The sequence below is a fragment of the Oncorhynchus clarkii genome, chromosome 29, assembly GCF_045791955.1.
Source record: "Oncorhynchus clarkii lewisi isolate Uvic-CL-2024 chromosome 29, UVic_Ocla_1.0, whole genome shotgun sequence".
NCBI lineage: Eukaryota > Metazoa > Chordata > Actinopteri > Salmoniformes > Salmonidae > Oncorhynchus > Oncorhynchus clarkii.
The window spans coordinates 38,133,207-38,205,295 of record NC_092175.1 but is presented as its reverse complement, the minus strand read 5'-3'; the positions used below and the strand labels follow the sequence as shown (position 1 = coordinate 38,205,295).

Here is a 72,089-nt window from a genome sequence, read left to right as displayed (position 1 = left end):
CTATTGTATTATGACAGACCAGCTAGATCTACTGTCTCTATTATATCATGACAGACCAGCTAGATCTAGTGTCTCTATTAAATTATGACAGACCAGCTAGATCTACTATCTCTATTATATTATGACAGAACAGCTAGATCTACTGTCACTAGGTCTCTATTATAATATGACAGACCTGCTAGATCTACTGTCTCTATTATAGTATGACATACCAGCTAGATCTACTGTCTCTATTATATTATGACAGACCAGCTAGATCTGCTGTCTCTAATAAATTATGACAGACCAGCTATATCTGCTGTCTCTATTGTATTATGACAGACCAGCTAGATCTACTGTCTCTATTATATTATGACAGACCAGCTAGATCTACTGTGTCTATTGTATTATGACAGAACAGCTAGATCTACTGTCTCTAGGTCTCTATTATATTATGACAGACCAGCTAGATCTACTATCTCTATTATATTATAACAGACCAGCTATATCTGTTGTCTCTGGTTTATTATGACAGACCAGCTAGATCTGCTGTCTCTATTAAATTATGACAGACCAGCTAGATTTACTGTCTCTATTATATTATGACAGACCAGCTATTTCTCCTGTCTCTATTATATTATGACAGACCAGCTAGATCTACTGTCTCTATTATATTATGACAGACCAGCTAGATCTACTGTCTCTATTATATTATGACAGACCAGCTAGATCTGCTGTCTCTATTAAATTATGACAGACCAGCTAGATTTACTGTCTCTATTATATTATGACAGACCAGCTATATCTCCTGTCTCTATTATATTATAACAGAACAGCTAGATCTACTGTCTCTAGGTCTCTATTATAATTTGACAGACCTGCTAGATCTACTGTCTCTATTATATTATGACAGACCAGCTAGATCTAATGTCTCTATTATATTATGACAGACCAGCTAGATCTGCTGTCTCTATTAAATTATGACAGACCAGCTATATCTGCTGTCTCTATTGTATTATGACAGACCAGCTAGATCTACTGTCTCTATTATATTATGACAGACCAGCTAGATCTAGTGTCTCTATTAAATTATGACAGACCAGCTAGATCTAATATCTCTATTATATTATGACAAAACAGCTAGATCTACTGTCACTAGGTCTCTATTATAATATGACAGACCTGCTAGATCTACTGTCTCTATTATATTATGACATACCAGCTAGATCTACTGTCTCTATTATAATATGACAGACCTGCTAGATCTACTGTCTCTATTATATTATGACATACCAGCTAGATCTACTGTCTCTATTAAATTATGACAGACCAGCTATATCTGCTGTCTCTATTGTATTATGACAGACCAGCTAGATCTACTGTCTCTATTATATTATGACAGACCAGCTAGATCTACTGTCTCTATTAAATTATGACAGACGAGCTAGATCTACTATCTCTATTATATTATGACAGAACAGCTAGATCTACTGTCTCTAGGTCTCTATTATAATATGTCAGACCTACTAGATCTACTGTCTCTATTATATTATGACAGACCAGCTAGATCTACTGTCTCTATTATATTATGACAGACCAGCTAGATCTACTGTCTCTATTATATTATGACAGACCAGCTAGATCTGCTGTCTCTATTAAATTATGACAGACCAGCTAGATTTACTGTCTCTATTATATTATGACAGACCAGCTATATCTCCTGTCTCTATTATATTATGACAGACCAGCTAGATCTACTGTCTCTATTATATTATGACAGACCAGCTATATCTGCTGTCTCTATTAAATTATGACAGACCAGCTAGATCTACTTTCTCTATTATATTATGACAGACCAGCTAGATCTACTGTCTCTATTATACTATGACAGACCAGCTAGATATACTGTCTCTATTATATTATGACAGACCAGCGAGATATACTGCCTCTGTTAAATTATGACAGACCAGCTAGATCTACTGTGTCTATTGTATTATGACAGAACAGCTAGATCTACTGTCTCTAGGTCTCTATTATATTATGACAGACCAGCTAGATATACTATTTCTATTATATTATAACAGACCAGCTATATCTGTTGTCTCTGTTTTATTATGACAGACCAGCTAGATCTGCTGTCTCTATTAAATTATGACAGACCAGCTAGATTTACTGTCTCTATTATATTATGACAGACCAGCTATATCTCCTGTCTCTGTTATATTATGACAGACCAGCTAGATCTACTGTCTCTGTTATATTATGACAGACCAGCTAGATCTACTGTCTCTATTATATTATAACAGACCAGCTAGATCTACTATCTCTATTATATTATGACAGAACAGCTAGATCTACTGTCTCTAGGTCTCTATTATAATATGACAGACCTGCTAGATCTACTGTCTCTATTAAATTATGACAGACCAGCTAGATCTACTATCTCTATTATATTATGACAGAACAGCTAGATCTACTGTCTCTAGGTCTCTATTATAATATGACAGACCTGCTAGATCTACTGTCTCTATTATATTATGACAGACCAGATAGATCTACTGTCTCTATTATATTATGACAGACCAGCTAGATCTGCTGTCTCTATTAAATTATGACAGACCAGCTAGATTTACTGTCTCTATTATATTATGATAGACCAGAGATATATCCTGTCTCTATTATATTATGACATACCAGCTATATCTCCTGTCTCTGTTATATTATGACAGACCAGCTAGATCTACTGTCTCTGTTTTATTATGACAGACCAGCTAGATCTGCTGTCTCTATTAAATTATGACAGGCAAGCTAGATTTACTGTCTCTATTATATTATGACAGACCAGCTATATCTCCTGTCTCTGTTATATTATGACAGACCAGCTAGATCTACTGTCTCTGTTATATTATGACAGACCAGCTAGATCTACTGTCTCTATTATATTATAACAGAACAGCTAGATCTACTGTCTCTATTAAATTATGACAGACCAGCTATATCTGCTGTCTCTATTGTATTATGACAGACCAGCTAGATCTACTGTCTCTATTATATTATGACAGACCAGCTAGATCTGCTGTCTCTATTAAATTATGACAGACCAGCTAGATTTACTGTCTCTATTATATTATGACAGACCAGCTATATCTCCTGTCTCTATTATATTATGACAGACCAGCTAGATCTACTGTCTCTAGGTCTCTATTATAATATGTCAGACCTACTAGATCTACTGTCTCTATTATATTATGACAGACCAGCTAGATCTACTGTCTCTATTATATTATGACAGACCAGCTAGATCTACTGTCTCTATTATATTATGACAGACCAGCTAGATCTGCTGTCTCTATTAAATTATGACAGACCAGTTAGATTTACTGTCTCTATTATATTATGACAGACCAGCTATATCTCCTGTCTCTATTATATTATGACAGACCAGCTAGATCTACTGTCTCTATTATATTATGACAGACCAGCTATATCTGCTGTCTCTATTAAATTATGACAGACCAGCTAGATCTACTTTCTCTATTATATTATGACAGACCAGCTAGATCTACTGTCTCTATTATACTATGACAGACCAGCTAGATATACTGTCTCTATTATATTATGACAGACCAGCGAGATATACTGCCTCTGTTAAATTATGACAGACCAGCTAGATCTACTGTGTCTATTGTATTATGACAGAACAGCTAGATCTACTGTCTCTAGGTCTCTATTATATTATGACAGACCAGCTAGATCTACTATTTCTATTATATTATAACAGACCAGCTATATCTGTTGTCTCTGTTTTATTATGACAGACCAGCTAGATCTGCTGTCTGTATTAAATTATGACAGACCAGCTAGATTTACTGTCTCTATTATATTATGACAGACCAGCTAGATCTACTGTCTCTGTTATATTATGACAGACCAGCTAGATCTACTGTCTCTATTATATTATAACAGACCAGCTAGATCTACTATCTCTATTATATTATGACAGAACAGCTAGATCTACTGTCTCTAGGTCTCTATTATAATATGACAGACCTGCTAGATCTACTGTCTCTATTAAATTATGACAGACCAGCTAGATCTACTATCTCTATTATATTATGACAGAACAGCTAGATCTACTGTCTCTAGGTCTCTATTATAATATGACAGACCTGCTAGATCTACTGTCTCTATTATATTATGACAGACCAGATAGATCTACTGTCTCTATTATATTATGACAGACCAGCTAGATCTGCTGTCTCTATTAAATTATGACAGACCAGCTAGATTTACTGTCTCTATTATATTATGACACACCAGAGATATATCCTGTCTCTATTATATTATGACATACCAGCTATATCTCCTGTCTCTGTTATATTATGACAGACCAGCTAGATCTACTGTCTCTGTTATATTATGACAGACCAGCTAGATCTGCTGTCTCTATTAAATTATGACAGACAAGCTAGATTTACTGTCTCTATTATATTATGACAGACCAGCTATATCTCCTGTCTCTGTTATATTATGACAGACCAGCTAGATCTACTGTCTCTGTTATATTATGACAGACCAGCTAGATCTACTGTCTCTATTATATTATAACAGAACAGCTAGATCTACTGTCTCTATTAAATTATGACAGACCAGCTATATCTGCTGTCTCTATTGTATTATGACAGACCAGCTAGATCTACTGTCTCTATTATATTATGACAGACCAGCTAGATCTACTGTCTCTGTTATATTATGACAGACCAGCTAGATCTACTGTCTCTATTATATTATAACAGAACAGCTAGATCTACTGTCTCTAGGTCTCTATTATAATATGACAGACCTACTAGATCTACTGTCTCTATTATATTATGACAGACCAGCAAGATCTAATGTCTCTATTATATTATGACAGACCAGCTAGATCTGCTGTCTCTATTAAATTATGACAGACCAGCTATATCTGCTGTCTCTATTGTATTATGACAGACCAGCTAGATCTACTGTCTCTATTATATTATGACAGACCAGCTAGATCTACTGTCTCTATTAAATTATGACAGACGAGCTAGATCTACTATCTCTATTATATTATGACAGAACAGCTAGATCTACTGTCTCTAGGTCTCTATTATATTATGACAGACCAGCTAGATCTACTGTCTCTATTATATTATGACAGACAAGCTAGATCTACTGTCTCTATTATATTATGACAGACCAGCTAGATCTACTGTCTCTATTATATTATAACAGAACAGCTAGATCTACTGTCTCTATTAAATTATGACAGACCAGCTATATCTGCTGTCTCTATTGTATTATGACAGACCAGCTAGATCTACTGTCTCTATTATATTATGACAGACCAGCTAGATCTGCTGTCTCTATTAAATTATGACAGACCAGCTAGATTTACTGTCTCTATTATATTATGACAGACCAGCTAGATCTACTGTCTCTATTATATTATGACAGACCAGCTATATCTGCTGTCTCTATTAAATTATGACAGACCAGCTAGATCTACTGTCTCTATTATATTATGACAGACCAGCTAGATCTACTGTCTCTATTATACTATGACAGACCAGCTAGATATACTGTCTCTATTATATTATGACAGACCAGCGAGATATACTGCCTCTATTAAATTATGACAGACCAGCTAGATTTACTGTCTCTATTATATTATGACAGACCAGCTATATCTCCTGTCTCTATTATATTATGACAGACCAGCTAGATCTACTGTCTCTATTATATTATGACAGACCAGCTATATCTGCTGTCTCTATTAAATTATGACAGACCAGCTAGATCTACTTTCTCTGTTATATTATGACAGACCAGCTAGATCTACTGTCTCTATTATACTATGACAGACCAGCTAGATATACTGTCTCTATTATATTATGACAGACCAGCGAGATATACTGCCTCTGTTAAATTATGACAGACCTTCTAGATCTACTGTGTCTATTGTATTATGACAGAACAGCTAGATCTACTGTCTCTAGGTCTCTATTATATTATGACAGACCAGCTAGATCTACTATTTATATTATATTATAACAGACCAGCTATATCTGTTGTCTCTGTTTTATTATGACAGACCAGCTAGATCTGCTGTCTCTATTAAATTATGACAGACCAGCTAGATTTACTGTCTCTATTATATTATGACAGACCAGCTATATCTCCTGTCTCTGTTATATTATGACAGACCAGCTAGATCTACTGTCTCTGTTATATTATGACAGACCAGCTAGATCTACTGTCTCTATTGTATTATAACAGACCAGCTAGATCTACTATCTCTATTATATTATGACAGAACAGCTAGATCTACTGTCTCTAGGTCTCTATTATAATATGACAGACCTGCTAGATCTACTGTCTCTATTAAATTATGACAGACCTGCTAGATCTGCTGTCTCTATTGTATTATGACAGACCAGCTAGATCTACTGTCTCTATTATATTATGACAGACCAGCTAGATCTGCTGTCTCTATTAAATTATGACAGACCAGCTAGATTTACTGTCTCTATTATATTATGACAGACCAGCTAGATCTACTGTCTCTATTATATTATGACAGACCAGCTATATCTGCTGTCTCTATTAAATTATGACAGACCAGCTAGATCTACTGTCTCTATTATATTATGACAGACCAGCTAGATCTACTGTCTCTATTATACTATGACAGACCAGCTAGATATACTGTCTCTATTATATTATGACAGACCAGCGAGATATACTGCCTCTATTAAATTATGACAGACCAGCTAGATTTACTGTCTCTATTATATTATGACAGACCAGCTATATCTCCTGTCTCTATTATATTATGACAGACCAGCTAGATCTACTGTCTCTATTATATTATGACAGACCAGCTATATCTGCTGTCTCTATTAAATTATGACAGACCAGCTAGATCTACTTTCTCTGTTATATTATGACAGACCAGCTAGATCTACTGTCTCTATTATACTATGACAGACCAGCTAGATATACTGTCTCTATTATATTATGACAGACCAGCGAGATATACTGCCTCTGTTAAATTATGACAGACCTTCTAGATCTACTGTGTCTATTGTATTATGACAGAACAGCTAGATCTACTGTCTCTAGGTCTCTATTATATTATGACAGACCAGCTAGATCTACTATTTATATTATATTATAACAGACCAGCTATATCTGTTGTCTCTGTTTTATTATGACAGACCAGCTAGATCTGCTGTCTCTATTAAATTATGACAGACCAGCTAGATTTACTGTCTCTATTATATTATGACAGACCAGCTATATCTCCTGTCTCTGTTATATTATGACAGACCAGCTAGATCTACTGTCTCTGTTATATTATGACAGACCAGCTAGATCTACTGTCTCTATTGTATTATAACAGACCAGCTAGATCTACTATCTCTATTATATTATGACAGAACAGCTAGATCTACTGTCTCTAGGTCTCTATTATAATATGACAGACCTGCTAGATCTACTGTCTCTATTAAATTATGACAGACCAGCTAGATCTACTATCTCTATTATATTATGACAGAACAGCTAGATCTACTGTCTCTAGGTCTCTATTATAATATGACAGACCTGCTAGATCTACTGTCTCTATTATATTATGACAGACCAGATAGATCTACTGTCTCTATTATATTATGACAGACCAGCTAGATCTGCTGTCTCTATTAAATTATGACAGACCAGCTAGATTTACTGTCTCTATTATATTATGACAGACCAGAGATATATCCTGTCTCTATTATATTATGACATACCAGCTAGATCTCCTGTCTCTGTTATATTATGACAGACCAGCTAGATCTACTGTCTCTGTTATATTATGACAGACCAGCTAGATCTGCTGTCTCTATTAAATTATGACAGACAAGCTAGATTTACTGTCTCTATTATATTATGACAGACCAGCTATATCTCCTGTCTCTGTTATATTATGACAGACCAGCTAGATCTACTGTCTCTGTTATATTATGACAGACCAGCTAGATCTACTGTCTCTATTATATTATAACAGAACAGCTAGATCTACTGTCTCTATTAGATTATGACAGACCAGCTATATCTGCTGTCTCTATTGTATTATGACAGACCAGCTAGATCTACTGTCTCTATTATATTATGACAGACCAGCTAGATCTACTGTCTCTGTTATATTATGACAGACCAGCTAGATCTACTGTCTCTATTATATTATAACAGAACAGCTAGATCTACTGTCTCTAGGTCTCTATTATAATATGACAGACCTGCTAGATCTACTGTCTCTATTATATTATGACAGACCAGCAAGATCTAATGTCTCTATTATATTATGACAGACCAGCTAGATCTGCTGTCTCTATTAAATTATGACAGACCAGCTATATCTGCTGTCTCTATTGTATTATGACAGACCAGCTAGATCTACTGTCTCTATTATATTATGACAGACCAGCTAGATCTAGTGTCTCTATTAAATTATGACAGACCAGCTAGATCTACTATCTCTATTATATTATGACAGAACAGCTAGATCTACTGTCACTAGGTCTCTATTATAATATGACAGACCTGCTAGATCTACTGTCTCTTTTATATTATGACATACAAGCTAGATCTACTGTCTCTATTATATTATGACAGACCAGCTAGATCTGCTGTCTCTATTAAATTATGACAGACCAGCTATATCTGCTGTCTCTATTGTATTATGACAGACCAGCTAGATCTACTGTCTCTATTATATTATGACAGACCAGCTAGATCTACTGTCTCTATTAAATTATGACAGACGAGCTAGATCTACTATCTCTATTATATTATGACAGAACAGCTAGATCTACTGTCTCTAGGTCTCTATTATAATATGTCAGACCTACTAGATCTACTGTCTCTATTATATTATGACAGACCAGCTAGATCTACTGTCTCTATTATATTATGACAGACCAGCTAGATCTACTGTCTCTATTATATTATGACAGACCAGCTAGATCTGCTGTCTCTATTAAATTATGACAGACCAGCTAGATTTACTGTCTCTATTATATTATGACAGACCAGCTAGATCTACTGTCTCTATTATATTATGACAGACCAGCTATATCTGCTGTCTCTATTAAATTATGACAGACCAGCTAGATCTACTGTCTCTATTATATTATGACAGACCAGCTAGATCTACTGTCTCTATTATACTATGACAGACCAGCTAGATATACTGTCTCTATTATATTATGACAGACCAGCGAGATATACTGCCTCTGTTAAATTATGACAGACCAGCTAGATCTACTGTGTCTATTGTATTATGACAGAACAGCTAGATCTACTGTCTCTAGGTCTCTATTATATTATGACAGACCAGCTAGATCTACTATCTCTATTATATTATAACAGACCAACTATATCTGTTGTCTCTGTTTTATTATGACAGACCAGCTAGATCTGCTGTCTCTATTAAATTATGACAGACCAGATAGATTTACTGTCTCTATTATATTATGACAGACCAGCTATTTCTCCTGTCTCTAGTATATTATGACAGACCAGCTAGATCTACTGTCTCTATTATATTATGACAGACCAGCTAGATCTACTGTCTCTATTATATTATGACAGACCAGCTAGATCTGCTGTCTCTATTAAATTATGACAGACCAGCTAGATTTACTGTCTCTATTATATTATGACAGACCAGCTATATCTCCTGTCTCTGTTATATTATGACAGACCAGCTAGATCTACTGTCTCTGTTATATTATGACAGACCAGCTGGATCTACTGTCTCTATTATATTATAACTGACCAGCTAGATCTACTATCTCTATTATATTATGACAGACCAGCTAGATCTACTGTCTCTATTATATTATGACAGACCAGCTAGATCTACTGTCTCTATTATATTATGACAGACCAGCTAGATCAGCTTTCTCTATTAAATTATGACAGACCAGCTAGATTTACTGTCTCTATTATATTATGACAGACCTGCTAGATCTACTGTCTCTATTATATTATGACAGACCAGCTAGATCTACTATCTCTATTATATTATGACAGAACAGCTAGATCTACTGTCTCTAGGTCTCTATTATAATATGTCAGACCTACTAGATCTACTGTTTCTATTATATTATGACAGACCAGCTAGATCTACTGTCTCTATTATATTATGACAGACCAGCTAGATCTACTGTCTCTATTATATTATGACAGACCAGCTAGATCTGCTGTCTCTATTAAATTATGACAGCCCAGCTAGATTTACTGTCTCTATTATATTATGACAGACCAGCTATATCTCCTGTCTCTATTATATTATGACAGACCAGCTAGATCTACTGTCTCTATTATATTATGACAGACCAGCTATATCTGCTGTCTCTATTAAATTATGACAGACCAGCTAGATCTACTGTCTCTATTATATTATGACAGACCAGCTAGATCTACTGTCTCTATTATACTATGACAGACCAGCTAGATATACTGTCTCTATTATATTATGACAGACCAGCGAGATATACTGCCTCTGTTAAATTATGACAGACCAGCTAGATCTACTGTGTCTATTGTATTATGACAGAACAGCTAGATCTACTGTCTCTAGGTCTCTATTATATTATGACAGACCAGCTAGATCTACTATCTCTATTATATTATAACAGACCAGCTATATCTGTTGTCTCTGTTTTATTATGACAGACCAGATAGATTTACTGTCTCTATTATATTATGACAGAACAGCTATTTCTCCTGTCTCTAGTATATTATGACAGACTAGCTAGATCTACTGTCTCTATTATATTATGACAGACCAGCTAGATCTACTGTCTCTATTATATTATGACAGACCAGCTAGATCTGCTGTCTCTATTAAATTATGACAGACCAGCTAGATTTACTGTCTCAATTATATTATGACAGACCAGCTAGATCTCCTGTCTCTATTATATTATGACAGACCAGCTAGATCTACTGTCTCTATTATATTATGACAGACCAGCTATATCTGCTGTCTCTATTAAATTATGACAGACCAGCTAGATCTACTTTCTCTGTTATATTATGACAGACCAGCTAGATCTACTGTCTCTATTATACTATGACAGACCAGCTAGATATACTGTCTCTATTATATTATGACAGACCAGCGAGATATACTGCCTCTGTTAAATTATGACAGACCTTCTAGATCTACTGTGTCTATTGTATTATGACAGAACAGCTAGATCTACTGTCTCTAGGTCTCTATTATATTATGACAGACCAGCTAGATCTACTATTTATATTATATTATAACAGACCAGCTATATCTGTTGTCTCTGTTTTATTATGACAGACCAGCTAGATCTGCTGTCTCTATTAAATTATGACAGACCAGCTAGATTTACTGTCTCTATTATATTATGACAGACCAGCTATATCTACTGTCTCTATTATATTATGACAGACCAGCTAGATCTGCTGTCTCTATTAAATTATGACAGACCAGCTAGATTTACTGTCTCTATTATATTATGACAGACCAGAGATATATCCTGTCTCTATTATATTATGACATACCAGCTAGATCTCCTGTCTCTGTTATATTATGACAGACCAGCTAGATCTACTGTCTCTGTTATATTATGACAGACCAGCTAGATCTGCTGTCTCTATTAAATTATGACAGACAAGCTAGATTTACTGTCTCTATTATATTATGACAGACCAGCTATATCTCCTGTCTCTGTTATATTATGACAGACCAGCTAGATCTACTGTCTCTGTTATATTATGACAGACCAGCTAGATCTACTGTCTCTATTATATTATAACAGAACAGCTAGATCTACTGTCTCTATTAGATTATGACAGACCAGCTATATCTGCTGTCTCTATTGTATTATGACAGACCAGCTAGATCTACTGTCTCTATTATATTATGACAGACCAGCTAGATCTACTGTCTCTGTTATATTATGACAGACCAGCTAGATCTACTGTCTCTATTATATTATAACAGAACAGCTAGATCTACTGTCTCTAGGTCTCTATTATAATATGACAGACCTGCTAGATCTACTGTCTCTATTATATTATGACAGACCAGCAAGATCTAATGTCTCTATTATATTATGACAGACCAGCTAGATCTGCTGTCTCTATTAAATTATGACAGACCAGCTATATCTGCTGTCTCTATTGTATTATGACAGACCAGCTAGATCTACTTTCTCTATTATATTATGACAGACCAGCTAGATCTAGTTTCTCTATTAAATTATGACAGACCAGCTAGATCTACTATCTCTATTATATTATGACAGAACAGCTAGATCTACTGTCACTAGGTCTCTATTATAATATGACAGACCTGCTAGATCTACTGTCTCTTTTATATTATGACATACCAGCTAGATCTACTGTCTCTATTATATTATGACAGACCAGCTAGATCTGCTGTCTCTATTAAATTATGACAGACCAGCTATATCTGCTGTCTCTATTGTATTATGACAGACCAGCTAGATCTACTGTCTCTATTATATTATGACAGACCAGCTAGATCTACTGTCTCTATTAAATTATGACAGACGAGCTAGATCTACTATCTCTATTATATTATGACAGAACAGCTAGATCTACTGTCTCTAGGTCTCTATTATAATATGTCAGACCTACTAGATCTACTGTCTCTATTATATTATGACAGACCAGCTAGATCTACTGTCTCTATTATATTATGACAGACCAGCTAGATCTACTGTCTCTATTATATTATGACAGACCAGCTAGATCTGCTGTCTCTATTAAATTATGACAGACCAGCTAGATTTACTGTCTCTATTATATTATGACAGACCAGCTAGATCTACTGTCTCTATTATATTATGACAGACCAGCTATATCTGCTGTCTCTATTAAATTATGACAGACCAGCTAGATCTACTGTCTCTATTATATTATGACAGACCAGCTAGATCTACTGTCTCTATTATACTATGACAGACCAGCTAGATATACTGTCTCTATTATATTATGACAGACCAGCGAGATATACTGCCTCTGTTAAATTATGACAGACCAGCTAGATCTACTGTGTCTATTGTATTATGACAGAACAGCTAGATCTACTGTCTCTAGGTCTCTATTATATTATGACAGACCAGCTAGATCTACTATCTCTATTATATTATAACAGACCAACTATATCTGTTGTCTCTGTTTTATTATGACAGACCAGCTAGATCTGCTGTCTCTATTAAATTATGACAGACCAGATAGATTTACTGTCTCTATTATATTATGACAGACCAGCTATTTCTCCTGTCTCTAGTATATTATGACAGACCAGCTAGATCTACTGTCTCTATTATATTATGACAGACCAGCTAGATCTACTGTCTCTATTATATTATGACAGACCAGCTAGATCTGCTGTCTCTATTAAATTATGACAGACCAGCTAGATTTACTGTCTCTATTATATTATGACAGACCAGCTATATCTCCTGTCTCTGTTATATTATGACAGACCAGCTAGATCTACTGTCTCTGTTATATTATGACAGACCAGCTGGATCTACTGTCTCTATTATATTATAACTGACCAGCTAGATCTACTATCTCTATTATATTATGACAGACCAGCTAGATCTACTGTCTCTATTATATTATGACAGACCAGCTAGATCTACTGTCTCTATTATATTATGACAGACCAGCTAGATCTGCTGTCTCTATTAAATTATGACAGACCAGCTAGATTTACTGTCTCTATTATATTATGACAGACCTGCTAGATCTACTGTCTCTATTATATTATGACAGACCAGCTAGATCTACTATCTCTATTATATTATGACAGAACAGCTAGATCTACTGTCTCTAGGTCTCTATTATAATATGTCAGACCTACTAGATCTACTGTTTCTGTTATATTATGACAGACCAGCTAGATCTACTGTCTCTATTATATTATGACAGACCAGCTAGATCTACTGTCTCTATTATATTATGACAGACCAGCTAGATCTGCTGTCTCTATTAAATTATGACAGACCAGCTAGATTTACTGTCTCTATTATATTATGACAGACCAGCTATATCTCCTGTCTCTATTATATTATGACAGACCAGCTAGATCTACTGTCTCTATTATATTATGACAGACCAGCTATATCTGCTGTCTCTATTAAATTATGACAGACCAGCTAGATCTACTGTCTCTATTATATTATGACAGACCAGCTAGATCTACTGTCTCTATTATACTATGACAGACCAGCTAGATATACTGTCTCTATTATATTATGACAGACCAGCGAGATATACTGCCTCTGTTAAATTATGACAGACCAGCTAGATCTACTGTGTCTATTGTATTATGACAGAACAGCTAGATCTACTGTCTCTAGGTCTCTATTATATTATGACAGACCAGCTAGATCTACTATCTCTATTATATTATAACAGACCAGCTATATCTGTTGTCTCTGTTTTATTATGACAGACCAGATAGATTTACTGTCTCTATTATATTATGACAGAACAGCTATTTCTCCTGTCTCTAGTATATTATGACAGACCAGCTAGATCTACTGTCTCTATTATATTATGACAGACCAGCTAGATCTGCTGTCTCTATTAAATTATGACAGACCAGCTAGATTTACTGTCTCTATTATATTATGACAGACCAGCTATATCTCCTGTCTCTGTTATATTATGACAGACCAGCTAGATCTACTGTCTCTATTATATTATAACAGACCAGCTAGATCTACTATCTCTATTATATTATGACAGAACAGCTAGATCTACTGTCTCTAGGTCTCTATTATAATACGACAGACCTGCTAGATCTACTGTCTCTAATAAATTATGACAGACCAGCTAGATCTACTATCTCTATTATATTATGACAGAACAGCTAGATCTACTGTCTCTAGGTCTCTATTATAATATGACAGACCTGCTAGATCTACTGTCTCTATTATATTATGACAGACCAGCTAGATCTACTGTCTCTATTATATTATGACAGACCAGCTAGATCTGCTGTCTCTATTAAATTATGACAGACCAGCTAGATTTACTGTCTCTATTATATTATGACAGACCAGAGATATATCCTGTCTCTATTATATTATGACATACCAGCTAGATCTACTGTCTCTATTATATTATAACAGAACAGCTAGATCTACTGTCTCTATTAAATTATGACAGACCAGCTATATCTGCTGTCTCTATTGTATTATGACAGACCAGCTAGATCTACTGTCTCTATTATATTATGACAGACCAGCTAGATCTAGTGTCTCTATTAAATTATGACAGACCAGCTAGATCTACTATCTCTATTATATTATGACAGAACAGCTAGATCTACTGTCTCTATTATATTATGACAGACCAGCTAGATCTACTGTCTCTATTATATTATGACAGACCAGTGAGATATTATGTCTCTATTATATTATGACAGACTAGCTAGATCTACCATCTTTATTATATTATGACAGACCAGCTATATCTGCTGTCTCTAATTGTATTATGACAGACCAGCTAGATCTACTGTCTCTATTATATTATGACAGACCAGCTAGATCTAGTGTCTCTATTAAATTATGACAGACCAGCTAGATCTACTATCTCTATTATATTATGACAGAACAGCTAGATCTACTGTCTCTAGGTCTCTATTATAATATGACAGACCTACTAGATCTACTGTCTCTATTATATTATGACAGACCAGCTAGATCTACTGTCTCTATTATATTATGACAGACCAGCTAGATCTACTGTCTCTATTATATTATGACAGACCAGCTAGATCTGCTGTCTCTATTAAATTATGACAGACCAGCTAGATTTACTGTCTCTATTATATTATGACAGACCAGCTATATCTCCTGTCTCTATTATATTATGACAGACCAGCTAGATCTACTGTCTCTATTATATTATGACAGACCAGCTAGATCTGCTGTCTCTATTAAATTATGACAGACCAGCTAGATCTCCTGTCTCTATTATATTATGACAGACCAGCTAGATCTACTGTCTCTATTATACTATGACAGACCAGCTAGATATACTGTCTCTATTATGACAGAACAGCTAGATCTACTGTCACTAGGTCTCTATTATAATATGACAGACCTGCTAGATCTGCTGTCTCTATTAAATTATGACAGACCAGCTATATCTGCTGTCTCTATTGTATTATGACAGACCAGCTAGATCTACTGTCTCTATTATATTATGACAGACCAGCTAGATCTAGTGTCTCTATTAAATTATGACAGACCAGCTAGATCTACTATCTCTATTATATTATGACAGAACAGCTAGATCTACTGTCACTAGGTCTCTATTATAATATGACAGACCTGCTAGATCTACTGTCTCTATTATATTATGACATACCAGCTAGATCTACTGTCTCTATTATATTATGACAGACCAGCTAGATCTGCTGTCTCTAATAAATTATGACAGACCAGCTATATCTGCTGTCTCTATTGTATTATGACAGACCAGCTAGATCTACTGTCTCTATTAAATTATGATAGACCAGCTAGATCTAATGTCTCTATTATATTATGACAGAACAGCTAGATCTGCTGTCTCTATTATATTATGACAGACCAGCTAGATCTGCTGTCTCTATTAAATTATGACAGACCAGCTATATCTGCTGTCTCTATTGTATTATGACAGACCAGCTAGATCTACTGTCTCTATTATATTATGACAGACCAGCTAGATCTAGTGTCTCTATTAAATTATGACAGACCAGCTAGATCTACTATCTCTATTATATTATGACAGAACAGCTAGATCTACTGTCACTAGGTCTCTATTATAATATGACAGACCTGCTAGATCTACTGTCTCTATTATATTATGACATACCAGCTAGATCTACTGTCTCTATTATGACAGACCAGCTATATCTGCTGTCTCTATTGTATTATGACAGACCAGCTAGATCTGCTGTCTCTAATAAATTATGACAGACCAGCTATATCTGCTGTCTCTATTGTATTATGACAGACCAGCTAGATCTACTGTCTCTATTAAATTATGACAGACCAGCTAGATCTACTATCTCTATTGTATTATGACAGAACAGCTAGATCTACTGTCACTAGGTCTCTATTATAATATGACAGACCTGCTAGATCTACTGTCTTTATTATATTATGACATACCAGCTAGATCTACTGTCTCTATTATATTATGACAGACCAGCTAGATCTGCTGTCTCTAATAAATTATGACAGACCAGCTATATCTGCTGTCTCTATTGTATTATGACAGACCAGCTAGATCTACTGTCTCTATTATATTATGACAGACCAGCTAGATCTACTGTCTCTATTAAATTATGATAGACGAGCTAGATCTACTATCTCTATTATATTATGACAGAACAGCTAGATCTACTGTCTCTAGGTCTCTATTATAATATGTCAGACCTACTAGATCTACTGTCTCTATTATATTATGACAGACCAGCTAGATCTACTGTCTCTATTATATTATGACAGACCAGCTAGATCTACTGTCTCTGTTATATTATGACAGACCAGCTAGATCTACTGTCTCTATTATATTATAACAGAACAGCTAGATCTACTGTCTCTAGGTCTCTATTATAATATGACAGACCTGCTAGATCTACTGTCTCTATTATATTATGACAGACCAGCTAGATCTAATGTCTCTATTATATTATGACAGACCAGCTAGATCTGCTGTCTCTATTAAATTATGACAGACCAGCTATATCTGCTGTCTCTATTGTATTATGACAGACCAGCTAGATCTACTGTCTCTATTATATTATGACAGACCAGCTAGATCTACTGTCTCTATTATATTATGACAGACCAGCTATTTCTCCTGTCTCTATTATATTATGACAGACCAGCTAGATCTACTGGCTCTATTATATTATGACAGAACAGCTAGATCTACTGTCTCTATTATATTATGACAGACCAGCTAGATCTGCTGTCTCTATTAAATTATGACAGACCAGCTAGATTTACTGTCTCTATTATATTATGACAGACCAGCTATATCTCTTGTCTCTGATATATTATGACAGACCAGCTAGATCTACTGTCTCTATGATATTATAACAGACCAGCTAGATCTACTATCTCTATTATATTATGACAGAACAGCTAGATCTACTGTCACTAGGTCTCTATTATAATATGACAGACCTGCTAGATCTACTGTCTTTATTATATTATGACACACCAGCTAGATCTACTGTCTCTATTATATTATGACAGACCAGCTAGATCTGCTGTCTCTATTAAATTATGACAGACCAGCTATATCTGCTGTCTCTATTAAATTATGACAGACCAGCTAGATCTACTGTCTCTATTATATTATGACAGACCAGCTAGATCTACTGTCTCTATTATACTATGACAGACCAGCTAGATATACTGTCTCTATTATATTATGACAGACCAGCGAGATATACTGCCTCTGTTAAATTATGACAGACCAGCTAGATCTACTGTGTCTATTGTATTATGACAGAACAGCTAGATCTACTGTCTCTAGGTCTCTATTATATTATGACAGACCAGCTAGATCTACTATCTCTATTATATTATAACAGACCAGATATATCTGTTGTCTCTGTTTTATTATGACAGACCAGCTAGATCTGCTGTCTCTATTAAATTATGACAGACCAGCTAGATTTACTGTCTCTATTATATTATGACAGACCAGCTATTTCTCCTGTCTCTATTATATTATGACAGACCAGCTAGATCTACTGGCTCTATTATATTATGACAGAACAGCTAGATCTACTGTCTCTATTATATTATGACAGACCAGCTAGATCTGCTGTCTCTATTAAATTATGACAGACCAGCTAGATTTACTGTCTCTATTACATTATGACAGACCAGCTATATCTCTTGTCTCTGATATATTATGACAGACCAGCTAGATCTACTGTCTCTGTTATATTATGACAGACCAGCTAGATCTACTGTCTCTATTATATTATAACAGACCAGCTAGATCTACTATCTCTATTATATTATGACAGAACAGCTAGATCTACTGTCTCTAGGTCCCTATTATAATATGACAGACCTGCTAGATCTCCTGTCTCTATTATATTATGACAGACCAGCTAAATCTACTGTCTCTATTATATTATGACAGACCAGCTAGATCTGCTGTCTCTATTAAATTATGACAGACCAGCTAGATCTACCCTCTCTATTATATTATGACAGAACAGCTAGATCTACTGTCTCTAGGTCTCTATTAGAATATGACAGACCTACTAGATCTACTGTCTCTATTATATTATGACAGACCAGCTAGATCTACTGTCTCTATTATATTATGACAGACCAGCTAGATCTACTGTCTCTATAATATTATGACAGACCAGTGAGATATACTGTCTCTATTATATTATGACAGACTAGCTAGATCTACCATCTCTATTATATTATGACAGACCAGCTATATCTGCTGTCTATATTGTATTATGACAGACCAGCTAGATCTACTGTCTCTATTATATTATGACAGACCAGCTAGATCTAGTGTCTCTATTAAATTATGACAGACAAGCTAGATCTACTATCTCTATTATATTATGACAGAACAGCTAGATCTACTGTCTCTAGGTCTCTATTATAAAATGACAGACCTGCTAGATCTACTGTCTCTATTATATTATGACAGACCAGCTAGATCTACTGTCTCTATTATATTATGACAGACCAGCTAGATCTGCTGTCTCTATTAAATTATGACAGACCAGCTAGATCTACTACATCTATTATATTATGACAGAACAGCTAGATCTACTGTCTCTAGGTCTCTATTATAATATGACAAACCTACTAGATCTACTGTCTCTATTATATTATGACAGACCAGCTAGATCTACTGTCTCTATTATATTATGACAGACCAGCTAGATCTGCTGTCTCTATTAAATTATGACAGACCAGCTAGATTTACTGTCTCTATTATATTATGACAGACCAGCTATATCTCCTGTCTCTATTATATTATGACAGACCAGCTATATCTACTGTCTCTATTATATTTAACAGAACAGCTAGATCTACTTTCTCTAGGTCTCTATTATAATATGACAGACCTGCTAGATCTACTGTCTCTATTATATTATGACAGACCAGCTAGATCTACTGTCTCTATTATATTATGACAGACCAGCTAGATCTGCTGTCTCTATTAAATTATGACAGACCAGCTATATCTGCTGTCTCTATTGTATTATGACAGACCAGCTAGATCTACTGTCTCTATTATATTATGACAGACCAGCTAGATCTAGTGTCTCTATTAAATTATGACAGACCAGCTAGATCTACTATCTCTATTATATTATGACAGAACAGCTAGATCTACTGTCTCTATTATATTATGACAGACCTGCTAGATCTGCTGTCTCTATTATATTATGACAGACCAGCTAGATCTACTGTCTCTATTATATTATGACAGACCAGTGAGATATACTGTCTCTATTATAATATGACAGACTAGCTAGATCTACCATCTCTATTATATTATGACAGACCAGCTATATCTGCTGTCTCTATTGTATTATGACAGACCAGCTAGATCTACTGTCTCTATTATATTATGACAGACCAGCTAGATCTAGTGTCTCTATTAAATTATGACAGAACAGCTAGATCTACTATCTCTATTATATTATGACAGAACAGCTAGATCTACTGTCTCTAGGTCTCTATTATAATATGACAGACCTGCTAGATCTACTGTCTCTATTATATTATGACAGACCAGCTAAATCTACTGTCTCTATTATATTATGACAGACCAGCTAGATCTGCTGTCTCTATTAAATTATGACAGACCAGCTAGATCTACTCCCTCTATTATATTATGACAGAACAGCTAGATCTACTGTCTCTAGGTCTATATTATAATATGACAAACCTACTAGATCTACTGTCTCTATTATATTATGACAGACCAGCTAGATCTACTGTCTCTATTATATTATGACAGACCAGCTAGATCTGCTGCCTCTATTAAATTATGACAGACCAGCTAGATTTACTGTCTCTATTATATTATGACAGACCAGCTATATCTCCTGTCTCTATTATATTATGACAGACCAGCTATATCTACTGTCTCTATTGTATTATGACAGACCATCTAGTGTCTCTATTAAATTATGACAGACCAGCTAGATCTACTATCTCTATTATATTATGACAGAACAGCTAGATCTACTGTCTCTAGGTCTCTATTTTAATATGACAGACCTTCTATATCTACTGTCTCTATTATATTATGACAGACCAGCTAGATCTACTGTCTCTATTATATTATAACAGAACAGCTAGATCTACTGTCTCTTGGTCTCTATTATAGTATGACAGACCTGCTAGATCTACTGTCTCTATTATATTATGACAGACCAGCTAGATCTGCTGTCTCTATTATATTATGACTGACCAGCTAGATCTACTGTCTCTATTATATTATGACAGACCAGCTAGATCTACTGTCTCTATTATATTATAACAGAACAGCTAGATCTACTGTCTCTAGGTCTCTATTATAATATGACAGACCTGCTAGATCTACTGTCTCTATTATATTATGACAGACCAGCAAGATCTACTGTCTCTATCATATTATGACAGACCAGCTATATCTGCTGTCTCTATTGTATTATGACAGACCAGCTAGATCTACTGTCTCTATTATCATATGACAGACCAGCTAGATCTGCTGTCTCTATTAAATTATGACAGACGAGCTAGATCTACTATCTCTATTATATTATGACAGAACATCTAGATCTACTATCTCTGGGTCTCTATTATAATATGATAGACCTACTAGATCTACTGTCTCTATTATATTATGACAGACCAGCTAGATCTACAGTCTCTATTATATTATGACAGACCAGCTAGATCTACTGTCTCTATTATATTATGACAGACCAGCTAGATCTGCTGTCTCTATTAAATTATGACAGACCAGCTAGATTTACTGTCTCTATTATATTATGACAGACCAGCTTTATCTCCTGTCTCTATTATATTATGACAGACCAGCTAGATCTACTGTCTCTATTATATTATGACAGACCAGCTAGATCTAGTGTCTATATTAAATTATGACAGACCAGCTAGATCTACTATCTCTATTATATTATGACAGAACAGCTAGATCTACTGTCTCTAGGTCTCTATTATAATATGACAGACCTGCTAGATCTACTGTCTCTATTATATTATGACAGACCAGCTAGATCTACTGTCTCTATTATATTATAACAGAACTGCTAGATCTACTGTCTCTTGGTCTCTATTATAATATGACAGACCTGCTAGATCTGCTGTCTCTATTATATTATGACAGACCAGCTAGATCTACTGTCTCTATTATATTATGACAGACCAGCTAGATCTACTGTCTCTATTATATTATAACAGAACAGCTAGATCTACTGTCTCTATTATATTATAACAGAACAGCTAGATCTACTGTCTCTAGGTCTCTATTATAATATGACAGACCTGCTAGATCTACTGTCTCTATTATATTATGACAGACCAGCTAGATCTACTGTCTCTATTATATTATGACAGACCAGCGAGATATACTGCCTCTGTTAAATTATGACAGACCAGACAGATCTACTATGTCTATTGTATTATGACAGAACAGCTAGATCTACTGTCTCTAGGTCTCTATTATATTATGACAGACCAGCTAGATCTACTATCTCTATTATATTATAACAGACCAGCTATATCTGTTGTCTCTGTTTTATTATGACAGACCAGCTAGATCTGCTGTCTCTATTAAATTATGACAGACCAGCTAGATTTACTGTCTCTATTATATTATGACAGACCAGCTATTTCTCCTGTCTCTATTATATTATGACAGACCAGCTAGATCTACTGGCTCTATTATATTATGACAGAACAGCTAGATCTACTGTCTCTATTATATTATGACAGACCAGCTAGATCTGCTGTCTCTATTAAATTATGACAGACCAGCTAGATTTACTGTCTCTATTATATTATGACAGACCAGCTATATCTCTTGTCTCTGATATATTATGACAGACCAGCTAGATCTACTGTCTCTGTTATATTATGACAGACCAGCTAGATCTACTGTCTCTGTTATATTATGACAGACCAGCTAGATCTACTGTCTCTATGATATTATAACAGACCAGCTAGATCTAATATCTCTATTATATTATGACAGAACAGCTAGATCTACTGTCACTAGGTCTCTATTATAATATGACAGACCTGCTAGATCTACTGTCTTTATTATATTATGACACACCAGCTAGATCTACTGTCTCTATTATATTATGACAGACCAGCTAGATCTGCTGTCTCTATTAAATTATGACAGACCAGCTATATCTGCTGTCTCTATTAAATTATGACAGACCAGCTAGATCTACTATCTGTATTATATTATGACAGACCAGCTAGATCTACTGTCTCTATTATACTATGACAGACCAGCTAGATATACTGTCTCTATTATATTATGACAGACCAGCGAGATATACTGCCTCTGTTAAATTACGACAGACCAGCTAGATCTACTGTGTCTATTGTATTATGACAGAACAGCTAGATCTACTGTCTCTAGGTCTCTATTATATTATGACAGACCAGCTAGATCTACTATCTCTATTATATTATAACAGACCAGCTGTATCTGTTGTCTCTGTTTTATTATGACAGACCAGCTAGATCTGCTGTCTCTATTAAATTATGACAGACCAGCTAGATTTACTGTCTCTATTATATTATGACAGACCAGCTATTTCTCCTGTCTCTATTATATTATGACAGACCAGCTAGATCTACTGGCTCTATTATATTATGACAGAACAGCTAGATCTACTGTCTCTATTATATTATGACAGACCAGCTAGATCTGCTGTCTCTATTAAATTATGACAGACCAGCTAGATTTACTGTCTCTATTATATTATGACAGACCAGCTATATCTCTTGTCTCTGATATATTATGACAGACCAGCTAGATCTACTGTCTCTGTTATATTATGACAGACCAGCTAGATCTACTGTCTCTATGATATTATAACAGACCAGCTAGATCTACTATCTCTATTATATTATGACAGAACAGCTAGATCTACTGTCACTAGGTCTCTATTATAATATGACAGACCTGCTAGATCTACTGTCTTTATTATATTATGACACACCAGCTAGATCTACTGTCTCTATTATATTATGACAGACCAGCTAGATCTGCTGTCTCTATTAAATTATGACAGACCAGCTATATCTGCTGTCTCTATTAAATTATGACAGACCAGCTAGATCTACTGTCTCTATTATATTATGACAGACCAGCAAGATCTACTGTCTCTATTATACTATGACAGACCAGCTAGATATACTGTCTCTATTATATTATGACAGACCAGCGAGATATACTGCCTCTGTTAAATTATGACAGACCAGCTAGATCTACTGTGTCTATTGTATTATGACAGAACAGCTAGATCTACTGTCTCTAGGTCTCTATTATATTATGACAGACCAGCTAGATCTACTATCTCTATTATATTATAACAGACCAGCTATATCTGTTGTCTCTGTTTTATTATGACAGACCAGCTAGATCTGCTGTCTCTATTAAATTATGACAGACCAGCTAGATTTACTGTCTCTGTTATATTATGACAGACCAGCTATTTCTCCTGTCTCTATTATATTATGACAGACCAGCTAGATCTACTGGCTCTATTATATTATGACAGAACAGCTAGATCTACTGTCTCTATTATATTATGACAGACCAGCTAGATCTGCTGTCTCTATTAAATTATGACAGACCAGCTAGATTTACTGTCTCTATTACATTATGACAGACCTGCTAGATCTCCTGTCTCTAATATATTATGACAGACCAGCTAAATCTACTGTCTCTATTATATTATGACAGACCAGCTAGATCTGCTGTCTCTATTAAATTATGACAGACCAGCTAGATCTACCCTCTCTATTATATTATGACAGAACAGCTAGATCTACTGTCTCTAGGTCTCTATTAGAATATGACAGACCTACTAGATCTACTGTCTCTATTATATTATGACAGACTAGCTAGATCTACCATCTCTATTATATTATGACAGACCAGCTATATCTGCTGTCTATATTGTATTATGACAGACCAGCTAGATCTACTGTCTCTATTATATTATGACAGACCAGCTAGATCTAGTGTCTCTATTAAATTATGACAGACCAGCTAGATCTACTACATCTATTATATTATGACAGAACAGTTAGATCTACTGTCTCTAGGTCTCTATTATAATATGACAAACCTACTAGATCTAGTGTCTCTATTATATTATGACAGACCAGCTAGATCTACTGTCTCTATTATATTATGACAGACCAGCTAGATCTGCTGTCTCTATTAAATTATGACAGACCAGCTAGATTTACTGTCTCTATTATATTATGACAGACCAGCTATATCTCCTGTCTCTATTATATTATGACAGACCAGTTATATCTACTGTCTCTATTATATTTAACAGAACAGCTAGATCTACTTTCTCTAGGTCTCTATTATAATATGACAGACCTGCTAGATCTACTGTCTCTATTATATTATGACAGACCAGCTAGATCTACTGTCTCTATTATATTATGACAGACCAGCTAGATCTGCTGTCTCTATTAAATTATGACAGACCAGCTATATCTGCTGTCTCTATTGTATTATGACAGACCAGCTAGATCTACTGTCTCTATTATATTATGACAGACCAGCTAGATCTAGTGTCTCTATTAAATTATGACAGACCAGCTAGATCTACCATCTCTATTATATTATGACAGAACAGCTAGATCTACTGTCTCTATTATATTATGACAGACCTGCTAGATCTGCTGTCTCTATTATATTATGACAGACCAGCTAGATCTACTGTCTCTATTATATTATGACAGACCAGTGAGATATACTGTCTCTATTATAATATGACAGACCAGCTATATCTCCTGTCTCTATTATATTATGACAGACCAGCTATATCTACTGTCTCTATTATATTTAACAGAACAGCTAGATCTACTTTCTCTAGGTCTCTATTATAATATGACAGACCTGCTAGATCTACTGTCTCTATTATATTATGACAGACCAGCTAGATCTACTGTCTCTATTATATTATGACAGACCAGCTAGATCTGCTGTCTCTATTAAATTATGACAGACCAGCTATATCTGCTGTCTCTATTGTATTATGACAGACCAGCTAGATCTACTGTCTCTATTATATTATGACAGACCAGCTAGATCTAGTGTCTCTATTAAATTATGACAGACCAGCTAGATCTACCATCTCTATTATATTATGACAGAACAGCTAGATCTACCATCTCTATTATATTATGACAGACCAGCTATATCTGCTGTCTCTATTGTATTATGACAGACCAGCTAGATCTACTGTCTCTATTATATTATGACAGACCAGCTAGATCTAGTGTCTCTATTAAATTATGACAGACCAGCTAGATCTACTATCTCTATTATATTATGACAGAACAGCTAGATCTACTGTCTCTAGGTCTCTATTATAATATGACAGACCTGCTAGATCTACTGTCTCTATTATATTATGACAGACCAGATAAATCTACTGTCTCTATTATATTATGACAGACCAGCTAGATCTGCTGTCTCTATTAAATTATGACAGACCAGCTAGATCTACTCCCTCTATTATATTATGACAGAACAGCTAGATCTACTGTCTCTAGGTCTATATTATAATATGACAAACCTACTAGATCTACTGTCTCTATTATATTATGACAGACCAGCTAGATCTACTGTCTCTATTATATTATGACAGACCAGCTAGATCTGCTGCCTCTATTAAATTATGACAGACCAGCTAGATTTACTGTCTCTATTATATTATGACAGACCAGCTATATCTCCTGTCTCTATTATATTATGACAGACCAGCTATATCTACTGTCTCTATTGTATTATGACAGACCATCTAGTGTCTCTATTAAATTATGACAGACCAGCTAGATCTACTATCTCTATTATATTATGACAGAACAGCTAGATCTACTGTCTCTAGGTCTCTATTTTAATATGACAGACCTTCTATATCTACTGTCTCTATTATATTATGACAGACCAGCTAGAACTACTGTCTCTATTATATTATAACAGAACAGCTAGATCTACTGTCTCTTGGTCTCTATTATAGTATGACAGACCTGCTAGATCTACTGTCTCTATTATATTATGACAGACCAGCTAGATCTGCTGTCTCTATTATATTATGACTGACCAGCTAGATCTACTGTCTCTATTATATTATGACAGACCAGCTAGATCTACTGTCTCTATTATATTATAACAGAACAGCTAGATCTACTGTCTCTAGGTCTCTATTATAATATGACAGACCTGCTAGATCTACTGTCTCTATTATATTATGACAGACCAGCAAGATCTACTGTCTCTATCATATTATGACAGACCAGCTATATCTGCTGTCTCTATTGTATTATGACAGACCAGCTAGATCTACTGTCTCTATTATCATATGACAGACCAGCTAGATCTGCTGTCTCTATTAAATTATGACAGACGAGCTAGATCTACTATCTCTATTATATTATGACAGAACATCTAGATCTACTATCTCTGGGTCTCTATTATAATATGATAGACCTACTAGATCTACTGTCTCTATTATATTATGACAGACCAGCTAGATCTACAGTCTCTATTATATTATGACAGACCAGCTAGATCTACTGTCTCTATTATATTATGATAGACCAGCTAGATCTGCTGTCTCTATTAAATTATGACAGACCAGCTAGATTTACTGTCTCTATTATATTATGACAGACCAGCTTTATCTCCTGTCTCTATTATATTATGACAGACCAGCTAGATCTACTGTCTCTATTATATTATGACAGACCAGCTAGATCTAGTGTCTATATTAAATTATGACAGACCAGCTAGATCTACTATCTCTATTATATTATGACAGAACAGCTAGATCTACTGTCTCTAGGTCTCTATTATAATATGACAGACCTGCTAGATCTACTGTCTCTATTATATTATGACAGACCAGCTAGATCTACTGTCTCTATTATATTATAACAGAACTGCTAAATCTACTGTCTCTTGGTCTCTATTATAATATGACAGACCTGCTAGATCTGCTGTCTCTATTATATTATGACAGACCAGCTAGATCTACTGTCTCTATTATATTATGACAGACCAGCTAGATCTACTGTCTCTATTATATTATAACAGAACAGCTAGATCTACTGTCTCTATTATATTATAACAGAACAGCTAGATCTACTGTCTCTAGGTCTCTATTATAATATGACAGACCTGCTAGATCTACTGTCTCTATTATATTATGACAGACCAGCTAGATATACTGTCTCTATTATATTATGACAGACCAGCTAGATCTTCTGTCTCTATTAAATTATGACAGACGAGCTAGATCTACTATCTCTATTATATTATGACAGAACAGCTAGATCTACTATCTCTAGGTCTCTATTATAATATGATAGACCTACTAGATCTACTGTCTCTATTATATTATGACAGACCAGCTAGATCTACTGTCGCTATTATAGTATGACAGACCAGCTAGATCTACTGTCTCTATTATACTATGACAGACCAGCTCGATATACTGTCTCTATTATATTATGACAGAACAGCTAGATCTACTGTTTCTATTATATTATGACAGACCAGCTAGATCGGCTGTCTCTATTATAATATGACAGACCAGCTAGATCTACCTTCTCTATTATATTATGACAGACCAGCTAGATCTACTGTCTCTATTATATTATGACAGACCAGCAAGATCTGCTGTCTCTATTAAATTATGACAGACCAGCTAGATCTACTTTCTCTATTGTATTATGACAGAACAGCTAGATCTACTGTCTCTAGTTCTTTATTATATTATGACAGACCTGATAGATCTACTGTCTCTATTATATTATGACAGACCAGCTATATCTGCTGAATCTGGTATATTATGACAGACCAGCTAGATCTACTGTCTCTATTATATTTGACAGACCAGCTAGATCTACTGTCTCTATTATATTATGAAAGAACAGCTAGATCTACTGTCTCTAGGTCTCTATTATACTATGACAGACCTGCTAGATCTACTGTCTCTATTATATTATGACAGACCAGCTAGATCTACTGCCTCTGTTAAATTATGACAGACCAGCTAGAACTCCTGTCTCTATTATATTATGACAGAACAGCTAGATCCACTGTCTCTATTATATTATGACAGACCCGTGAGATATACTGTCTCTATTATATTATGACAGATCAGCTATATCTGCTGTCTCTATTGCATTATGACAGACCAGCTAGATTTACTGTCTCTGTTATATTATGACAGACCAGCTAGATCTACTGTCTCTATTGTATTATGACAGAACAGCTAGAATTACTGTCTCTATTATATTATGACAGACCAGCTAGATCTACTGTCTCTATAATATTATGACAGACCAGCTAGATCTGCTGTCTCTATTAAATTATGACTGACCAGCTAGATGTACTGTCTCTATTATATTATGACAGACCAGCTATATCTCCTGTCTCTATTATATTATGGCAGACCTGCTAGATCTACGGTCTCTATTATATTATGACAGACCAGCTAGATCTACTGTCTCTATTATATTATGACAGACCAGCTAGATCTGCTGTCTCTATTAAATTATGACAGACCAGCTAGATCTCCTGTCTCTATTATATTATGACAGACCAGCTTGATCTACTGTCTCTGTTATACTATGACAGACCAGCTAGATATACTGTCTCTATTATATTATGACAGACCAGCTAGATCTACTTTCTCTATTGTATTATGACAGAACAGCTAGATCTACTGTCTCTATTATATTATGACAGACCAGCTAGATCTACTGTCTCTATTATATTATGACAGACCAGCTAGATATACTGCCTCTATTATATTATGATAGACCAGCTAGATCTCCTGTCTCTATTATATTATGACAGACCAGCTAGATCTACTGTCTCTATTATACTATGACAGACCAGCTAGATATACTGTCTCTATTATATTATGACAGACCAGCGAGATATACTGCCTCTGTTAAATTATAACAGACCAGCTAGATCTACTGTCTCTATTGTATTATGACAGAACAGCTAGATATGTCTCTAGGTCTCTATTATATTATGACAGACCAGCTAGATCTACTATCTCTATTATATTATAACAGACCAGCTGGATGAAATGCATGTCCAAATTAAATTGCCTGCTACTCATCCCCTGAAGAGAAAATATGCATATTATTGGTAAATCCGGATAGAAAACACTCTGAAATTTCTAAAACTGTTTGAATTATGTCTGTGAGTATACCAGAACTTATTTAGCAGGCGAAACCCAGAGGACAAACAGATTTTTTTTTGAGGTCACTCTCTTTTCAATGGGTTTTCATTGGGAATCCAGATTTCTTGCAGTTCCTATCGCTTCCACTGGATGTCAACATTTTTTAGAAATTGGTTGAGGTTTTTCCTTTGTGTAATGAAGAAGTACGGCCATCTTGAACGAGGCTAACTTGAAGTGTACTGTTAGATAGAGGCGAGTGACCAGAAAGCGAGCTTCAGTTTGTTTTCCTCCTGTATTGAACACAGATCATCCCGTCTTCAATTTTATCGATTATTTACATTTAAAAAACTAAAATTGTACTACAAAAGTAGTTTGAAATGTTTTGGCAAAGTTTACAGGTAACTTTTGAGATGTTTTGTAGTCACGTTGCGCAAGTTGGAAGCAGTGTTTTTCTGGATCAAACGAGCCAAATAAATGGACATTTTGAATATATATCGACGGTATTAATCAAACAAAAGGACCATTTGTGATGTTTATGGGACATATTGGAGTGGCAACAAAAGAAGCTCGTCAAAGGTAAGGCATGAATTATATTTTTATTTCTGCGTTTTGTGTCGCGCCTGCAGGGTTGAAATATGCTTTTCTCTTTGTTTGCTATGATGCTATCCTCAGATAATAGCATTGTTTCAAAACAAGTGTAGCTTTAATTTGCTATCTTACATGTGTGATTTCATGAAAGTTTGATTTTTATAGTAATTTATTTGAATTTGGCGCTCTGCATTTTCACTGGCTTTTGTCCAGGTGGGACGCTAGCGGCAGAGCTCCATAGTTCCTCTTTCCAGAAGGACAACCATCTCTGCAGTATTCCACCAATCAGGCCTTTATGGTAGAGTGGCCAGACAGAAGCCACTCCTCAGTAAAAGGCACATGACAGTCCGCTTGGAGTTTGCCAAAACGCACCTAAAGCATTCTCAGACCATGACATACGAGATTATCTGGTCTGAATACCAAGTGTCACGTCTGGAGGAAAACCTGGCACCATGCCTCCGGTGATGCATGGTTGTGGAAGCATCATGCTGTGGGGGGTACTGGGGACTAGTCAGGATCGAGGGAAAGATGAATGGAGCAAAGTACAGAGAGATCCTTGATAAAAACCTTCTCTAGAGCGCTCAGGAGCTCTGACTGGGGCAAAGATTCACCTTCCAACAAGACAACGACCCCAAGCACACAGAATATGTAGGAGGATGTCCGTTTTTATGAGGTGATATACAATATGTACTGAAAGTATTCAGACCCCTTCACTTTTTGTTACGTTACATCCATTATGGGGTATTGTTTGTAGATTGATAAGGACATTTTTTATTTAATCAATTTTAGAGAAAGGCTGTAAGGTAAGAAAATGTGGAAAAAGTGACAGGGTTGAAATACTTTTCAAATGTACTGTAGAAGAACACTGTTGACACTGTTGTGTCTTATGTAGGGGCTGGTGAGATATGAACAATGAATATATTTGACAGATTGATTTTGACATGATAATAAATTAGAGGAATATCTTTGAAAAGAGTGCTGTCCCCAACAGTGTCATGGATTAAAGTGAGGAGGACTCACTGCACCATTCTTTAGAAGAAAATGCACCTTTGAGAGCGCATGTTGCTTGTTGTTGTGAAGGGTTTTATCACTGAAATATACTAGGAGCAGAGGCAGTGAATAACACACACACACACATAACACACACACACACACACACACACACACACACACACACACACACACACACACACACACACACACACACACAAATGAATGCCTGTGCATTTGGTCGTGTCGCAAGCACATGTCAGTGTATGTGTGTGTGTTTGTCAAAGGGAATGCATTAGCACAGAGAAAAAAACACATCTATGATGAAGCAAAAAACACTTTACTGAGAATCTGAAACTGTATGAAGAACAACAGGAAAACAACTTTGGCTTAAAACCTGTTGTGAAAAAAAAAACATTCCCGTAATATACGGGATATTTTGTCAGGACAAGATGCTAGAATAAGCATATAATTGTCAGATTAGGATAGAAAACACTCTAAAGTTTCCAAAACTGTAAAAATATTGTCTGTGAGTATAACAGAACTGAAGTTGCAGGCGAAAGCCTGAGAAAAATCCAATCCGGATGTGCCTCATGTTTTGAAAGCGCTGTGTTACTATGCGTCCCTATTGAGCAGTGAATGGGCTATCAACCAGATTACTCTTTCTCCATATTTTTTTATTTTTTAAATTTATTTTTTTTAAAAAATATTATTTTTTATTATTCATTATACAAAAATCAACTTACATTGCTACATCAAACATGTCTAGCAAACCAAACACAGGTATTAACAATGCTCAAACATACAAAATATATTAATAAAATACAAAAAATAAACGATTTAAGTGCAATTATATTCACTCTGAAAATATCTTATTATAATGATTCATGAAGATGTTATTCTTTTTGTTATTCACTAGGGTTAGTGTTTTAATAAGATAATTAAATTCAATCAGAAATATTGGTAATTTTGGTATAGAATTTTTGCATTTTTGTTTGTGTATAAAGTATTTGGCAACAAGAATGAAAAAATTAACAATCATTTCAGTGGTTTTGTTATCATTGCAATAGTAACATATTATATATTTTATGTTAAAATTATAGGCAGTGTTCATAATGGTAAATAAGTACTTTGCAAGGTTTTCCCAAAATTCGGACACAAATTTACATTCAAAGAACAAGCGAGACAGATTCTCACCTTTTTCACAGAAAACGCAGATATCATCAATAGCCACAAATTTGGACATCATAGAATTACATGGATATATCTTATGTAAAATGTTGAAGTTCCTTAACGTTGTTTGGTATACAGTATTAAGGTCTTAACCATGCATTTTTCCAGACAATGTCAGGAATAAGCATGTTCCAGAAAAACGTTCCTCTCGGTGTAAGTTGGTTTTGTGAATGAAGAATTTGTCTTATATATTTATTACAACCAGATTTCTCATGTAAACTCACGTCTTCCAATCTGAGTTCTGGATAAACTTTGTGATCATTCCCAAAATTAAGATGACTTTTCATAAGTGTAGTTAGACCACTGGGAACGGCTTTGATCACAGAAATAAACTCTCTGAAAGGTATTGGAAACTCTTTCAATGTTATAAATTGTTCATATGTGAGAATATTACCCCTGTTGTCGAAAACATCAAGAACAAAGTCAATATTCCTCTCATGCCAGCTGGGGTAGAACAATGACTTATTCCTTACAGTTATGTCTGAATTATTCCACAAAAAAAGCTTTATGTGGGGAAAAATTGTGCAGGAAACATATTTGCCAGGCCAGTAAAGCTTGTTGGTGAAACCTAGCCAATTTAGCAGGTAATTTTTCAGGAATAAAATTACATTTCAGTAAAAATGGAAGACCTCCCAATTTATTAAACACATTATTTGGAATGAAATACCATATTGAATCAGTATCGAGCAAACATTTTTTCAACCAGTTTATCTTGAAAGTGTTATTTATGTCAACAAAGTCGAACACTTCTAGACTGCCTACAGCTCTTTGGTTAGAAAGGACATATTTTTTTAGTTCGTGAGACTTATTTTTCGAGATGAAGTCAAGAAAGGTCTTATTGATCTCTTTACAAGTAGCTGGATTTACACATAACGATAATGAGGGGTACACAAAACGAGACAGTCCCTCTGCCTTGGACAGAAGTACTCTCCCAAGTATAGAAATATCTAGTATAGATAGCCAATTATTAAATATATTTTTAGTTCTCTTAATTTTAGGAGAGAAATTCAAATGTTGTCTGACTAAGTGGTTTTTTGACAGATGTATTCCTAAATATTTAACACAGTCCTTTACAGGAATATTTTCAATTTCTTTATCATCAGAGTCAAATAAACATAAGATTTCACATTTAGAAACATTCAGTTTTAATCCTGATGCAATAGAAAATGCAGTTATAGCATTAAGGGCATGTGCGACCTGGTCTTTGTCTCTTAAGAAAAGTTCCCGTAAGCGGCTACAATGCGCAAGTCTGATGCTCCCAGAGAGATTCTCGCGGAAAATACAGAGGTAGCCATTACTCCAATCGGTCCTACTGAAAAATGAATTTGAGGATTGATTATAAACAACGTTTGCCATGTTTCTGTCGATATTATGGAGCTAATTTGGAATAATTTTCGCAGTTTTCGTGACTGCAATTTTCGGGTGATTTCTCAGCCAAACGTGAAGAACAAACGGATCTATTTCGCCTACAAAAAAAATATTTTTGGAAAAAAGGAACATTTGCTATCTAACTGGGAGTCTCGTGAGTGAAAACATCCGAAGCTCATCAAAGGTAAACAATTTAATTTGATCGCTTTTCTGATTTCCGTGACCAAGTTACCTGCTGCTAGCTGGACAAAATGCTATGCTAGGCTATCGATAAACTTACAGAAATGCTTGTCTAGCTTTGGCTGTAAAGCATATTTTGAAAATCTGAGATGACAGGGTGATTAACAAAAAGAGAGTGATTGGTGTCATATTGTGTGTTTTAGCTGAGCTGTGTGTGTCTGTTCGCCTCATTGGAGACCCTGTGCCAGTTGAAATCAGCCCCACAGCCTTTAATGACAAGGACATCTGTGCTTACATTTCAAAACACTCTTCAAGTAATGGTCCTGGTGGTGTCTGGCCCATTTGCCAGCTTGATGACACATGCACTTCTCTCCGTCTCCCTCTCAGTACAGACATCCCTGTCTCTCCCTCTCTCTCTCTCTCCGCCTGTTCCTCTCCCCGCTCCCTCCCTCTCTCTCTCCCTCTTCATCTTTCCCCACTCTCTCCCTCTATCCCTCCCTCCTTCTCTCCAAGTAAATGGCTTTCTCCAGCTGAGTGATATTCTAAAGGTCACAGGAGCAGGATTTAGGCTTAGGCCAGCAGAAAAAGGGAGGAAACGAGGGGGAAGATGAAGAAAAGAAGGGACACAGAAAATATGAATTACTGTTGATGACAGGCTGAGGCTGTTACTGTTGATGACAGGCTGAGGCTGTTACTGTTGATGACAGACTGAGGCTGTTACTGTTGATGACAGGCTGAGGCTGTTACTGTTGATGACAGACTGAGGCTGTTACTGTTGATGACAGGCTGAGGCTGTTACTGTTGATGACAGGCTGAGGCTGTTACTGTTGATGACAGGCTGAGGCTGTTACTGTTGATGACAGGCTGAGGCTGTTACTGTTGATGACAGGCTGAGGCTGTTACTGTTGATGACAGGCTGAGGCTGTTACTGTTGATGACAGGCTGAGGCTGTTACTGTTGATGACAGACTGAGGCTGTTACTGTTGATGACAGACTGAGGCTGTTACTGTTGATGACAGGCTGAGGCTGTTACTGTTGATGACAGGCTGAGGCTGTTACTGTTGATGACAGACTGAGGCTGTTACTGTTGATGACAGACTGAGGCTGTTACTGTTGATGACAGGCTGAGGCTGTTACTGTTGATGACAGGCTGAGGCTGTTACTGTTGATGACAGACTGAGGCTGTTACTGTTGATGACAGACTGAGGCTGTTACTGTTGATGACAGGCTGAGGCTGTTACTGTTGATGACAGACTGAGGCTGTTACTGTTGATGACAGGCTGAGGCTGTTACTGTTGATGACAGACTGAGGCTGTTACTGTTGATGACAGACTGAGGTTGTTACTGTTGATGACAGGCTGAGGCTGTTACTGTTGATGACAGGCTGAGGCTGTTACTGTTGATGACAGGCTGAGGCTGTTACTGTTGATGACAGGCTGAGGCTGTTACTGTTGATGACAGGATGAGGTTGTTACTGTTGATGACAGGCTGAGGCTGTTTGACAGGCTGAGGCTGTTACTGTTAAACAGGTCAACATACACAAGGCTGCAGGGCCAGATGGATTACCAGGACCAGTGCTCCGGGCATGTGCTGACCAACTGGCAGGTGTCTTCACTGACATTTTCAACATGTCCCTGATTGAGTCTGTAATACCAACATGTTTCAAGCAGACCACCATAGTCCTTGTGCCCAAGAACACTATGGCAACCTGCCTAAATGACTACAGACCCGTAGCACTCAAGTCCGTAGCCATGAAGTGCTTTGAAAGGTTGGTAAGGGCTCACATCAACACATTATCCCAGAAACCCTAGACCCACTCCAATTAGCATACCGCCCCAACAGGTCCACAGATGATGCAATCTCCACTGCCCTTTCCCACCTGGACAAAAGGAGCACCTATGTGAGAATGCTATTCATTGACTACAGGCTCAGCGTTCAACACCATAGTATCCTCAAAGCGCATCACTAAGCTAAGGATCCTGGGACTAAACACTTCCCTCTGCAACTGGATCCTGGACTTCCTGACGGGCCGCCCCCAGGTGGTGAGGGTAGGTAGCAACACATCTGCCATGCGGATCCTCAACACTGGAGCTCCCCAGGGGTGCGTGCTCAGTCCCCTCCTGTTCACCCTATGTGAGAATGCTATTTATTCATTGACTACAGCTCAGCATTCAATACCATAGTGCACTCAAAGCTCATACTGTAACTATGCTAAGGACTCTGGAACTAAACACCTCCCTCTGCAGCTGGTGGGCAATGCAAATAGTCTGGGTAGCCATTTGATTAGGTGTTCAGGAGTCTTATGGCTTGGGGGTAGAAGCTGTTTAGAAGCCTTTTGGACCTAGACTTGGCGCTCTGCTACCGCTTGCCGTGCGGTAGCATAGAGAACAGTCTATGACTAGGGTGGCTGGAGTCTTTGACAATTTCTAGGGCCTTCCTCTGACACCGCCTGGCATAGAGGTCCTGGATGGCTGGAAGCTTGGCCCCAGTGATGTACTGGGCCATACGCACTACCCTCTGTAGTGCCTTGCGGTCGAAGGCCGAGCAGTTGCCATACCAGGGAGTGATGCAACCAGTCAGGATGCTCTCGATGGTGCAGCTGTAGAACCTTTTGAGGATCTGAGGACCAATGCCAAATATTTTCAGTCTCCTGAGGGGGAATAGGTTTTGTTGTGCCCTCTTCACGACTGTCTTGGTGTGCTTGGAACATGTTAGTTTGTTGATGATGTGGACACCAAGGAACTTGAAGCTCAAATCCTGCTCCACTGCATCCCCGTTGATTAGAATGGGGGCGTGCTCGGTCCTCCTTTTCCTGGAGTCCACAATCATCTCCTTTCTCTTGATCACGTTGAGGGAGAGGTTGTTGGCCTGGCACCACATGGCCGTGTCTCTGACCTCCTCCCTATAGGCTGTCTCGTTGTTGTCGGTAATCAGGCCTACCACTGATGTGTTATCAGCAAACTTAATTATAGTGTTGGAGTTGTGCCTGACCGTGCAGTCATGAGTGAACAGGGAGTACAGGAAAGGACTGAGCATGCACCCGAGGGGCCACTGTGTTGAGGATCAGCATGGCGGATGTATTGTTACCTACCCTCACCACCTGTTGGTGGCCCGTCAGGAAGTCCAGGATCCAGTTGCAGAGGGAGGTGTTTAGTCCCAGGGTCCAGAGCTTAGTGATGAGCTTTGTGGGCACTATGGTGTTGAACGCTGAGCTGTAGTCAATGAATAGCATTCTCACATAGGTGACCCTTTTGTCCAGGTGTGAAAGGGCAATTTGGAGTGCAATAGAGATTGCATCATCTATGGATCTGTTGGGGCGGTATGCAAATTGAGTGGGTCTAGGGTTTCTGGGATAATGATGTTGATGTGAGTCATGACCAATTACCTCGACACTGGTGCCCCCGCACATTGACTCTGTACCGGTACCCCCTGTATATAGCCTCCACATTGGCTCTGTACCGGTACCCCCTGTATATAGCCTCCATATTGGCTCTGTACCGGTACCCCCTGTATATAGCCTCCACATTGGCTCTGTACTGGTACCCCCTGTATATAGCCTCCACATTGGCTCTGTACCGGTACCTCCTGTATATAGCCTCCACATTGGCTCTGTAACGGTACCTCCTGTATATAGCCTCCACATTGGCTCTGTACTGGTACCCCCTGTATATAGCCTCCACATTGGCTCTGTACCGGTACCCCCTGTATATAGCCTCCACATTGGCTCTGTACTGGTACCCCCTGTATATAGCCTCCACATTGGCTCTGTACCGGTACCTCCTGTATATAGCCTCCACATTGGCTCTGTACCGGTACCTCCTGTATATATCCCCGCTTTTGTTATTTACTGCTGTTCTTTAATTATTTGTTGTTCTTATCTCTTACTTTTTTTAGGTATATTCTTAAAACTGCATTGTTGGGTAAGGCCTTGTAAGTAAGTTGTAAGCTTCATTGTAAGGTCTAATTTATTTGATTATTATCTTTATGGTACATTTTGTTTTATCAGATTGAATAAACCATCTTGCCAGAATACTAACTTTTAAACATAACCTTTAGATGCATATCTACTGTAAACCAACAGCTTTGAATGTTCATGTTTTATTTTTGCAGCAACTGCCTGTCAACTGCATCATGAGTATCCAACAACTGGCTGGGAGACTGTCCAGAGGCAATATCCACAAAGCATCTGAGATTAGGAGTGCTGATCTAGGATCAGGTTCCTCTTCGTATTCATTATGATTCAAAAGACCAGAATGGACTACCTGTGAGGTCTCATTGCTCCTTACTGTTGGGGAGGTAACCACTGCCCTTCCTAAGGGTTACACAAGCAGTGTCCTTACTGCTGGACAGAGGGGAGGTTAACTACTGGCCTTCCTAAGAGTCCTTACTGTTGGACAGAGGAGAGGTTAACTACTGGCCTTCCTAAGAGTCCTTACTGTTGGACAGAGGAGAGGTTAACTACTGGCCTTCCTAAGAGTCCTTACTGTTGGACAGAGGAGAGGTTAACTACTGGCCTTCCTAAGAGTCTTTACTATTGGACAGAGGGGAGGTTAACTACTGGCCTTCCTAAGAGTCCTTACTGTTGGACAGAGGGAGGTTAACTACTGGCATTCCTAAGAGTCCTTACTGCTGGACTGAGGGCAGTTAACTACTGGCCTTCCTAAGAGTCCTTACTGTTGGACAGAGGGGAGGTTAACTACTGGCCTTCCTAAGAGTCCTTACTGTTGGACAGAGGGGAGGTAACCACTGGCCTTCCTAAGAGTCCTTACTGCTGGACTGAGGGCAGTTAACTACTGGCCTTCCTAAGAGTCCTTACTGCTGGACAGAGGGGAGGTTAACTACTGGCCTTCCTAAGAGTCCTTACTGTTGGACAGAGGAGAGGTTAACTACTGGCCTTCCTAAGAGTCCTTACTGTTGGACAGAGGAGAGGTTAACTACTGGCCTTCCTAAGAGTCCTTACTGTTGGACAGAGGGGAGGTTAACTAATGGCCTTCCTAAGAGTCCTTACTGTTGGACAGAGGGGAGGTAACCACTGGCCTTCCTAAGGGTTACATCATCAGGGTGCTACTGTTTCTGTGGTGTGTGTGTTTGTGTGTGTTCTGTGTTTCCCTTTTATAATTACTGCTCATTAAAGTAAATGAGTGCGTCATGAAGTGAGCTCAATGCCCAGGAGTAAGGGGTTGTGTTTGTGTGTGTGCTTCAAACAGTTACACACACACACACACACAGACAAAACACACACACACAGACTAAAACATAACCTAGGTAGAGACACTGTAACATGTCATCATATCATAGGACACGGCCCTTCAGCATGTCATGTCCTCATATCAGTGCTGTAATTTCTAAATGGTTCACCCAATGTGGATGAAATTAAAGATGACAGTCTGTACTTCAATCTCATAGTCAATGTTTGATTTCAAATCTTAATTTTTGGAGCATAGAGCCAAAATAATGAAAAATGCTTCACTGTGCCAATAATTAGGGAGGGCACTGTCAGTCTCATAAACTGAGCTTGTCTCTGACAATGTGTGGGTGCTATTGGTTTAAACACTTAGAAATCTAGTTTGATAAGATTTGTTTAACCTTTCTATGGCTACTTGGCCTACAATGATTTAGAAAGACAACCAAGCTAATCAACAGGAGAACAGCAGAAAAACAACAATTAGAGCATCTTGTGGTAAGGGATTTAACTATGTTGGGCTTCACTCGCACTATCTAACGACCAAAAACGGATAATTAGGCCTTGATATTTAGCTTAATTAAGTGGGTTTGTCATGCATTGGTTGTTTTTGAAGACATACATGTAGCTAATAACTCCATTATGTTGAATTCTCCAAGGATCAGTTAAAGAAAACTCTCACATAAGATAATAATTTCCAATACTTGGAGAGTTGATTAGCCATTTTAATGACATCTCTTGGGGACAGTTGGGGGCATACAGTTGAAGTCGGAAGTTTACATACACCTTAGCCAAATACATTTAAACTCAGTTTTTCACAATTCCTGACATTTAATCCTAGTAAAAATGCCCTGTCTTAGGTTAGTTAGGATCACCACTTGATTTTAAGAATGTGAAGTGTCAGAATAATAATAATAATAATAATAATAATTTATTTCAGCTTAAATGTTTTTAATCACATTCCCAGTGGGTAAGAAGTTTACATACACTCAATTAGTATTTGGTAGCATTGCCTTTAAATTGTTTAACTTGGGTCAAACGTTTCAGGGAGCTTTCCACAAGTTACCACAATAAGTTGGGAGATTTTGTTTGGCCCATTCCTCATGACAGAGCTGGTGTAACTGAGTCAGGTTTTTAGGCCTCCTTGTTCGCACACACTTTTTCATTCTGCCCACAAATTTTCTATAGGATTGAGGTCAGGGCTTTGTGATGGCCACTCCAATACCTTGACTTTGTATGCTTAGGGTCATTGTCCATTTAGAAGACCCATTTGCGACCAAGCTGTCTTAAGATGTTGCTTCAATATATCAACATAATTTTCCTACCGCAATGCCATCTATTTTGTGCAGTGCACCAGTCCCTCCTGCAGCAAAGCACCCCACAACATGATGCTGCCACCCTGTGCTTCATGGTTGGGATGGTGTTCTTCGGCTTGCAAGCGTCCCCCTTTTTCCTCCAAACATAACTATGGTCATTATGGCCAAACAGTTCTATTTTTGTTTCATCAGAACAGAGGACATTTCTTCAAAAAGTACGATCTTTGTCCCCATGTGCATTTCAAACCGTAGTCTGGCTTTTTTATGGCGGTTTTTTGAGCAGTGGCTTCTTCCTTGCTGAGCGGCCTTTCAAGTTGTCGATATAGGACTCGTTTTACTGTGGATATAGATACTTTTGTACCTGTTTCCTCCAGCATCTTCACAAGGTCCTTTGCTGTTGTTCTGGGATTGATTTGCACTTTTCGCACCAAAGTACCTTCATCTCTAGGAGACAGAATGCGTCTCCTTCCTGAGCGGTATGACAGTTGCGTGGTCCCATAGTGTTTATACTTTCGTACTATTGTTTGTACAGATGAACGTGGTACCTTCAGGCATTTTGAAATTGCTCACAAGGATGAACCAGACTTGTGGAGGTCTACAATTATTTTTCTGAGGTCTTGGCTGATTTCTTTTGATTTCCCCATGGTGTCAAGCAGCACCATGTTTGAAGGTAGGCCTTGAAATACATGCACAGGTACACGTCCGATTGACTCAAATTATGTTGATTAGCCTGTCAGAAGCTTCTAATGCCATGACATCATTTTCGGGAGTTTTCCAAGCTGTTTAAAGGCACAGTCAATTTAGTGTATGTAAACTTCTGACCCACTGGAATTGTGATACAGTGAATTATAAGTGAAATAATCTGTCTGTAAACAATTGTTGAAGAAATTACTTGTGTCATCCACAAAGTAGATGTCCTAACCGACTTGCCAAAACTATAGTTTGTTTACAAGAAATTTGTGGAGTGGTTGAAAAACTAGTTTTAATGACTCCAACCTAAGTGTACGTAAACGTTCGACTTCAACTGTACATCTAAAAGATAAAGCTGCTGCTTTACGGTTCCAGTTTATTGCTTTACGGACCGGAAAATATGCTTTGGAGAGGGGTGTCAGGTCTTGTATTACAGCCGGTAGGGGGATTAGGTTTAAAGAAGGCTTTATTTTTGGTTGATAATAGCCAGATTTCTAGGGATGGAGTACCTCCGTTTTACAGAGGCCTTCTTAGGGTTTGGAGTATAATGACAGTGTCCAATAGCTGCAATTGAGTCAGTGCTTTGGCTGCTGGAGGAACCTCTGGGTGTATTATGGGGCAAGACTGGATTATACAACTGAAGATGTTCCACATTTCTCCAAGATTCTGGTGAAGAGCAAAATCATCACCATTTGTAATGGTGAGAGGTTAGCACATCATGGGGGGTATGATATTTGTAATGGTGAGAGGTTAGCACATCATGGGGGGGTATGATGGGTGAGAAAAGATAGGATTATAAAAACAACTGCAGGGAAACTTCAGGAAGGGGAATGGATAATGCTTAACAGTCACAAGTTGAAAACGTCCCCATTTCCAAGACTAGGGATTACACCCAATATTTTAGAGTCAGAAAGAAAGGCATTATTTCTTGATTTGAGAGGGTTGGAAGAGGTGGGTTTGGATGAGGTGAATGGGAAGGACTTATATAGGGGGTGTGTCAAGGTTTTGAATAAAGATGAAGTGAAAAATAGAAAAGACACTCCTTGGAGGGTTAAAATTGGCCTTGATGACAAGGTAAAGCCAGCATGGAGAGCACTGTACAAGCCACCGTTACTAAAGGGGACTGGTGATATGTAATGGAGGGTGTTGATGACAAGGTAAAGCCAGCATGGAGAACACTGTACAAAGGTTACAGTACAGCCATGACATAAGGGTACAGCCATGACATAAGGGTACAGTACAGCCATGACATAAGGGTACATAAGGGTACAGTACAGCCATGACATAAGGGTGCAGTACAGCCAGTTACAAAGCACATTAGTTCTAAGACTATTCAGTTCAGCTTATCAACAGTTTTTCTCTGCTCTGCTTTCTGACGTCAAATCGCAAACAATAATCTGTTCTGATTTACAAAAAAAATATCAGAATCAATCAATCAAAACAATCAGCCAGCAATCAATTAAACCATGTGTCTGTGTGTCAATCTCATAGAATATATTTCTGTACATGAACGTGGATGGTACTAGCATTGTTTATAATCCTGAATGAATCTTGAACAATGACATACGCACAAATATCATACCCCTAAAAAAGCTAATGGTAATGGTGAGAGGTTAGCACGTCGTGGGGGGTATGATATTTGTAATGGTGAGAGGTTAGCACGTCGTGGGGGTATGATATTTGTAATGGTGAGAGGTTAGCACATCGTGGGGGGTATGATATTTGTAATGGTGAGAGGTTAGCACGTCGTGGGGGGTATGATATTTGTAATGGTGAGAGGTTAGCATGTCGTGGGGGGTATGATATTTGTAATGGTGAGAGGTTAGCACGTCGTGGGGGGTATGATATTTGTAATGGTGAGAGGTTAGCACGTCGTGGGGGGTAAGATATTTGTAATGGTGAGAGGTTAGCACGTCGTGGGGGGTATAATATTTGTAACGGTGAGAGGTTAGCACGTTGTGGGGGGTATAATATTTGTAATGTTGAGAGGTTAGCACGTCGTGGGGGGTATGATATTTATAATGGTGAGAGGTTAGCACGTCGTGGGGGGTTTCATATTTGTAATGGTGAGAGGTTAGCACGTCGTGGGGGGTATAATATTTGTAACGGTGAGAGGTTAGCACGTCGTGGGGGTTATGATATTTGTAATGGTGAGAGGTTAGCACGTCGTGGGGGGTATGATATTTGTAATGGTGAGAGGTTAGCACGTCGTGGGGTGTATGATATTTGTAACGGTGAGAGGTTAGCACGTCGTGGGAGGTATGATATTTGTAATGGTGAGAGGTTAGCATGTCGTGGGGGTATGATATTTGTAATGGTGAGAGGTTAGCACGTCGTGGGGGGTTGATATTTGTACTGGTGAGAGGTTAGCACGTTGTGGGGGTTTAATATTTGTAATGGTGAGAGGATAGCATGTCGTGGGGGGTATGATATTTGTAACGGTGAGAGGTTAGCACGTCGTGGGGGGTATGATATTTGTAATGGTGATAGGTTAGCACGTCGTGGGGGGTATGATATTTGTAATGGTGAGAGGTTAGCACGTAGTGGGGAGTATGATATTTGTAATGGTGAGAGGTTAGCACGTCGTGGGGGGTATGATATTAGTAATGGTGAGAGGTTAGCACGTCGTGGGGGGTATGATATTTGTAATGGTGAGAGGTTAGCACGTCGTGGGGGGTATGATATTTGTAATGGTGAGAGGTTAGCACGTCGTGGGGGGGTATGATATTTGTGCGTTTGTAACTTTCTCACTGAAACATGTTTCTCTGTAACCATGGTAACATCCATATTCATGTAGAAGTGTTTAGAAACATGTTCTATTCATATTTAGAGGCTCCAAAATGACACAATACATTATTTACCATTATTTTATTTTGGGCAAAAAATAATCTGTATATTTGTTTTAACCTTTCTATGGCTACTTGGCCTACAATGATTGGGAAAGACAACCAAGCTAATCAACAGGACAACAGCAGAAAAACAACTAGTTAAATCCCTTACCACAAGATGCGCTATGTTGGGCTTCAGTCTCCTTATTTAATGACCGAAAACGGATAATTAGGCCTTGATATTTAGCTTAATTAAGTGGGTTTGTCATGCATTGGTTGTTTTTGAAGACATACATGTAGCTAATAACTCCATTCTGTTGAATTCTCCAAGGATCAGTTAAAGTAAACTCTCACATAAGATAATAATTTCCAATACTTGGAGAGTTGATTAGCCATTTTAATGACATCTCTTGGGGACAGTTGGGGGCTTATATACGTATAGTGGACAGAGCAGCAGAGATACAGCTGTTGGTGTTACTGCAGGATTCAGGGACAGAGAGTCAGAGAGATAGAAGGATAATCTCTCACACCACCTGAACCTGTGGTGGAACACAGCCAATAGACAGACCTGGACCATCAACTCTCCCACCTGAACCTGTGGTGGAACACAGCCAACAGAACGACCCAGACCATCAACTCTACTACCTGAACCTGTGGTGGAACACAGCTAGCACAGAGACCCGGACCATCAACTCTCCCACCTGAACCTGTCGTGGTGGAACACAGCCAACAGACCTACCTGGGCCATCAACTCCAGTCAGCTGTGAATCATATCACTGTGCCCAGTAAGTAGGCCTGGGCAATAGAATAGGAATATTCCACATTAAATAGGCAGAGGCTTTATAGTAGAATAGGACTATTCCACATTAAATTGGCATATGCTTTACAGTAGAATAGGACTATTCCACATTACATACGCCTAGGCTTTAGAGTAGAATAAGAATATTCCACAATGCATAGGGATAGGCTATATGGAACAGGACAATTCCATAGTAAATAAGCCTGGGCTATATGGAAGGCCTGGGCTATAGAGAATAATAGGCCTATTCACTTGTGTGTGTAGTGTTGGTGCTGGTAGCCTAGTGGTTAGAGCATTGTGCGAGTAACCAACAGGTTGCTTGATCAAATGCATGAGCTGACAAGGTAAAAAGCTGTTGTTCTGCCCCTGAACAAGGCAGTTAACCCACTGTTCGGCTGTCATTGTAAATAATAATTTGTTCATAACTGACTTGCCTAGTTAAATAAAGGTTAAATATGAAAAAAAGTTTAAATAAGAATGCAGGATGTATCTGGTTGTTTTGTTTTTCATAGGGTCCTTATGATCCACATATTGTTAAATCTCTCTCTCTCTCTCTGCCTCTCTCCTTGTAGGTTTTACGCATCAACGGAGCAAGCGTTTGTGTTTGCCTGGAGCGCAGGTGTGCGGAACCAGCTCAGCCATGACATTCCTCCGCAGGTTGCAATGGAACGACTCCTCCGTTCTAATCCATCCTCCAGGGTTCTACATCATCGGCTTCACCTCCCTGCCCTTTGTCAACCTCTATTTCATCTTCCTCACTTTCGTTTACGTGGTCTCGGTCGTGTTCAACACATGTGTGATCTATATCATATCTGTGGACCTTCGCCTCCACAATCCCAAGTATATCGCGGTTGGTAACCTCGCGGTGGTTGATCTAGTGCTGAATACTTGCATTATTCCCGGTATGCTAAAGGCGTTTCTTGCTAAGAACAATTTTGTGCCGTTTAATCTGTGTATGGTACAGATGTATGTGTATTATTCCTTCATATGTATGGAATCGTTCTCCATCGCCGTGCTCGCCTATGACCGTATGATCGCCATATGTTTCCCTCTGAGGCACGGCTCCATCAACACCATGACGAGTATGTCGTGTATTCTTGGTGTCATCTGGTGCTTCTGTCTTGGTATACCGATATTCAGCACAGCCATTATGACCAGGCTGTCCTACTGCGATTCCGTTAATGTCTACAGCTATTTCTGTGATTACGCACCAGTGTTTCGGCTGGCATGTAACGACAACACTCTGCAATGGGCTGTGGCTTCAGTTCTGAGCCTGGTTATCCTCCTTGGCCCACTGTCCTTCATCATTCTGTCATACATGAGTATTCTAATCGCTGTGTTCAGGATGAAAAGCGTTGAGAGTCGTGTGAAAGCGCTGGCCACCTGCACTGAGCACCTCATTCTAGTGGCAGTATTCTTCTTTCCGGTTCTGATTATTTTCATGGTTGGGTTATTAGCACGCATCAAACCAGACCCTGACCTGCGCGTACTGAGCCTGTCGCTGGCCTCGTGCATTCCGCCCTGTCTCAACCCCATAGTCTACTCTCTGAAAACTAAAGAGATCAAGAGCAAAGTGCTCACCATGTTCAGGAGAATTAAAGTTCAAGTAGTTAACGATTGATCCCATCCACACGCACTCCCCCTTGTTAAACACAGAGGTATCACAGAAATTAGAATCAATGAATTACATTTCCTTTTCAGCTTTCCTACACATTCTGAAATAACAACACATTTGCTCATCCTAATCCTATGTCATCAACCAAATGTAATCCCTTGAAATGGGCATGGTAGGCTCTATAACCGACTGAATATTCCCAACATCTTCTAGTAATAAAGCAGAAAATCAAACACATACTGTATCTCTGTAATGTTTTACTTTCTGAGTGCTTAAACAGGTTTAATAAAGCTACCTGGTTGATCCTGTTCTTTTATCAATATGTTCTCAATATTTTTTTCACTACATTTTTAGCTGTTTAAGTTCTGATCTTGAAATGCCAGACTGCAATACGTTATAAAGAAATAAAGTGTATTATTATTATTATTATCATCATCATGCTTTGTGAAATACAAGCCTGGGCTCAAACTGCAGGGTTAGAAACAAGCTCATTTTAGGAGTATAGAACCGTCACAGAATATGTGTTTCCTTTGGCATGTAACCACACTCCACGTAGTGGCGGCCTGTCATTCAGGGAGGGGGCTGCCTGTTTTGCATGTTATTTTAGAATTAATACGTGTCTCATATCAGTTTGTAAACAATGTAAAATAAAACGTTTTATTAATGACTTAATAAACCCTCCATAAAAACATGGTCTCTTTTTTGCTTTCTTGAGTAAGGCAGCTCCTAAATGCAGGTGTTTCAGCCTAGCTGTCACGGCCGTCCTCCTCTTCATCTGAAGAGGAGAGGCGAGAAGGATCGGAGGACCAAAATGCGGCGTGGTAGGTGTTCATCATTAATTTTAATAAAGAAAACACTGAAACACACTATACAAAAACAATAAACGAAATAACAACCATGAAGCTAATGAGAACTGTGCTGAAACAAGCAATCAACATAGACAATCACCCACAAACAAACAGTGCAACCCAGGCTACCTAAGTATGATTCTCAATCAGAGACAACTAATGACATCTGCCTCTGATTGAGAACCATACTAGGCCGAAACATACAAATCCCCAAATCATAGAAAAACAAACAGACTGCCCACCCCAACTCACGCCCTGACCATACTAAATAAATACAAAACAAAGGAAATAAAGGTCAGAACGTGACACTAGCTCAGTGCTTTCTGTGGTGGTGGGGCGGCCAGCGAAAAATATTGAGCATAGCGGTTGGTAATGTTCTCTAGTTACGCCGTGATTGGCTCAGTATACTGTCACTCATGGGGACAATGTGTCACTGCCAAATCTAAAGGGTAGAGCTTGAAAATTCAAGCCCCCTGGGTACTGAATTAGAGTTACATTAGAAGTGCCGATCCAAGAAGGCTCAAGGTAATTGGCCACAGATAAAATTACGTCAAATCACGTCATATCTACACTAGCTTTCACTGGACTGATCATGTCAACATCATACTTTCAAAATCTTAGCTACCAGTCATCATCGTTAATCAAATCTACAATCTACTGGCAAATCCTTTTTAATCCTTGTCATATGAAGAGAAATGATAAAGAGAAATTACAGATAAAACGTATCTGTGCTCATCGGCCAGAGGACATAAACATTACACAACAAGTTGGAAATCGCAAATTCATCAATGAATGGTTTGGAAGGAATCAGTGGCTAAATGCAAGCATTGCAAAGCAATAACTAGCCTGCTATTCAGTGGAGTGGATGTGTGGTGCCAAATCTGGTTTTAAGGTTTAAGGTTTAAGGAATGTGATGAAAGAAATAAAAGCTGAAATAAATCATTCTCTTGACTATTATTCTGACATTTCACATTCTTAATAAATAGTGGTGATCCTAACTGACCTAAGACAGAGCATTTTACTAGGATTAAATGTCAGGAATTGTGAAAAACTGAGTTTAAATGTATTTGGCTAGGGTGTATGTAAACTTCCGACTTCAACTCTATGTATACTGTAGCTAAGAAAGTAATACTAAGTGTATGTTGTGTATTAAACTTTCAGTAGCCTATGTGCCTCACCCTAATAATTTGGTCAATTTTCCCCTATTAATTTTGCCTAGTGTTCTGACTTGGTGGTGCACATGTAGCCTATAACTGTTTTAGAGAAATGTAATCATTGAATATTGTAAGAACATTCATTGTCTGCTTATATGCCCCCTTTATTTAATCTACAGTTCTGACTTGGTGTACAGGGAGAACACTGTAAGAACAGCCCAGGTTCTGAATTCTGTCGCTTTTGTCACGACTTCCGCCGAAGTCGGTCCCTCTCCTTGTTCAGGCGGCGTTCGGCAGTCAAAGTCACCGGTCTTCTAGCCATCGTCGCTCCACCTTTCATTTTCCATTTGTTTTGTTTTGTTTTTCTGCACACCTGGTTCACATTCCCTCATCAGACTAAATGTATATTACCCTCTGTTTCCCCCATGTCTGTGTAATTGTTCTTTGTTGTTCTTTGTGTACGGTGTTACGCTATAGGCTGGCTTGTGCTAGGTTTGTTTCAAACCTAGGTTTGTTTGTTTTGTTTAATCCGGTTCATGATACTGTCGTTGTGCTTTGTGCTGCCTCGCCCGTGTCTTTGGGCCAGGGTGTATAATAAACTTCTCCTGTTATCACCCATCTCTGCTCTCCTGTGCCTGACTTCCCAGCAACCAGTTACTCACCCCGTTACAGAATTCCACATCGATCAATGGAGTCAGCAGGAGCGGGTGCCCCCATTGTGGGGGTAGAGGAGCGCGTCTGGGAGCACGTGGCAATGCTTCACCATCGCAGCGTTGTCATGGACCGCGTTGTCCAGACTATGGACCGCTGGGAGAGACAGGGAGTCCCTCCAGTGCCCCCACCAGCACAACAGGGGTCTCCACTACTCGCCTCCCCTGCACCTGGTCCCAGTGGTATTCGTCTCGCCCTTCCCAGGGAGTTTCCTGCTGCAGCTGGACCTGTATCTGGGGACCGTCCACCCGGCTCCTTCGAGACGTGAGAGGGTGTCCGCCCTCGTCTCGTGCTTCTCGGAGGAAGCCCTGGAGTGGGCTAACGCCGTGTGGGTAGAAGGAGATGTGGCGCTGGACCACATTGAGGAGTTCACCCGTCACTTCCGGGCAGTCTTCGACCACCCGCCCGAGGGTAGAGCTGCAGGTGAATGTCTCTTCCACCTGAGGCAGGGGACGAGGAGCGCCCAGGAGTTCACCCTGGACTTTCGGACCCTGGCCTCCAGAGTGGGATGGAACGACAGGGCCCTGATCAACCACTATTGCTGCAGCTTGCGCAAGGATGTCCATCGGGAGTTGGCCTGTAGGGACACCACCCTCACGTTTGACCAGCTGGTGGACCTGTCCATCCGACCTGATAACCTTCTGGTTACCCGCGGACGTTCAGAGGCGGCTCTGTCGGGTTCCTTCTCCTAGCACCACCGCTCCGGTGCCATGGAGCTGGGAGGTGCTGAGTTTAGGGAGGCCGGTTGGTGTTGTGACTGTTATTAAAATCTACTTTAAAAAAATTTAAAATAAACAATCATCTTTATAGAACTCTCCTAATGCAACAATAGCGTTCCAGAACTCTGAAGAAGACAATAACATCTTTATAGAACTCTCCTAACGCAACAATAGCATTCCAGAACTATCTGAAGAAGACAATAACATCTTTATAGAACTCTCCTAATGCAACAATAGCATTCCAGAACTATCTGAAGACAACATCTTTAGCGTCTTCCGGCGCCGACAGAGATGGCCACCTCGCTTCGCGTTCCTAGGAAACTATGCAATATTTTGTTTTTTTACGTGTTATTTCTTACATTGGTACCCCAGGTAATCTTAGGTTTCATTACATACAGTCGGGAGGAACTACTGAATATAAGAGCAACGTCAACTCACCATCATTACGACCAGGAATATGACTTTCCCGAAGCGGGTCCTGTGTTTTGCCTTCCACACAGGACAATGGATCGGATCCCTGCCGGTGAACCTAAACAACATCGCCGTAAAAGGGGCAAACAAAGCGGTCTTCTGGTCAGGCTCCGGAGACGGGCACATCGCACACCGCTGCCGAGCATACTACTCACCAATGTCCAGTCTCTTGACCACAAGGTTGATGAAATCTGAGCAAGGGTAGCCTTCCAGAGAGACATCAGAGACTGTAACGTTCTTTGCTTCACGGAAACATGGCTCACTTGAGAGACGCTATCAGAGTCGGTACAGCCAGCTGGTTTCTTCACACATCGCGCCGACAGAGACAAGCATCTTTCTGGTAAGAAGAGGGGCGGGGGGGTATGCCTTATGATTAATGAGACGTGGTGTGATCATTACAACATACAGGAACTCAAGTCCTTCTGTTCACCTGACTTCCTCACAATCAAATGTCGACCGCATTATCTACAAGAGAATTCTCTTCGATTATAATCACAGCCCCCAAGCAGACACATCGATGGGCCTGAACAAACTTTATTTGACTCTATGTAAACTGGAAACCACATATCCTGAGGGTGCATTCATTGTAGCTGGGGATTTTAACAAGGCTAATCTGAAAACAAGACTCCCTAAAATCTATTAGCATATCGATTGTGCAACCAGGGCTGGTAAAACCCTGGATCATTGTTATTCTAACTTCCGCGAGGCATATAAGGCCCTTCCCCGCCCTCCTTTCGGAAAAGCTGACCACGACTTCATTTTGTTGCTTCCAGCCTACAAAAACAAAAACAAGAAGCTCCTGCGCTCAGGTTTGTTCAATGCTGGTCCGACCAATCTGATTCCACGCTTCAAGACTTCGATCACAGGGATCACGTGGATTGGGATATGTTCCGCATTGCGTCCAACAACATTGATGAATCCGCTGATTCGGTGAGCGAGTTCATTAGAAAGTGCATTGGCGATGTCGTACCCACAGCGTCTATTCAAACATTACCAAACCAGAAACTGTGGATTGATGGTAGCATTCGCGCGAAACTGAAAGCGCGAACCACTGCTTTTAACCAGGGCAAGGTGAACGGAAACATGACCAGATCCAAACAGTGTAGCTATTCCCTCCGCAAGGCAATCAAACAAGCCAAGCGTCAGTATAAAGTGTAGTGGAAATTTCCTGTATTACCAAAACACAAGAGAGCAAACCCCACACACAAGTCAGAGTTATCATAAAGTCCATCTTTAATTATATGAGCTCCATCTCAACCCTGTGACTCTCAGATCAATTCAGTGTCTATAAATGAATTCTCTGAGAATGCATAGCCAGACAGCATTGGCTATAAATTATCGTTCAGCTTTGGTCTCCTAAACTATGTTCTTATCTCGCTCTTGGTACCACTCAGGACCAAAAACAAAACCTCATCCACTAGCATATATCAAATACACCCCCTCCTGGACAAGATCACAGAGAGACAGTGACTGGCACTCAGACATTGTGGAGCCACCTATCTGGTTCCCCATTTATCACACCATCCCTTCACATGGTTTAGGAATAGTTTACAGATAGACTAACCTTTCCCCTCTCTGGGGCCCAATGTAACTTAACCCTAGCATGAAAGGGATAACTGCAAACTGTAAACAGTATTATCCAAAAGAAGACATTCTAATGACAAATATCTCACATAAGCATGCAATAAAACAAATAAAACATCATATTTATAAATGTTACCTAAAGAATTCTGATTCTGCCACGACAAGAGACAAAGTAGAGTTGCAATTCAACGGCTCAAGACACAAGAGGTATGTGGCAGGGTCTACAGTCAATCACGGATTACAAAAATAAAACCAGCCCCGTCGCGGACTTCTTTGCTCGCTTTGAGGTCAATACAGTGCCACTGACACGGTCCGCTACCAAAACTCTCCTTCACTGCAGCCGACGTGAGTAAAACATTTAAACGTGTTAACCCTCGCAAGGCTGCAGGCCCAGACGGCATCCCCAGCCGCGTCCTCAGAGCATGTGCAGACCAGCTGGCTGGTGTGTTTACGGACATATTCAATCAATCCTTATCCCAGTCTGCTGTTCCCACATGCTTCAAGAGGGCCACCATTGTTCCTGTTCCCAAGAAAGCTAAGGTAACTGAGCTAAACGACTACCGCCCCGTAGCACTCACTTCCGTCATCATGAAGTGCTTTTAGAGACTAGTCAAGGATCATATCACCTCCACCCTACCTGACACCCTAGACCCACTCCAATTTGCTTACCGCCCCAATAGGTCCACAGACGACGCAATCGCAACCACACTGCACACTGCCCTAACCCATCTGGGCAAGAGGAATACTTATGTGAGAATGCTGTTCATTCTGTGCAACTGGGTACTGGACTTCCTGAAGGACCGCCCCCAAGTGGTGAGGGTAGGTAACAACATCTCCACCCCACTGATCCTCAATAATGGGGCCACACAACGGTGCGTTCTGAGCCCTCTCCTGTACTCCCTGTTCACCCACGACTGCGTGGCCATGCACGCCTCCAACTCAATCATCAAGTTTGCGGACAACACTATAGTGGTAAGCTTGATTACCAACAACGACGAGACGGCCTACAGGGAGGAGGTGTGGGCCCTCGGAGTGTGGTGTCAGGAAAATAACCTCACACTCAATGTCAACAAAACAAAGGAGATGATCATGGACTTCAGGAAACAGCAGAGGGAGCTCCCCCCTATCCACATCGACGGGACTGTAATGGAGAGGGTAATACGTTTTAAGTTCCTCTGCATACACATCACAGACAAACTGAATTGGTCACAGACAGCATTGTGAAAAAGACCCAGCAGTGCCTCTTCCACCTCAGGAGGATGAAGAAATTCAGCTTGGCACCAAAGCACTCACAAACTTCTACAGATGCACAATCGAGAGCATCCTGTTGGGCTGTATCACCGCCTGGTACGGCAACTGCTCCGCCCACCACCGCAAGGCTCTCCAGAGGGTAGTAAGGTCTGCACAACGCATCACCGGAGGCAAACTACCTGCCCTCCAGGACACCTACACCACCCGATGTCACAGGAAGGCCACAAAGATCATCAAGGACAACATCCACCCGAGCCACTGCCTGTTCACCCCGCTATCATCCAGAAGGTGAGGTCAGTACAGGTGCATCAAAGCAGGGACCGAGAGACTGAAAAACAGCTTCCATCTCAAGGCCATCAGACTGTTGAACAGCCATCACTAACGTTGAGTGGCTGCTGCCAACATACTGACTCAACTACAGCGCACTTCAATAATGGAAATGGATGGAAATTGATGTAAAAATGTATCACTAGCCACTTTAAACAATGCCACTTAATATAATGTTTACATACCCTACATTACTCATCTCATATGTATATACTGTACTCGATACCATCTACTGCATCTTGCCGTTCTGTACCATCACTCAATCATATATCTTTATGTACATATTATTTTTCCCTTTACACTTGTGGGTGTGTATAAGGTAGTAGTTGTGGAATTGTTAGGTTAGATTACTTGTTGGTTATTACTGCATTGTCGGAACTAGAAGCACAAGCATTTCACTACACTCGCATTAACATCTGCTAACCATGTGTATGTGACAAATACAATTAGATTAGGTTTGATTTATAGAACTCTGCAACAATAGAATTCCAGAACTCTGAACAATGCCATTCCAGAGAAGAGTTGAGTCCGATTTTGTTTATACCTAATGTGAGGCACATTTCTATTCTCTAATCTAATTAAAAACCTTAAATAAAACAACATTTTGGTCAATGGTGTTTCTAATGGGACCAATTATTACATCCTATTACAAAACCATACCTTCTCCCTGCAATTTGGGTAAAACAAGTATATGAGGTGAAATCCATTATAATAGTTTATTACTGTAAAAATAAGAAAATAATTTAACTGCAACGTAAACGGAACATCCTCACAAAATACAACACATCAGCATTTCTTAAAAACTAGTTAAATCACTAGCTTCTTGTAAAGAGCCTGCAGGTAGCCCAACCAGTGTGTGTGTGTGAGAGAGAAACAGTCAGTCAGCTACTCATCCAGATGTCAGTTCTAAACTGCTATATGAGCATTTTGATCACTTTGCTTCATAAAAGATGCTGATTGTTGACCATTCATACTGCTCCTTCCTCCTCACCTCTCTCCATAAATATTAGATAACCCCAACTCAGGGGATTGGGGTTATACACACAATACCCCATAATGACAAAGCAAAAACAGGTTTTGAGAAATGTTTGCACATTTTTACAAATAAAAAACTGAACTACTATATTTAAATCAAATCAAATCAAATTTTATTTGTCACATACACATGGTTAGCAGATGTTAATGCGAGTGTAGCGAAATGCTTGTGCTTCTAGTTCCGACAATGCAGTAATAACAAGTAATCTAACTAACAATTCCAAAGCTACTGTCTTGTACACAGTGTAAGGGGATAAAGAATATGTACATAAGGATATATGAATGAGTGATGGTACAGAGCAGCATAGGCAAGATACAGTAGATGGTATCGGGTACAGTATGTACAAATGAGATGAGTATGTAAACAAAGTGGCATAGTATAGTATAAAGTGGCTAGTGATACATGTATTACATAAGGATACCGTCGATGATATAGAGTACAGTATATACGTATGCATATGAGATGAATAATGTAGGGTAAGTAACATTTATATAAGGTAGCATTGTTTAAAGTGGCTAGTGATATATTTACATCATTTCCCATCAATTCCCATTATTAAAGTGGCTGGAGTTGAGTCAGTGTCAGTGTGTTGGCAGCAGCCACTCAGTGTTGGTGGTGGCTGTTTAACAGTCTGATGGCCTTGAGATAGAAGCTGTTTTTCAGTCTCTCGGTCCCAGCTTTGATGCACCTGTACTGACCTCGCCTTCTGGATGATAGCGGGGTGAACAGGCAGTGGCTCGGGTGGTTGATGTCCTTGATGATCTTTATGGCCTTCCTGTGACATCGGGTGGTGTAGGTGTCCTGGAGGGCAGGTAGTTTGCCCCCGGTGATGCGTTGTGCAGACCTCACTACCCTCTGGAGAGCCTTACGGTTGAGGGCGGTGCAGTTGCCATACCAGGCGGTGATACAGCCCGCCAGGATGCTCTCGATTGTGCATCTGTAGAAGTTTGTGAGTGCTTTTGGTGACAAGCCGAATTTCTTCACCCTCCTGAGGTTGAAGAGGCGCTGCTGCGCCTTCTTCACGATGCTGTCTGTGTGAGTGGACCAATTCAGTTTGTCTGTGATGTGTATGCCGAGGAACTTAAAACTTGCTACCCTCTCCACTACTGTTCCATCGATGTGGATAGGGGGGTGTTCCCTCTGCTGTTTCCTGAAGTCCACAATCATCTCCTTAGTTTTGTTGACGTTGAGTGTGAGGTTGTTTTCCTGACACCACACTCCGAGGGCCCTCACCTCCTCCCTGTAGGCCGTCTCATCGTTGTTGGTAATCAAGCCTACCACTGTTGTGTCGTCCGCAAACTTGATGATTGAGTTGGAGGCGTGCGTGGCCACGCAGTCGTGGGTGAACAGGGAGTACAGGAGAGGGCTCAGAACGCAACCTTGTGGGGCCCCAGTGTTGAGGATCAGCGGGGAGGAGATGTTGTTGCCTACCCTCACCACCTGGGGGCGGCCCGTCAGGAAGTCCAGTACCCAGTTGCACAGGGCGGGGTCGAGACCCAGGGTCTCGAGCTTGATGACGAGCTTGGAGGGTACTATGGTGTTGAATGCCGAGCTGTAGTCGATGAACAGCATTCTCACATAGGTATTCCTCTTGTCCAGATGGGTTAGGGCAGTGTGCAGTGTGGTTGAGATTGCATCGTCTGTGGACCTATTTGGGCGGTAAGCAAATTGGAGTGGGTCTAGGGTGTCAGGTAGGGTGGAGGTGATATGGTCCTTGACTAGTCTCTCAAAGCACTTCATGATGACGGATGTGAGTGCTACGGGGCGGTAGTCATTTAGCTCAGTTACCTTAGCTTTCTTGGGAACAGGAACAATGGTGGCCCTCTTGAAGCATGTGGGAACAGCAGACTGGTATAGGGATTGATTGAATATGTCCGTAAACACACCGGCCAGCTGGTCTGCGCATGCTCTGAGGGCGCGGCTGGGGATGCCATCTGGGCCTGCAGCCTTGCGAGGGTTAACACGTTTAAATGTCTTACTCACCTCGGCTGCAGTGAAGGAGAGACCGCATGTTTTCGTTGCAGGCCGTGTCAGTGGCACTGTATTGTCCTCAAAGCGGGCAAAAAAGTTATTTAGTCTGCCTGGGAGCAAGACATACTTACATACTGTAAGTATTAAAACCCTTCACTCAAAACTTTGTTGAAGCACTTTTGGCAGGGATTACAGCCTCGAGCCTCCTTGAGTATGAGGCTACAAGCTTGACACACCTATATTTGGGGAGTTTTTCCCATTCTTCTCTGCAGATCCTCTTAAGCTCTGTCAGGTTGGATGGAGAGCGTCGCTGCACAGCTATTTTCGATCGGGTTCAAGGATCTCTCTGTACTTTGCTCCATTCATCTTTCCCTCAATCCTGACTAGTCTCCCAGTCCCTGGGAAAACATCCTCACAACATGATGCTGTCACCACCATGCTTCACCGTAGGGATGGTGACAGGTTTCCTCCAGACGTGACGCTTGACACTCAGGCCAAAGAGTTCCATCTTGGTTTCATTAAACCAGAGAATCGTGTTTCTCATGACCCGAGAGTCCTTTAGGTGCTTTTTAGTAAGCTCCAGGCGGGCTGTCATGTGTCTTTTACAGAGGAGTGCCTTCCCTTTGACCACTCTACCATAAAGGCCTGATTGGCGGAGTGCTGCAGAGATGGTTGTCCTTGTGGAAGGTTCTCCCATCTCCACAGAGGAAGTCTGGAGCTCTGTCAGAGTGACAATCGGGTTCTTGGTCACCTCCCTGACCAGGGACCTTCTCCCCTGGTTGCTCAGTTTGGCCTGGCAGCCAGCTCTAGGAAGAGTCTTGGTGGTTCCAAACTTCTCCCATTTAAGAATGATGGAGGCCACTGTGTCTTGGGGACCTTCAATGCTACAGACATGTTTGGTACTCTTCCGCAGATATGTGAATCGACACAATCGGAGCTCTAAGGACAATTCCTTCGACCTCATGGCTTGGTTTTAGCTTTTGCAAAAAAGACATCAACTGTAGGACCTTATATAGACTGGTGTGTGTCTTTCCAAATCATGTCCATTCAATTGAACTTAGCACAGGTGGACTCCAGTCAAGTTGTAGAAACATCTGAATAGTTATGTAAATAAGATATTTCTGATTTTTTTGTAATACATTTTCTACATTTCTAAAAAACGGTTCTCTTTGTCACCATGTTGTATTGTGTGTAGATTGATGAGGGGGGAAAAAATAATTTAATTCATTTTAGAATAAGGCTGTAACGTAACAAAATGTGGAAACAGTCAAGGGGTCTGAATACTTTCCGAATGCACCGTACTTAGGCCTATAAGTATACATTAGGTTAACAGAACACAAAGTTTAAATATTAACGGACACAAGGTATCAATGTCTGGGTATAGAATGACCAGTCAGTCCCCGTGAGAATGAGGCATATTCTATTGGTTCTAATTCTAATTTTCAAAACCTTCTATTTATCTGTTTACTGTCTGTCAGCCAATAATGAAACACAAAGGACACAGAGCAGCACAATGTGTCCCGTGAGGCTAGAGGTTGTATATGGGCTGAATCCTCAAGATGGTGCCCATGCACAACAAGAGGAAATGATTAGCATACTTTAATGAACAGATCTCTCAGAGGATGCCCTGGGGAAGCCTATATTCAGTTGGGTGAAATATGCATCCTTTGGAAGATGCAACTGTTTCAGCAACCAGTTTCATACATTTATTTGGTACTTTTTCTATGTATTATAAACAAGTATTTGAGTACAGTGGCTGGAGTACAATAGTTCTTATTTAGCCTAGTTTGCCTTTGTTTACAAGTTACTATTCTGGCAAATTGCAGTGCCCTCAGAAAGTATTCACACCCCTATACTTTTTCCACATTTTGTTAGGTGTGTTAGAGCCAGAATTTTAAATGGATAAAAATGTACATTTTGTGTCACTGACCTATTCATAATGTCCCTTAATGTCAAAGTGGAAATGTGTTTTTAGAAATTAAAAGCTGAAATGTATTGAGTCTAAGTATTCAACCCCTTTGTTATGACAAGCCTAAATAAGTTCAGGAGTAAAAATGTGCTTAACAAGTTGCATTGACTGTGTGCAATAATAGTGTTTTGCATGATTTCTGAACAACTACGTCATCTCTGTAACACACACACAATTATCTGTAAGGTCCCTCAGTCGAGCTGTAAATTTCAAACATTGATTCAACCACAAAGACCAGATAGGTTTTCCAAAGCCTCACAAAGGGCACCTATTGGTAGAAATGGGTAGAAAAAAAGCAGACATTGAATATCCATTTGAGCTTGGTGAAGTTATTACTCTTTGGATGGTGTATCAAGACACCCAGTCACTGCAAAGATGCAGGCGTCCTTCCTAACTCAGTTGCCGGAGAGGAAGGAAACCATTCAGGGATTTTACCATAAGGCCAATTGTGACTAAAACAGTTATATAGTTTAATGGCTCTGTCAGGAGAAAACACTGTAGTTACTCCACAATACTAACCTAAATGACAGAGTTAAAAGGAGGAAGCCTGTACAGAATAAAAATATTCCAAAACATGCATCCTTTTTGCAATAAGGAAACACAGTAAAACTGCAAAGAAATTGGCAAAGAAATTCACTTTATGTCCTGAATACAACGTGTTTGGGGCAAATCCCACACATCACTTTGTACCACTTCATATTTTCAAGCATGGTGGTGGCTGCGTCATGTTATGGGTATGCTGGTCATTGGCAAGGAATAGGGAGTTTTTTTAGGATAAAAATACATGGAATAGAGCTACTGTAAGAACATGCATAACCCTTGAGGAGAACCTTGTTCAGTCTGCTTTCCAACAGACACTGAGTGACAAATTCAACGTTCAGCACAACAATAATCTAAAATAAAAGGCTGGGGCTGAGCTGGACCTAAGGAAAGGAACAAATATCCCAAAACACCCCTAAGCTAGACTAGCCTACTTCAATACAGCTAACTAACCAAAAATACAGTGGGTGGTCCGCCCAGTTCTACCTAGAGTTCTTAGACAAAGTAGTCGCCATGGGCTTATCTTGGTTCCCCCCTTTTCCAACCATCAAACAAACACCATAACAAAATAACAAAACTCACAGGTGGGGACAAAGTGACATGTATTTGCGAAAACAAAACCAGAGAACTACCGAGAGATTGACAGAGAGATGGAGCTCCAGAGTAAACAACTGAATTGGTTTTTAAACCAAGGGAAAGGGGATGTGATTGGGTAATGGAAACAGGAGGAGGTGTGTCTTCTGATTAGCAACTGATTGATGACTGATTGGGGAATGATGATTGCCACCTGTGAGGAGGGGAGAAGGAGAGAAAAGAAATACACACACAGGATACACACAGAATACTTGTATCCGTAACAGTCATTATGGGGATTTGTCTGTAGATGGTAAGAGAAAAAACATTGATTTAATAAATGTTTTATTCAGGCTGTAACATAACAGCATGTGGAATAAGTCAAGAGGTATACATAGTATTTGAAGGCACTGTTTGCTACCACAAAGTTTCTTAACATCCTGTACTGTCTTTGACGCTACGGTGCCTCGGAAACAATGTGTCCAAAGTAAGCCGTCACCTGTCCTGTCCGTTCTGTAAAGACGTCCCCTATGTTATGAAATCCACGGGGGGGTAACATGAATGTGAATGTTCAGCGGCTCAAGGTATTCAATTCAAGGATTCAAATTCCAAGTAGCTACTGCTTTCAAAAAAGTAGATCATTATAATGTATTAGAATGATTTGTATAACTTCTGTCCCCTGATGTTAATGGATATCATTTTTAGGCTGTGCAGTTGATTGTGATGTTAAGTTATCTAGCTTGCTAACCGAGTGGTGCAGAAGTCTAAGACACCGCATTTCAGTGCATGAGGCATCACTACAGTCCCTGGTTTGAATCCAGGCTGTATCACATCCGGCTGTGATTGGGAGGTGCACAATTGGCCCAGCGTCATCCAGGTTTGGCCGGAGTAGGCCGTCATTGTAAATAAGAATTTGTTCTTAACTGACGTTCATAGTTAAATAAAGGTACAAAAAAATGCTTTTGGATTTAGTGAATGGCTTCAGGATAATTTTGTTTACTCATCAAAGTATAGATGTTGCCAGAATGCCAACAAACTTCTCTCTCTGTGTGCGCAAGTGGTCGTTGATCCACAGTTTGAAAGAAATTACCTTTGAGCACTTTGATGATCGCCAGACTAGCGTTGGACAATGCGCATGTGTTGTATCAGCTCTATGAAATGTGTTGTATCAGCTCTATGAAATGTATCAGCTCTATGAAATGTATCAGCTCTATGAAATGTGTTGTATCAGCTCTATGAAATGTGTTGTATCAGCTCTATGAAATGTGTTGTATCAGCTCTATGAAATGTGTTGTATCAGCTCTATGAAATGTGTTGTATCAGCTCTATGAAATGTGTTGTATCAGCTCTATGAAATGCATTGTATCAGCTCTATGAAATGCATTGTATCAGCTCTATGAAATGCATTGTATCAGCTCTATGAAATGCGTATCCAACGAAGGCCAATGGCCCAGAGCTAGCCATGAGGCTGATTAGCTAGTAAGTTAGCTAGGAGGACAACCAAACAATGATGTGTTTACACCAATGATGTATATAAACTCTGGATTGTTGAGGCTGTGTTGGTCAACGAGAGGCTTCGAAGCCACCAGTCGGCAATATCTGAACACCTTTAGAAGAAGCAGACGTCCATAGAAATTAATGGAATTCTACAGTATTTCAATTAAATGTTTCAAGGCCAATTCCATGTATTTAAGCATTTCTAGGATGTTGTAGTGGGGACAGTAACATTAGCACCTTACAAAAATTACACTTCAAGGATTTCTTTCTTATATTCTGTATTTTTGTCTGTTTAGCTCATGTAATATAATTTAAAAGTGTGCATTAAGGTGTCTGTAATAGAATACTTGTGGCAAAAACAAATGTAGATATTAATAAATGCATTTCAATAGCTTCCAAAATATGTTTTACAACGGTGGGGGGGTGTGCCAAGATAGAGGCATGGTGGCTTCAACACAGCGCCCCCTATCAGTGATTTAGTGTATATATAAATCATTAATTCACCATTTGTGTATGTAAGCATAAATTACCCAGTTATGCAACCAATTAACCTCAACTCCACTATTTACCACAAAACTACACTATTCTGTACTTTCAGGCTTTTCTTTTGGTGCTGAAATCAGCAGCTTAAAAGATAATTTTATGTAACGTCGGAGCTCCAGTCCGCCCACAGTTGTCACCGCTCAAAATAAAAGTTTGTTACATTTCCCCTGCAGCGTTGAGAGAAACATATACTGGGAGTTAAACAGCGTGGTACGTAATGCATTCATTAGTGCACAGTAGCAAAACATTTCGTAACGTAAACATTTCCTCAATGAAAACAAGAGTTTTTATTGGACCCTTTAGCATCTCACCATTTCATTCTGTTTGCTTCTGTTTGCTTCCGTTTGGTTTCTTAGTGAATACACCCCTGAGCTCATTCATGACATAGCCTTTCTCTACTCCAATCACTCTAACTCCCCTCTCAGACAGAGCTGCTTCGCAAAATTGTTTTTATTTATTTGGACATATTAAACTAAATAGATCACCGTCATTGGATTTCTTTTGTCTTATTTTAACTTCTACCAATCAAATTCCCCCGTTTTGTTTACTACTGTTCAGTACAGTCCCACATGTTGTTACAGATGCAATCCACAAGGTGGCAGTATGACCTCAGTATACTCTGAGCAAGGAGAAGGAAATGTATCAATCACAGACACACACAGTCACATTAAAATGAGAGACTTGGATTGAATGGAGGGGACAACGACACAGTTTTATCTTGAAAAAAATGTATTTATCCCATTGTTTTCCGTCAAAGATCATACTGAGTGTGTAAAATCCACAATTGCAGCACTCCTACACCCAACCTCCTTCCCAACCTCTCATCTCTTAGCAACAGCTGTGTTCACCTTGCTTCCTTGTACAGCTTTCTCATAACTCCCCGTCTTTAAGTAGGGAGGAATTCAGACCCAAGTTACATAAATTGAACTTCTTTTTTTATGAACCTTTCTCTCCACGTATTCTGACCATGAAATGAAGCAGGAAGGGAAATATTTATAAAGGAAACATGTGAGCAAGGTATTCGTTTGGGGTGGAGATGCAGAAGTTGAGGTGCGTCAGAAGTGTGTCTAGAGATATGCTGTATTCTGACCTTGATTTCAGCAAACTGTCAACATGACAGGTATTTAGGCCTCTTTTCCATAGTGAAATATACATAGCTGTGTCGTTATTCCACATTTTTATTCTAGGCCTATGGCTTCTTAATTTGCTGGATGAAATTTGGAGACCCAAGCCGAGGCTGTAGCCCAGCGGTATCACACTCATTCCATGGAGGGCCTAGTGTCTGTGGGGTGTTGTTTCTTTCTTTCAGTGAAGACCACTACTAACTCATCAGTCAAGTAAAAGAGAGAAGCGAAAAAACACTCGTCCCTCCGTGGAATGAGTTTGACACGCGCTGTAGCCTACGGAAACCTGTATGCACAGACAGTAGCACCAAAGCTATTGAGTTAATTTAGTTGATTAATGCGCTATAGATTGTTTTAATTATATGCACAGACTTTTACGTTTTTTTTTTACAGTTTCTAGCGTATTCAATACTATCTGCTATATCAATATTAGGACTAATCGCCCAACATCAGTGCCCGACCTCACTAATGCTCTTGCGGCTGAATGGAAGCAAGTCCTCTCAGCAATGTTCCAACATCTAGTGGAAAGCCTTCCCAGAAGACTGGATGCTGTTATGGCAGCAATGTTCCAACATCTAGTGGAAAGCCTTCCCAGAAGAGTGGAGGGTGTTATAGCAGCAACGTTCCAACATCTAGTGGAAAGCCTTCCCAGAAGAGTGGAGGCTGTTATAGCAGCAATGTTCCAACATCTAATGGAAAGCATTCCAGAAGACTGGAGGCTGTTATAGCGGCAATGTTCCAACATCTAGTGGAAAGACTTCCCAGAAGAGTGGAGGCTGTTATAGCAGCAATGTTCCAACATCTAGTGGAAAGACTTCCCAGAAGAGTGGAGGCTGTTATAGCAGCAATGTTCCAACATCTAGCCGAAAGCCTTCCCAGAAGAGTGGAGGCTGTTATAGCAGCAAAGGGGGGTGGACCAACTACAGATTAATGGCCATGATTTTGAAATGAGATGTTCGACAAGCAGGTGTCCACATACTTTTGATCATGTACTGTATATAGAGCGTGTGAGCATGTGTGATGAGAAGACATTTATCAGAAAACAGAAAGCGAAGTATTTATTTGTGCTTTGAGGCGTTATGCCTTTTTAGGGCTTATAAGATCCAACTTCTCTCCTAATGTACCACCAGTCTGTAGATTATGTCATTGTACATAAGTGGAATTCTTTCTTCAATGTAAGTATTGTGGTGAGTTTGTATTACCTTGTAAATGAAATTCAAATATAATGGCTGTTTAGGGTCAACATGGGGAGAGCGGGTCCACCGAGAGACTGAAGTGAGATGAGTGGAGGCCACATGTACACCTCAGAGAAGTGTCTGATGCCCTCCCATGAGTGGAGGCCACATGCACACCTCAGAGAAGTGTCTGATGCCCTCCCATGAGTGGAGGCCACACGCACACCTCAGAGAAGCGTCTGATGCCCTCCCGTGAGTGGAGGCCACACGCACACCTCAGAGAAGTGTCTGATGCCCTCCCGTGAGTGGAGGCCCCATGTACACATCAGAGAAGTGTCTGATGCCCTCCCGTGAGTGGAGGCCACATGCACACCTCAGAGAAGTGTCTGATGCCCTCCCAGTCACCCGGTCCCAATCCCTTGGATAGAGACCCTCTCCACTCTCTCCATTGATTCTGAGATATAATAACAAACAAGAAATAATAATAATGATTCTTCTCCTCATCCGTCCAGAACTCTTATTCATTTTACAGCAGGTTTGCAAGTCACACAAATAAATACAATTACATTGCATTATAGTTTAATCCTTCCTTCTCTCCCAAACCAAACCCATCCCTCTCCACCTCCCCTTCCTTGTTTTCTCCCCACTTTACCACAACAAGCCAAGCTTGTCCCAACCTTCGGCCCTTGCCCACCGAAGCTACACTTGTCTCTACCTCCCATCCTTGCCCACCACTCCGACACACTTACTCCCATCTATCCATCAACTTACTCATCCATTCTCATTCATTCCGGCCCAACATACACCAATGGCCTTCCTAAGAGTTACACCAGCAGAGTCATTACTGTTGGACAGAGGAGAGGTTAACCACTGGCCTTCCTAAGAGTCCTTACTGTTGTACAGAGGAGAGGTTAACCACTGGCCTTCCTAAGAGTCATTACTGTTGGACAGAGGGGAGGTTAACCACTGGCCTTCCTAAGAGCTACACCAGCAGAGTCCTTACTGTTGGACAGAGGGGAGGTTGACTACTGGCCTTCCTAAGAGTCTTTACTGTTGGACAGAGGGGAGGTTGACTACTGGCCTTCCTAAGAGTCCTTACTGCTGGACAGAGGGGAGGTTAACCACTGGCCTTCCTAAGAGTCATTACTGTTGGACAGAGGGGAGGTTAACCACTGGCCTTCCTAAGAGTTACACCAGCAGAGTCATTACTGCTGGACAGAGGGGAGGTTAACCACTGGCCTTCCTAAGAGTCCTTACTGTTGGACAGAGGGGAGGTTAACCACTGGCCTTCCTAAGAGTCCTTACTGCTTTACAGAGGGGAGGTTAACCACTGGCCTTCCTAAGAGTCCTTACTGCTGGACAGAGGGGAGGTTAACTACCTAAAGGTTACATAATCAGGGTGCTACTTTTACTGTGGTGTGTGTGTTTGTGTGTGTTCTGTGTTTCCCTTTATAATTACTGCCCATTAAAGTTAATGAGGGCTTCATGAAGTTTGCTCAATGCCCAGGAGTAAGGGGCTCTTTGTGTGTGTGTCTTTTTTTATAATTGCCAGAGAGCATAGGGTGTTCATTGTAGCCAGATTAATTAACACTAAGGAGAGTGTTTGTTTACAGGCAAGGTCATTACCCAGCATACCCCTGGGATGACATAAAACAAAAAAACTCAGAACACTACACAAGAAGTCCCAAAAGCAGAGATTAGAGAAATCCTGTCTTGTCAGGGGTCGTAAGGGATTGTCCCATTTCTCTGTTTGTGTGTGTGTGTGAGATAGAGAGAGAGGGAGAGAGCATGCATGTGTGTGAGTTTGTTATTTACGAAAAGCAGGTGAGAAAATATGTTTTGGGGTCAGGGGCATGTTTCTCTGTTTGTATTTATACATTAGCTTCAGTCATTTTGCGTCACTATGACTAAACACAACATAACTTCTTTGGGAACGGGGGCAGTATTGAGTAGCTTGGATGAATAAGGTGCCCAGAGTGAACTGCCTGCTACTCAGGCCCAGAAGCTAGAATATGTCGATTCGGATAGGAAACACTCCAAAGTTTCCAAAACTGTTAAAATAATGTCTGTGAGTATAATATAACTCATATGGCAGGCAAAAACCTGACAAAAATCCAACCAGGAAGTGGGAAATCTGAGGTTTGTCGTTGCCTATCCAATATGCTGTGTCTATGGGGCCATATTGCACTTCCTAAGGCTTCCACTAGATGTCAACATTAACAAGATTAGGATTAACAAGAAGTTACTTGCTAGCGTCCCACATATCCCAGAGATGATAACAAGGTGTGTTATTATGTTTCACTTTCTATGAATGTTGTCTCTCGGGTCCTTCCTGTATGACAGGATGTGTTGTTTCTCAACTCACTTGGTACATTATGGGTTCATTAAATGACTAGAAAGCAACATATTCAAGTATTGGATATTCTTTGCAAACATTTCATTTTTTATACTATTTATTGTTTTCACTCCATATACAAACTTATCCAAACAACAATTACAGACACACACAAAAAATGTCTCATCTACCCAGACCTGCATGCTCACCCCCAAATCCCTAGTGCCTGCAATATGTTTGCTACTTGGCCTTAAATTGTATCAATTTGTTTTCTTGTCACCCATGCTATTTCAAAATGTTAATAGTAAATCACTAGATTTTTCCATTCTGTTAATCATGGCGGATTGATTTCCATGTTTTTATTGTACTTATTTTCAAGATGAGTGATGAGAATCGTCCAGCCTGTTGGGTATCTCACCACACCTCCACATGCCATGTCTTGAAATATGCAGACAGACGGGTTAAATGTACGTTTACAATGTAATACTTCTGACAGACAACGTTCTAGCTCAGCCCACAATTTACAGACTTTATAGCATTCCCAGAAAGTATGGATTATTGATTCATTGTTAGATTTACACTTAAGACATGACTCTGCTGTTGTACTGGAGAATGTGTGAATTTTGTCTCTTGTACAATAAACTATACACATTAGTTTGTGCTGGATTAAGCATATATTAACTATAATTTAATTAGTTATGTTCCAACACTCCCTCCATCTTGTGCCAACATCAGTTCTTTTTAAGTCTTGGTTAGTTTATATTTGTCGGTTGGATAAACTCACTGCAAGGTGATATGGAACTTTTTTTTCTGTCATGGAAATAAATGACAACAACAACAAGTCTTTTACGGTCTCTATGCCTTTAGTTTTCCGGTATGTTTCCGGTATGTTTTCCGGTATGTTTCCGGTATGTTTCCGGTATGTTTCCGGTATGTTTCCGGTATGTTTTCCGGTATGTTTCCGGTATGTTTCCGGTATGTTTTCCGGTATGTTTCCGGTATGTTTCCGGTACGGACCAATGTATCTGTGAATTGTGGAAAGCTTCCCAAGGATTGTTTCACCAGGTAGTTTTTAGGGAGTGACATTGATTCTTGTAGAATACCATTCATTTTCTTCCATATTGTTATAAACTATGAAGTTATTAACTATGTTGTGTTATTAACTATTTTCTTACATTCATGCTTTGAAAATAGACACGTAAAAAATATTCTGTGGATGAGAATGCGCATCTTCAATATGTACCCTCTTTAGTACATTTAACATTACGTTGTAAGTAAAAGCCTTGGGTAGCGAGTTGATACAATTCTAAGTCTGGAAGGTTAAAACCACCCTCAGATTTAGGAAGATGTTAACCTGTAGTTGTTGCCTCTCTTTGAAAGTAAAAGAAGGTTCGGTCAAAGGGCTCGACAGGGGTGGTCATAAGACCTGACTGTGCTTTGAACACTGGGAACCTGGCTGACCTAATCTACATAAGTACCTACCAAACCCATCCCAACCCAACCTACCAAACCCATCCCAACCCAACCTACCAAACCCGTCCCAACCCAACCTACCAAACCCGTCCCAACCCAACCTACCAAACCCGTCCCAACCCAACCTACCAAACCCATCCCAACCTACCAAACCCATCCCAACCCAACCTACCAAACCCATCCCAACCCAACCTACCAAACCCGTCCCAACCCAACCTACCAAGCCCGTCCCAACCCAACCTACCAAACCCGTCCCAACCCAACCTACCAAACCCATCCCAACCCAACCTACCAAACCCATCCCAACCCAACCCAACCTACCAAACCTGTCCCAACCCAACCTACCAAACCCATCCCAACCCAACCTACCAAACCCATCCCAACCCAACCTACCAAACCCATCCCATCACATCCCAACCCAACCTACCAAACCCATCCCATCCCAACCCAACCTGCCAAACCCATCCCAACCCATCCCAACCCAACCTACCAAACCCATCCCATCTCACTTTTTGTGCATAGCCCATTTTAGGGGAGCAAAAGTATTGGGACAAATTCACTTATGTGTATTAAAGTAGCTGTGTACAAAACGTGCTGTAATTTCTAAACGGTTCACCCAAAATGGATAAAATTAAAGCTGACAAGTCTGCACGTTATCCTCATAGTCATTGTTTGATTTCAAATCCAAAGTCTTGAAGTATAGAGCCAAAATAATAAGGAGGGCACTGTATGTGTCAATCTCATAAACTGAGCTGGTTTCTGACAAGCAGAGCCGCGGTGCTCTGTAGGCCTATTTGTGCTTTTGGTTTTAAACACATAGAAATCTAGTTTGATAAGATGTGTTTAACCTTTCTCTGGCTACTTGGCCTACAATGATTGGGAAAGACAACCAAGCTAATCAACAGGAGAACAGCAGAAAAACAACAATTACTTAAATCCCTTACCACAAGATGCTCTATGTTGGGCTTCACTCTCATTATCTAACGACCAAAAACGGATAATTAGGCCTTGATATTTAGCTTAATTAAGTGGGTTTGTCATGCGTGGGTTGTTTTTGAAGACATACATGTAGCTAATAACTCCATTATGTTGAATTCTCCAAGGATCAGTTAAAGTAAACTCTCATATAAGATAATAACTTCCAATACTTGGAGAGTTGATTAGCCATTTTAATGACATCTCTTGGGGACAGTACGGGGCTTATATACGTATAGTGGACAGAGCAGCAGAGATACAGTTGTTCGTGTTACTGCAGGATTCAGGGACAGAGAGTCAGAGAGTCAGAGAGATAGAGGGATAATCTCTCACACCACCTGAACCTGTGGTGGAACACAGCCAATAGACAGACCCGGACCATCAACTCTACTACCTGAACCTGTGGTGGAACACAGCCAACAGACCGACCCAGACCATCAACTCTACCACCTGAACCTGTGGTGGAACACAGCCAGCACAGAGACAACGGACCATCAACTCTCCCACCTGAACCTGTCGTGGTGGAACACAGCCAACAGACCGTCCTGGGCCATCAACTCTTCTACCTGAACCTGTGGTGGAACACAGCCAATAGACCGACCTGGGCCATCAACTCTACTACCTGAACCTGTGGTGGAACACAGCCAGCACAGAGATCCGGACCATCAACTCTCCCACCTGAACCTGCCGTGGAGGAACACAGCCAACAGACCGACCCAGACCATCAACTCTACTACCTGAACCTGCTGTTGTAGAACACAGCCAACAGAACGACCCATGGTCCATATCACTGTGCCCAGTAAGTAGTTATGGGCTATAGAGTAGAATAGGACTATTCCACAGTACGTAGGCCAAGGCTTTAGAGTAGAATAGTACTATTCCACAGTACATAGGCCTAGGCTTTAGAGTAGAATAGGACTATTCCACAGTACATAGGCCTAGGCTTTAGAGTAGAATAGGAGAATTCATTCGTATTTGTAGTGTTGGTGCTGAATTAAGAATGAAAGCTATAAGCCATATCTGGATGTTGGTTGTTGGGGCGGCAGGTAGCCTAGTGTTTAAAGTATTGTACTAGTAACCGAAATGTTGCAAGATCAACTCCTTGAGCTGACAAGGTAAAGATCTGTCGTTCTGCCCCTGAACAAGGCAGTTAACCCACTGTTCCTAGGCCGTCATTGAAAATAAGAATTTGTTCTTAACTGACTTGCCTAGTTAAATAAAAGGTAAAAAAAAAATAGGGTGCAATTTTAGCAAAACATGGGTAAACTTAGATTAAATAGAGTGTAGATTATTCAAGCAATTTATTTGCTGATCAAATCACCATTTTAAGAGAAGACATTATCATACTGGCTGTTGATACTTGTAAGCTGACTGATGAAGTCCTTATGATCCACACATTGCTAACTCTGTCACTCTCCTTTCAGGTTTTACGCATCAACGGAGCAAGCGTTTGTGTTTGTCTGTGCATGCATAGACCTGGAGCGCAGGTGTGCGGAACCAGCTCAGCCATGACATTCCTCCGCAGGTTGCAATGGAACGACTCCTCCGTTCTAATCCATCCCCCAGGGTTCTACATCATCGGCTTCACCTCCCTGCCCTTTGCCAACCTCTACTTCATCTTCCTCGCTTTCGTTTACGTGGTGTCAGTCGTGTTCAACACATTTGTGATCTATATAATCATGGTGGACCATCGCCTCCACAACCCCAAGTTTATGGCTGTTGGTAACCTCGCGGTGGTTGATCTGGTGCTGAATACTTGCATTATTCCCGGTATGCTAAAGGCATTTCTTGCTAAGAACAATTTTGTGCCGTTTAATCTGTGTATGGTACAGATGTATGTGTATTATTCCTTCATATGTATGGAATCGTTCTCCATCGCCGTGCTCGCCTATGACCGTATGATCGCCATATGTTTCCCTCTGAGGCACGGCTCCATCAACACCATGACGAGTATGTCATGTATTCTTGGTGTCATCTGGTGCTTCTGTCTTGGTATACAGATATTCAGTGCTGCAATTATGACCAGGCTGTCCTACTGCGATTCCGTTAATGTCTACAGCTATTTCTGTGATTACGCACCAGTGTTTCGGCTGGCATGTAACGACAACACCCTGCAATGGGCTGTGGCTTCAGTTCTGAGCCTGGTTATCCTCCTTGGCCCACTGTCCTTCATCATTCTGTCATACATGAGTATTCTAATCGCTGTGTTCAGGATGAAAAGCGTTGAGAGTCGTGTGAAAGCGCTGGCCACCTGCACTGAGCACCTCATTCTAGTGGCAGTATTCTTCTTTCCGGTTCTGATTATTTTCATGGTTGGGTTATTAGCTCGCATCAAACCAGACCCTGACCTGCGCGTACTGAGCCTGTCGCTGGCCTCGTGCATCCCGCCCTGTCTCAACCCCATCGTCTACTCTCTGAAAACTAAAGAGATCAAGAGCAAAGTGCTCACCATGTTAAGGAGAATTAAAGTT

General features: G+C 39.6%; 2 protein-coding genes across 2 annotated transcripts in view; both read left to right on the top strand.

The window, feature by feature from the left end:
- The first annotated feature begins 46,367 nt into the window (after positions 1 to 46,367).
- Positions 46,368 to 50,747, top strand: LOC139388229 (olfactory receptor 2AT4-like). The gene is made up of 2 exons (XM_071134778.1): positions 46,368 to 47,333; positions 50,073 to 50,747. The coding sequence occupies exons 1-2, from the start codon at positions 46,368 to 46,370 to the stop codon at positions 50,745 to 50,747; spliced, it is 1,641 nt and encodes a 546-aa protein (XP_070990879.1).
- A 20,337-nt stretch (positions 50,748 to 71,084) lies between these two features.
- Positions 71,085 to 72,089, top strand: part of LOC139388228 (olfactory receptor 2AT4-like) — a 1,023-nt gene continuing 18 nt past the window's right edge. The window contains exon 1 of the mRNA XM_071134776.1: positions 71,085 to 72,089. This exon is cut by the window's right edge and continues 18 nt beyond it. Coding sequence (XP_070990877.1) covers positions 71,085 to 72,089 — 1,005 coding nt within the window.

Bases quoted from the DNA above. Each gene is read 5' to 3' on its own strand.
- LOC139388229 (XM_071134778.1), top strand. From the start codon at position 46,368: ATGACATTCCTCCGCAGGTTGCAATGGAACGACTCCTCCGTTCTAATC. The intron at 47,334-50,072 runs GTAGTTAACGAT...TTGTGGGGGTAG, and splicing joins TCAGGAGAATTAAAGTTCAA to AGGAGCGCGTCTGGGAGCAC.